Below are 72,089 nucleotides of genomic sequence, written 5' to 3'. Positions count from 1 at the left end.
TATCTATCTTGGCAGACCATAAGTTTGGTTCAAGAACTGCCACGTCATACATATATGACACCTCCCTCTTTTGAGAAAAGGGTGAACGATGGTGGTACATTCTTACTATGGGGACACCTTGTAATTATGGTTAGATTGTATAATGCCTAATCATCATTTGGTTGCGGCCCAATCCGAGCGTGGGGGAGCATCAATTGAAGGTATGCGCTTGATTCGACTGATATGGGTGACTGTTTCGGATGAATTGGTTGTCTGCCGCAAATGATACGTCTATGTGCCAATGCGTGCCGTGGCTGTGTATGGCCCGAGCCAATGATGCATGAGGGATTTGCAGAGTCCGGGCTTGCGGATTGGATAATAAACTCTGACACTCTCTCCAATCTGTAGTTCCATCGGCGTATGAGATGCATCATAGTATTTCTTTTGTCTGTGTTGTGCCATACGTAAATTGTGTTGGAGAGCACGTCGAAGCGGTGGTTGATGGAGTTGGAGATGAAGACACCATTCAGTTGCGTCATTCTTTTGGGGTTGCACTTTGATGTTATGGAAATTTGGTGGGAGGCGCGGGTCGTAGCCGTACAAAGCTCGAAAAGGGCTGATCTTGGTGGATGTTTGGACCGAGGTGTTGTATGCGTGAACGGTGAAGGGCAAAACTTGATCCCATGACTGATGCAACGGATCCACATATGCTGAAATAACCTGTTTAATTGTCTTATTCATGCGTTCCGTCAAACCATTTGTTTGTGGATGATAGGGTGATGTAAACACTTGCTTAATTCCCAAACTATGGCTGAGCACTTGAAGAACCCCGCTGCGAAATTGTGATCCCTGATCGGATAAAAGTTGTTGAGGGCATCCATGAGGGAAGATTATGAAAGAGTTTCACTCCGATTCGAAATCAGAAATTGAACTTAGACGCAAACAGGAAATAAGAAAGAACACACAATTTACGTGGAAAACCCTGATTTAGGGAAAAACCACGGAACAGAGCTTTCACTATGAGAAATGACAGAATACAATCATAGAACAATGAAACCTGATTTGGTATGAGCATGTACTGAAACCACGATTTCAGTCAAGCTCTTCAAACTCTAGCACGCAGGTGACTATTCCTTCCGAAGCTTCCGAAGCTTCTCTATCTTTTTCTCTTTTGCTTCACACTTCTTTTCTTCTTACTTTGCTTCTGAGTACGTATACTCTTACACAACCACTACTGTGCAGAAAAAACCAGTCGTTCTCAGATTTTCAACACACACACTACTCGTTTTTCTCTCATATATCTATATCTCACACCCTCACATACGCTATGTAGGTTTTCCCCTTTTCTCACTATTTCACTCTTAGTGAGTTATCCCACATACAGGCGCACTACCAGGCCTGTCAGCATATATATACTAAGTCATTTTCTTCTTTGAATGTAGAAGACATATGTATATGTATATGTGTGTCTATTCGACTGAGTACGAATTTGACTCTCTCACCGAATTCGATTAGCTAACCCCCGATTCGGTTCTTTGCAACTGACTATTCTTTTACTTTCCGAATTTCGACCAAATTCGGTAATTCGGTTTTTCGGCCGATTTCAGTGATTCGACTCTAATCGGCTTTTAGACCGATTTCGACCAGTCGACACTCAAGTCGACTTTTCGGCCGACTCCCCCGCAAGGAGGGACGCCTTTACACAACAAACTCCCCCTTCACTCCTGTAGGGGGAGAACCAACCAAGCCAATCTTATTCCAGCATGCAACAAGTTTTTCCATAGGCAAAATTTTTGTGAGCATGTCTGAGCCATTTTCTTCAGTGGGGATCTTAGATAGAACAAACTCATTTTCTTCCACTCTTTCTCTTAACCAATGGTACCTTCTTTGAATGTGCTTTGTACGAGAGTGGTAGGTAGCATTTTTAGCCAGATGGATAGCACTTTGATTGTCACAATGAAGTAAGTACTTGTCTTGCTTCAATCCTAGTTCATTCAAGAACTCTCTCATCCAAATCAGTTCTTTTCCGGCTTCCACTGCAGCCATATACTCAGCTTCGGTGGTAGACAAAGCCACAACCTTTTGCAATCTTGATTGCCATGACACAGTTCCCCCTGAATACGTCATCACATACCCTGATGTGGATCGGCTAGAATCTACATCACCCGACATGTCAGAATCTGTAAAACCTTCTAGCACAGGTTTCCCGGAGCCATATCTAAGACATACATTCGAAGTTCCTTTGAGGTATCTAAGAATCCATTTCACAGCTTCCCAATGCTCCCTTCCAGGATTTCCCATGTATCGACTAACTGTCCCGACAGCAAATGCAATGTCCGGCCTTGTGCAAACCATAGCATACATAAGGCTACCAACCGCAGAGGCATACGACACTCTTCTCATCTCTGCCTTATCTTTCTCAGATTTCGGACATTGTCCTGAATTTAACTTACAGTCCATTGGCAATGGAGATCCGACTGATTTTGCATCGCACATATTAAACCTTTGCAAAACTTTTGTCACATATTTCTCTTGTGACAGCCATAGCAAGTTTTCAGTCCTGTCCCGGACTATATGCATTCCCAAAATCTGTTTTGCCGGTCCTAAGTCTTTCATGGCAAATGATTTGCTCAATGATTTCTTCAAGCTTGCAATCTTTTTGACATCCTGTCCAACAACCAACATATCATCCACATACAACAACAGAATAAGAAAGTCACCCTCATTATACCTTTTCACAAATACACAATGATCAGCTTGTGTTTTGTGGAATCCATGTTCCAACATGAAGGACTCAAATTTCTTATACCATTGTCGTGGAGCTTGCTTTAAACCATACAAGATTTTCTTCAACCTACACACGAGATTTTCTTTTCCTTTTACCTCAAAGCCCTCCGGTTGTTGCATATAGATTTCCTCTTCTAGCTCACCATGCAAGAAGGCTGTTTTAACATCTAGTTGTTCAATTTCAAGATTCATACTAGCGGCCATACTCAAGACAATCCGAATAGAGGTCATTTTTACAACTGGGGCAAAAATCTCATCAAAGTCAACACCCTTTTTCTGTTGGAAACCCTTTACGACGATACGGGCCTTATACCTGGGTGTACTACCATCTTCACCAGTCTTTAATTTGTAGACCCATTTGTTTCTAAGTGCCTTCTTACCATCAGGCAACTCCATCAGCTCATAAGTTAGGTTCTCATGCAAGGAATCCATTTCTTCTTGCATGGCATTATACCATTTCTCCTTGTGTACATCAGTCATGGCCTCTTCATAGCATTCTGGTTCCCCTTCATCAGTCAAGAGAACATATTGACTTGCTGGATATCTAGAAGAGACCTTCCTTTGTCTTCGTGGATATCTTCTCCCTTCAATAATTGGCTGATGGCCGTTTTCTTCCAGCAACTCATCTTCCGACTCCAATTCGTGTGTATCAGTCAGATGTTGGGTGTCGACTGACTCAGATTGTTGTTGGGTGTCGACCGACTCAAATTCAATTTCATTAGCCGATTGTTGTGTGGGAGTCGGATCGACTAGTATTGACTCCATAGCAGTGATCGATTTGGGAGACGACTCTGGTCTTTGTTGCTCCCAGTCCTCGATTGTCTTGTCTTCCATGAATATGACATCTCGACTTCTTATCAATTTCTTGTCAAGGAGATCCCACATTCTGTACCCGAACTCGTCTTCCGAGTACCCCAAGAATATACAGGGTTTGGACTTGTTGTCCAGTTTTGACCTCTGATCTTTAGCAACATGTACATAGGCCAAACATCCAAACACCTTTAAGTGCTGATAAGACACATTTCTTCTTGTTCACACTCTTTGTGGTACATCCCCCTTCAAAGGCACTGATGGAGACCTGTTTATGAGATAAACAACCGTCAACATTGCTTCAGCCCAATATGATTTTGGCAATTTTGCATGTGCCAACATGCTTCTTACCCTTTCCATTATGGTTCGATTCATTCTTTCTGCTAGACCATTTAGCTCAGGTGTCTTCGGCACCGTATACTCAAGTTTGATGCCTTGAGTCTTGCAATACATCTCAAATTGGCCTCTATATTCGCCACCGTTATCTGTCCGGACAGCCTTCAGCTTCTGTCCGGATTCTCTTTCTGCCCTGGCATGAAACTCTTTAAAGACCGACAACACTTGATCTTTAGACACCAGCACATAAGCCCACACTTTCCTACTGAAGTCATCAATAAATGTGACAAAGTATTGTCCTCCACGATGAGATGGGGCATCAACATAACATACATCGGTGTGAACCAACTCTAAGGCATGCTCTCTCCTCATTGGAGGCCTAGAGTGAAACGCTATTCTATTTTGTTTTCCAGCCAGGCAATCCACACACTTTTCCAAATGTACTCCTTTCACCTCTGGTAGGAAATCCTTTTCCGCAAGGATATGCATTCCCCTTTCACTCATATGTCCGAGCCTTTTATGCCACAACTCACCATCTGAGCCAGCCACTACATTTGCTTCCTCTCGACACAACTTCCCATGCATTACATATAGTGTGTTCTGTTTTTGGGCTCGAGCCACGATCAGGCTCCCTTTACAGAACTTCCATGAACCATTTTGGAAGCCACCGTTGTACCCTTCATCGTCTAGCCGTCCAGCCGATATCAAGTTCAACCTGACATCCGGAACATGACGTACATCCTTCAACATTAACCTGCAGCCTGTAGATGTTAGCAAGCACACAGTTCCTATGCCCACAATCTTGCATTCCCCGTCATTTCCCATCTTTACATGACCATAGTCACCCGTTGTGTAGGATGAGAAACATTCTCTTTTGGGAGTTAGGTGAAATGATGCACCGGAATCCACTACCCATGAGCTCTCAGCACTTGCAAGATTCACACTAGCTTGTTCACATATGAACAACATCTCTTCCTCACTAGTTGCGATGGCTGAGGTATTTTTATCATCGGAGATTTTTCTAGGTTCGATCTCATCAGCCATGCCTTTGTCCTTCCTAAGGTGTCGACAATTCTTTTGGAAGTGGCCAGGCTTCCCACAATAAAAACATGTAGGTCTTCCTCTAGATTTCGACCTAAACCTATCCCCATTTTCTAGACTTCTATGTTCTCTTCTACCTCAACTAAATTCTTGGGTCACATTAGCCTCCGATTGAGATAAAGCACTTTTATCCTTTCTTCTTGTCTCTTCATTTAGAATAGTCGTTTTTACTACTTGTAAGGATAAGTTGTCTTCTTTACATGAAGTGTTGAGTGTTACTATTAGGTTTTCCCAACTATCGGGTAGAGTACATAATAATAGTGTGGCCTGCATACAATCATCTAATGGGAACTTTGATGATGCTAACTGATTCACTAGTCCCATAAACGCACTAATGTGCTCTACTATACTCTCTCCGTCTACATACTTCAGTCTCACTATCTTCCTCATCAAGAAGGTCTTATTTAAGGCATTTTTCCTTTCATAGAGAGCGGAAAGCTTATGCCATAGCTCGAAGGCATTTGTGTCACTCGCTACATGTTGTAGGACACTAATGTCTACACATTGTCTTATGGTCGCCACTGCCTTCCTATTTAGGATTCTCCACTCCGAATCTATTACCCCCTTTGGTATATCCTTGTTTTCTATAGGCTCATACAAGTCTTTTACTATTAGGAGATCTTCCATTTTGATCTTCCAATCTGAATAGTTTTGTGAGTTCAAGACAATCATCCCAGGAAAGCCACTCACGCTCCCTTCCATCTAGAACCTATGCTCTGATACCAGTTTGAAAGAGTTTCACTCCGATTCGAAATCAGAAATTGAACTTAGACGCAAACAGGAAATAAGAAAGAACACACAATTTACGTGGAAAACCCTGATTTAGGGAAAAACCACGGAACAGAGCTTTCACTATGAGAAATGACAGAATACAATCATAGAACAATGAAACCTGATTTGGTATGAGCATGTACTGAAACCACGATTTCAGTCAAGCTCTTCAAACTCTAGCACGCAGGTGACTATTCCTTCCGAAGCTTCCGAAGCTTCTCTATCTTTTTCTCTTTTGCTTCACACTTCTTTTCTTCTTACTTTGCTTCTGAGTACGTATACTCTTACACAACCACTACTGTGCAGAAAAAACCAGTCGTTCTCAGATTTTCAACACACACACTACTCGTTTTTCTCTCATATATCTATATCTCACACCCTCACATACGCTATGTAGGTTTTCCCCTTTTCTCACTATTTCACTCTTAGTGAGTTATCCCACATACAGGCGCACTACCAGGCCTGTCAGCATATATATACTAAGTCATTTTCTTCTTTGAATGTAGAAGACATATGTATATGTATATGTGTGTCTATTCGACTGAGTACGAATTTGACTCTCTCACCGAATTCGATTAGCTAACCCCCGATTCGGTTCTTCGCAACTAACTATTCTTTTACTTTCCGAATTTCGACCAAATTCGGTAATTCGGTTTTTCGGCCGATTTCAGTGATTCGACTCTAATCGGCTTTTAGACCGATTTCGACCAGTCGACACTCAAGTCGACTTTTCGGCCGACTCCCCCGCAAGGAGGGACGCCTTTACACAACAGATTACTTTGTGAAGCAATGCTTGAGCCATCGATTTGGCTGTGGCATCTGGTAATGCGGTTGCTTCACACCAATGTGTGAGATATTTTGTCATGACCAAAATATACTTATTACCATTTATTGAAGTTAGAAAGGAACCCATTAGATCCCAACCTAGTAATTCAAAGGGTTCCTTGACTATGATAGGTTGTAGAATGCCGGATGCTTGTTGTGGCACTTTCATCGATTGGCATGTCGGGCATGCTTGTAGAAATCGAGAGATTGAATGGCGAAGTTTGGGCCAATAGAATATAGATCTTATAAGGTGTAATAATTTATGAAAACCGAAGTGTCTGGCTAGTTGGTTGTTGTGATAGAACTCCAAATATGTTGAACGTAGCGCTTCTGGGACATAAAGTCGTGGGGGTTGTCCTTGATTGACGAAGTGTAATATGTTATTGATGATGATGAAGTTGCGATTGACATGTTGATCTCGTCCACACTAAAGACACAAGATAATGTCTCTAATCATCGGGTCTTTCTGCTGAAGCTCGGCTACTTGGTGTGGATAAATTGGCGGCTCGGTCTGCACATCGATCTGGGATGCCTGATGCTCTATGCGAGATAGTGAATCAACTACTATATTAGTGATGCCACGTCTGTAGGTCATGGTGAATCTGTATTCCTGTAATGCTAATGCCCAACACAATAAACGACCCGGTGGATGGCTCTTGAGTATCAATGATACTAAGGGTTGGTGGTCTGTTTCAACCTGAATTGTGGTCCCATGCAAATATGGGTGAAACTTTTGGAAGGCCCAAACCACTGCCAGGAATTCCTTTTCTGTAGTTGAGTAGTTCAGTTCGGCCTTTGTGAGAGCTCGGCTAATGTAGGTGATAGGTCGCCAATTATCAGAGTGATCGTGCTATAGTAAAACAACACCAATTCCTGTATTTCGTTTATAGGCAAAATGTCTTGCTGAAATCCGGGAATGCTAATTGGGTGGCTTCTTGAATGATTCTTTTGATTTGTCGAAAACTCTCTATGCAAGCCTTGGACCAAGAGAATGGTGTGTCCTTCAATAAGAGGCGTAATGGTTGTTTGATGGTTGCGAGTTGTGGGACAAACCGGAGAGAGAAGTTGACAAGACCTAAGAAGCTTTGGAGTGACTTGACATTTGCCGGCTGTGGATAATCAGTGATTGCCTTGATCTTGGTAGGGTCCATGCTGATTCCTGTGGTAGATATGATGAAACCCAAGAATATTAATGTAGTAGCGCCCCATTGGCATATCTACTATTGGAGTTGTAGGTTGTATTTATGTATCCTATGTAGAACCTCCTTCAGAATGTGGACGTGTTGTTCCCATTCTGGTGTATGAATCAAAATATCGTCTAGGTATACTAGTACCACTCCTTCTTGGATCAAGTCGTTGAATTCGCCATCCTTTGAAAAGTGCTACTAGCATCAGATAGGCCAAAAGGCATTCTTTTAAATTGAAATAAACCATGTTGCGTCCTAAAAGCAGTTTTGTGTTTGTCAGTAGGGCTTAATGGAATCTGCTAATAGCCTGATGTGAGGTCTAATGATGTGAAGTATTTGAACCTCCCGGCTTGATCCAATAAATCATCTATGCGCGGAAGCGGGTATAGGTCGTGCTTGGTAACCTTATTCAAAGGACGGAAATCAATGCAAAAACAAAAGGTGCCATCGTCCTTGTGCACCAAATGCGGTTCTGAGACCCAATCACTATTTGATGGCTCTATAATGTCCTTGTCTAGCATGTCTTTTACTGCTTGATTGATCCTTTGATTATCCAAGGGAGATCGTTGTCTGGCAGCCATCCGAATTGGTTGCCCTACGACTGTCGGGATTGTATGTTGAACAGGCAAATTGATTTGTGTTGTGGTCGTTGTCTTGCGGAATAACGTCAGGAATTCCCGCAAGAGTCGGCGGATGTCGGCAGTCAGTACTATGGTTGATTCTATATGAGCTTGTGTATGCATTATGTGGTTGTTAAGTTGTGGTGAGCTAAGCAAGGGAATCGTGGTGAACGGCTTAAGGGATGGCAAAACTAGCGATTGAGTATAAAAATGTAGTTGTGCTCTAGTTTTGATAAACCAATCACATCCTAATGTCATGGGAAATAATTGGCGTGGTAATGCATAAAATGAATGTAGGAACTTATGTTGTGCTAAAAAGAAGGTGCAATGTGCTTGTGTGGACGATTGGTAGACTCATTGTTTATCACCAAAGACTACGTGTATTTTTGTTGTTGGGGACGTGGGTAAGTTTAATGAATTGACTAAATCTATGCTAATAGAAGAGATCGTGCTTCCTAAATCTAAGAAGGCCTCTTGTGATGTGTTATCTATTCGTGCTAACGTGGAACATACCAGTCATTTGGAAGAGTTTGCGGCTTGAATGTGCGGTAGCTACTCCTCCATCAGTTTCCCGCTTGGTGGTTTCCCTGTACCTCGACAAGTGATGTTGAATCAGCCAATTGGACTTGAGCATTCTGATGATGTTTAGATGCCGCCAATTTCCTGCAATGTTTTTTAACATGGTCATACCCATTACAGTAAAAACAACGCGGCTTGCCGTGAGAATCACGATCAGGTAAGGTATTTTTCTTGGTGAATTGTACATTTTGTACATCGATGTCCATTGGTGAAACCGAGGAATCATTTGGTTGTTTGTGATGATTGTTGCTCATGGGTTGTGTGGATGGCAGCAACTCTATGTAATCAGGTGGCTCAATCCGTTGAGCGATTTGGATTGCCATATGTAATGATGTCGGTCCTTGATCCCGAACTCGCCGGTATAGATCATGTCGTAACCGTGGTAGTAGGAAGTACAACTTCACGGTTTCCTTCATGTTGGAGTCGACTCAAAGCAGTAGTTGTTTTAGCTTTACAGTGAATTGTGCCACCGGCTCGTTGGGTTGCTGACGGAGACTATTCATTTGTTGTAGTGCGGATTGCGTCACGTCGTTGTTAGCGAAATGTTGTATGAGTTGCTCCCGCAAATAGTGCCAATCGTTCTTGATCTCCTCCGGTTGTTGTATGAACCACGTGGCGGCGACATGCTCTAATATTGTTCGCAGCTCCAATGCCTTTCTTTCATCATTCCAATCGTGATAACCTGCGACGAGGTCAAAATGATCTAGCCAAGCTAGTACATCCTTTGTGGGGAGGCCAGAGAATGATCTTGGACATATTCAGGAATCTTTCTTTTTATCACTTATTGTTCCTGTGGATTGAGATTGAGAGGTGAGCCATGTCATGAGTGCTTGGTTTGTGTGATTTACCTGAATCATCATCGTAGACATTGCTTGGAACATTTGCTCCATGGCTGTATGCATTGATGTATGTTCTCCGAATTTGGGTTGCATACTTATTGTGTTGTCGCCTTCTTGTTGTTGCATTTTGATTGCTTTGTGTGGTGAAGACAGGCTGATCTACTGAACGTGAGGGTGATTATTGTTGGGGCCTGTCCACTCAAGTGGAGCCCACAATGTTAAGTCGGCTAAACGCCGAATACAACTTAAAACTAATTAGTTACATTTAAATATATATATATATATATGTATGTATGTATGTATGTTTCCTCTCTTTCTTTTTTGTATGTTTTTGAGCATGTGTCTTTTTTGTTTTGTTTTGTTCAGGTGTGAAAACAGATTCGAAAAAGGACATTGCCCTACAAGGCTGAGGGAAGAGGGGCAGACGTAAAAACTGTGACAACGAAAGAGAGTGCAGAAAAAAACAGAGAATATACAAGTGATACAATCTGATTTTGTGAGTGAAAAAAAAAAACAGAGAGTAAAAACAGAAAACTGAGAGGGAAGTCTTCGAGAAAGACAGAGAAAGATAGAGAAAAACGAAGTGCATAAGAAAACATATCTAAGAGGCTGAAAACAGAGATTTGACAAAAAGAGGTGTGTAAGAAGACACAAGAAATCAAAAGTGAACAAGTGAACAAGTGTGAGAGCTCGAGAACAAGGTGATCGAGAATGAGAACTCGTTGCAAGTGTAAAGACGGAGATCTAGTGAGGTGTTGTTTGGACCATAGCAACTCTTCCGTTTACTCGTAACAAGTTTACTTGTTTGTGTTTCTTTTGGGTTTTTCTTTTGGTTGTTTATCTTATTTGGTAGGGTGAACATTGTATCCAAGGCGGTAGCCTTGAAATATAAGTGCATATCTCTAGAGTAAACTCTTGAGGCTATATACGCCTTGTACACTCAGAAATTAGTGAATTTGTTTTGGAACCTAAGGTTCCCGTGGCTTTTCCCAATTTTTGGGTTTTCCACGTTAAAATTTGGTGTACTCTCTTTTTGTGTTGTGGTGTTGTTTATTTTGATTCTTGAGTTGGTATTACGAATCATCCCAATTCCGCTCCATATCCCCATCAATTATGGGTCGACTCTTCTATTTGCATCTTGGCGGCAGGTCTTCTATTTGTGGATTGATGGCTATTGCTTAGCGGTTGTTGTGTCATGTAGAGTGGCAGGTGGTTGATTGCCTGTCGTCTCCACCAAGGTAAAATACTCAGAGTGATTCACCCAAAATAACCAGTGCCTCAGCCTCTGGTTTGCATCTCTATTTATAGTATCTTATTACATCACTTGCATTCTTGGTTCCAACTTAAACTAACCGTTTATCTATCTTGGCAAACCATAAGTTTGGTTCAAGAACTGCCACGTCATACATATATGACAATATAATATGTAATCTTCGGTATTAATATGTATGTGTATGTGTACATATATAATATGTAATTTAATTTTTTGTGTTTTGTATGTATATGTGCATTTTTTTTATTTTATTTTAAAGATATCCTGTCATTAGTATAAACAATTTACAAGATTTTAAACCTCTATGTGATTGGCGGGGGAAACAACCATTTCGATGGCTGAAAATGCCAATAAGGAGTGCCGTAATTAGATGTCAAGAATGGAGTAGTTGTCCAGATAATAAGAAACTCACTCCGTTCAACAATTTTAGCCTCAGAATCTCCAACTATACCATCCCATTGACCCTTCAAAGTATGAACTATGTGTAACCAAATGTTCAAAACCATTTCAACTGGTGGTGTTTTAAGTTGATGGAAAACGAGAGAACACCTAGCCTTCCAAATGTGATATACAATGGTACTACTCAATATCTCCCATACTGGCTGGACTTCCTTCCTTACTCCTGAAAATTGTAATGACAAGATTGGTAATGTATGAACACTTCCATATTTAGTGTAAAATGCATGGTCCAAAGATTCATTGTCATAATGGAACACATCACAGACAAGTGATGTCCAAACCACCATGCCCCAAGTGAAAACCAATGGGGGAAAATAATTAGCAAAAATTCTAAGGAGTCGTTGCCATATCTGTTGAGACTCAATGCATTCCCATAAACAATGTATGTATATATGTAATATGTAATTTTATTGCATGTATTATGTATATATGTATGTCAATACATAAATATATACATAATACATATATATGTTTTTATTTTCGATGAATGGGTAAATACCCCATTTTTGTTGTAAACCAATTGTCTCATTGGCCAATTTTGGTCTTAAAAAACGTTAATATTTCTTTCTTTCTGTCAATATATATGGCTAATTCTAAAATGTATGCAGTATGTAATGCATGTATGTATGTGTATGTACATATTTACATATGGTAATATATATTTGTACATATATTTATGTTTAGTCAATATGCATGTATAAATGGGTGTAATGTATGTATATACATATTCATGGATGTAATGTTTGAATGTAGGTATATATGTATGTGTGATGTGTTGTGATATATGAATGTAGGTATATATGCATGTATGTGGTATGCATATGTGATGTGTGTTATGTTTGTGTGTGTATGTATGTACATATTGTATTGTATTGTATGTATGGAATGTGTGTATATGTGTATATATATAATATGTAATTTATTTTTTTCTGTTTGGTTTGTATATTTGCATTTGTATATAATTGTGTGTATAATAATATATGTGCGTAATATGTAATATATAAAATATGTTTGTAAATTGTAAGAATGTGTATACATATATTTATATAATATGTAATTTTATGTACGTATTATGTATATATGTATGTCAATATATATGGCCGATTCTAATATGTATGTAGTATGTAATGCATGTATGTACATATTTACATATGGTCATATATATTTGTACATATATTTATGTTTAGTCAGTATGCATGTATAAATGGGTGTAATGTATGTATATACATATTCATGGATGTAATGTTTGAATGTAGGTATATATGGATGCATGCATGTGTATGTATGTATATATGCTACTCCAAATTTGAGTTACATTGTTTGCATAATACATTCTTTACTATCTCATTGAAATATCTAATATTTCACGGGCTTATGTAAATTTGTTTTCCAACATAATTGATAATACCCTTATGTAAATATATTTTCAAATCCTTATTAATACCCTTATATATATATATATATATATATATATTCTTTATCTCACTAATTAATTTAAACCCCTTTTGATGAACTCACGTGCTATCATACAAGTTTTCATAGTGAAGCCCCCGGGGTTGGCATAAAAGGCCGACTCCTTCCAAGTTGTATCCGTCCGAGTGTGAACTCGTTAATAAGTTAGGGCTTAGTATATAAGCAAATACCTAACATTGTAATGAGCGATGAGTGGATGATGAGAAGAGTATTGTATCTCTAAAAGAGAACGAAGTAATGAGAAGCTTTCCATTAAAGCTCGATCTACTGTCTAAGTCTTGATTCACTGTATTTTCTGTGTATGTTGTTTTCTATGCATAAGCGTACAGGTCTGCAAACGTTTTCCGCATACATATACATATATATATATATACATATACATCGACATCTAGTATCAGAGCAACCTTGTTGCACGACGGCAACAGACAACAGAAGAAGCTAAGAGGAAAAGGCCAGGTTAGAAATCTTACTTTCATAAAGGCATATGGCTTCAACAATCGGAACAGGAGTTGAAATCAAAAAGTTCAACGGCAAATTTTTTGCCCTATGGAAGGAGATGACGCAGGATGTGCTAATCATTCGAAGACAGGTTGAAGCCATTCGGCACAACGAAAAGCCTGCTTCGATGACAACAGAAGAGTGGAGATGAGTGGACGAAATAGCACGATCCACCATCCGAATGCACCTAGCCGAAAACATCTACTTCAGCATGGTGAAAGAGACGACAACGTTCTCATTGTGGGAGAAACTACAGGCCGTTTATGAGAAGACGTCCTCATCTTCGAAATTAATTTTGATCAAACAACTGTTCAATATGAAGATGAAAGAGACTGATCCGGCAACCTCCCATATCAACACCTTCAGCCGAGTGTTGTCTGAGCTCTCGTCACAAGGGATCAACTTCGAAGAAGAAGTGAAAGCCCTCGCCCTCCTATTGAGCTTGCATGCGAGTTGGGAGGTATTCTGCACGACATACGCCAATAGCCGAACGATCCTAAACTTGGACGAAACAATCGGCCAAGTCCTCACAGAGGACATCAGGCGAAAATTGATGGGACTAACCATCGATGAGTCGGCATAAGCCCATCACTCGACCAAGTCGTTCGACCGACAGAGTCGAACGAAAGAACAAGCTGACAGAACCGGTCGACGCTACAGTCGATCGAAAACAAGGGGTGACCGACAGCGGTCGAAGTAAAAAACGGGCCAATCAAGCGAGTACTGCACACACTGCAGGAAAGTTGGCCACAATGTTTCCGACTACTGGTCATTAAAAAGAAAAGAGGGTGGTTGACGATCCGAGCGGAATCGGGGATGTTCCGACTTAGACCACTCTCTAGTCGGCAACCAGATCAACGTTGCCGACACCCGATCTAGAGAAATCCTCTCCTTAGAGGGCTCAATAATCGAAGAAGTCCTCTATAATGCACAAGTTGCACACACGTGGCTACTAGACTCTAGCATCACATTTCACGTGACCCCCAACATTGAATGGTTCTCGAACTATTCAGCCGACGCCAACGACACAGTCTGATTGGGAAATGGGCAAGAGTGCAAGATAGCCGGAACCGGGGAGGTTCCCATTAGATTCCCAAATGGCAACACAATAACCCTGCACCGAGTTCGGCACGTACCCGATCTAAAGAGGAGTCTAGTCTCCATCGGCATGTTAGCCGAAGACGGGTATCGAACGACTCTACATGAGTCGACATGGGTGATCAGCCGAGGAAACCTCAAAATCGATAGTGGGCACAAGAATAATAATCTATACCCATTGATGGCGATCAACCCTAAAGGGGCCGTGAACGTAACCGAGAAAACTTACCCGAACTTATGGCATGGCCGACTTGGCCACATGTCTCAAGCCGGACTTGATCGGTTGATGTTGGTCAGCTACATTCCGAAACTCCAGGCAAAAATGGACTTTTTCGAGCATTGTCGATATGGGAAACAGTCCCGAAGTCCGCACTCTCTCCACTACGAGATGGTACAAAAACCCCTAGAGCTCGTGCACACAGACATATGTGGGCCCATCCAAATCGATCACTAGGAGGCTCCCGGTACTTCATCACATTCGTAGATGATTGTACACAAAAAGTTTGGGCTTACTCCATCAAGTCCAAAGATGAAGCACTCGAGGTCTACACTCGATGGATATCTGAAGTGGAGAACCGATTGGGATACAAAGTGAAGACACTCTAATCCAACAACGGAGATGAGTACACCTCCGGAGCCTTCAAACAGTACCTGTCCGGAAAAGGGATCCGACACCAAAAGACCGCTCCCTACACACCCATGCAAAATGGAGTGGCAGAATGGAACAACAGGACGATCCAGGAGAGGGTGACGACAATGCTCCAGCAAGCCGGACTAAAGCTGGAATTCTGGGCCGAGGCATTGCAGACGGCAGTGTACCTGATAAATCGGGCGCCGTCAAGAGCAATCAGGCTCGAAGTGCCACAGGCACTATGGTCACGCAAACAACTGACCTACGATAGGCTTCGTATATTCGGATGCGAAGCCTACGCATTCATCCCTAGGGACAAAAGGAAGAAGTTGGCACCCCATGCAACAAAGTGCATATTTCTCGGTTATGGAACCGATGGGGACTTCCGCTACCGGCTATGTCTATAGTCATTATCATTGTTATGATCCCAAGCTAACAACTTAGCTTCTTCATGTGTAAGGCCAACATACACTTTACATTCTGCATACTTGAAGAATGGGGTAAGAGGATACTCCTTCACAAGTTGATGTCGAGCTTTAGTAGAGTGGGATCCTCCAATCACGTAGTATGTGTAATCGTCAGCCGAACTGTGCTTAAAATCAGCAACAGTTGGGCAATGATTAGGGTCAACCATTACTAAGATTGGCACTACAGTCGCATGTGGATTTATCTTCATTTTGCTTTTTAAGTTGTGCACATGCACTGAATGTGGCTCTCTTATTTCTAGATCCCGACATGCACTGAATGTGGCTCTCTTATTTCTAGAGCCCGTCTTCCTGTTTCAAGATCAATGGGTGGCCTCTGAATAAAGGAGATCGGCAAGTGAAATAATTATTCTTTACGGACAAGCTTCATCTTTACAATGTTTTCTCTGATCTGATTCTACTTTGAGGTGAGTATTCCTGATGCAATGTGGTCCCTTGGAGGAATAACTTTGAGCTCGGTATCTTCCTCCTCATCTTCCACGAACTGAAGTACCTCGGGCTCATCGTCCTCAAGTTGCTGCCTTTTCTTGTACTTCTTATGTTCCTGTTTTGATTTATTGGTAGACTTTGGTGGTGTGGTAGCTTGCGAGACCATCAGTTGTCCCTTAATATAAGGGCACAAAGCAACAATCAAATTATTTTTAGTTTGAACATTTGTTTTCAAAGCTTTCGGGTGGCACGAGTCAGTTATGAAATTTTGTTCATCTATCCTAACTTTGCGCGTCCCCACCGAGCTATCAACATCGAACAAGAGGTTCGATGAGTCGTTATTGTTAAGTAATTAGGTAATTAACTAGGGTTAATTAGAGACTAATTATATGGTTACGTTAAGCAGCGGAAGATTAGTATGATATGCGCGTGAGAGTGTGTGAGAGGAAGAGAGAGAGAGAGAGGAAGTTACACTTGAACACCAAGATAAATGGGGGATGATTGACTATATTGAAAAGTGTCATCAACATACAAAAATACCCACAATGAGGTATATATACAACCCATGTGCAAAGGTGCACATGTGTGGGTAGAACATAGGTACTTATGTGTAAGTCCTACATTAAATGTACTAAGGAGTGGAGGATCTAGAATATCCTACTTAAGTACAAGGTCCTATTTAAAGGGTTAAGGTCAACACATTAACTAGATTCGATCTAGGTAACTACTAAGTTACATGTGTTGACTAACTAGATTAAACTAGTTGAGCTTGATATCTCAACACGCCCCCTCAAGCTCAAGTGTGAGGCATCCAACGTCCGGTTTAGCTTCCTTCGGCTTCGTCGGCAACGGTGCAGCTTGCGGCTTTCTTCACGTCTTCACGGCTTCGTTGTGTGGCTCTCCGTGGCTTTGTTGTGCGGTGTTGCGCGGCTTTCTTCGCGGCGTTGCACGGTTTTCTTCGTGGCTTCGTTGCGCGGTTCTCCGCGGCTTTGTTCTCCCCCTCAAGCCTGTGGTGAAGGCTTGGATCCTTGGGCTCTTGTTCGGCCACTACCTTCATCGCGAGGGCATAGTGATGGGCCATATACTCGTTGTAGGCGTAACGAGTGACTTGGGTTTTCGCTCGTGATGAGTGGCGGAGTTTCTCGTTTGTCGATGTGAGCGCCTTCTTTACTCTGGGTGTCCACATGATGGGTACACCGAACTCACTGTCTAATGAGAGAGCCAAATCATCCGAATCACGGTCGTCGAGGTGGACCTCGACTTCGTATTCGGGCATCTTACCTTTGCCTTTGTCCGATGTCGGGCTTGGCCGCGACATGTTTTCATCGCATGGAGGCTCTTGTGGGCCAATTAGCTCGGTAGAGCTTGGATTGTCCTTCGATGGAGGACTTGGCCGAGTTTCGTCATCCGAATTGGCATTCAACTCTTCCTCGATCGGGTCGGATGGAGTCGCATCGGGCTTATACCAAGATGCCGATTCGTCAAAGACGACGTCGTGACTTATCCGCACCGCTCGGGTCGAAGGGTTGAAGCACTTGTACGCCTTTTTCGCGGACAAGTATCCCATGAGGATACATTCTTCCGACTTCGCGTCGGGCTTCTCTCGACTTTCGTTCAGGATGCGTACATTCGCAATGCTTCCGAACACCTTGAGGTGCGAGAGGATGGGCTTTCTTCCAACGAAGATCTTGTATGGAGTAAGCTCGTGCACGCTATTTGTGGTGCATCGATTCATGAGATAGACAGCCGTGGATGCTGCTTCCACCCAATAGAAGTTCGGCATGTGCTTCTCACGCATCATGGCGCGTGCTACCTCGAGTATTTGCCGATTCTTTCTCTCGGCTACTCCATTTTGTTGGGGAGAGTATTGGCATGAGAATTCTCTACGAATGCCTTCACCTTGGAGGTAAGAGGTGAACTCGTCGGAGAAGTACTCCTTTCCTCCGTCTGATTGTAGGCATCGAATGTACCGACCGGTTTCTTTCTCTAGTTGGCTTTTCAGCCTTTGAAAGTGGGAGAGCACTTTGCTCTTCTTCTTCATCGGGTATATCCACGCGTAGCGCGAGTGGTCGTCGATGAAGGTGACGTAGTAGCGGCATCCGCCGAGCGTCGGTGTTTGAGTCAGTCCCCATATATCCGAGTGGATTATGTCAAGGAGGCCTTTGCTTGCGGAGCTCTCCTTCGGGAATGGGAGTCAATGTTGTTTGCCGAGTTGGCATGCTTCACACACTCGGTCGACTCGTTTCGATTCGAAGGCCGGAAGTCTGATTATGACTCCCTTTGATTGCATTCTGCGAAGCCGTTGGAGGTTTACGTGGCCGATTCGCTTGTGCCACAACTCGATGTTTGTCTCGGTCTTGAGACCTTTGGCGTACATGGCCAATTTTACCTCAATTGAGTCAAGGATGAACAAGCGATCGTCTCTCCGTCCCTTGGCTATGAGTCGGCCGTCTTTCTCGATGAAGCAACCTTCATTGTTGAAGCGGACTTGCATGCCTTGCTCCACGATTTGGCCGACCGAGACCAAATATCTGAACAGTTATCTTCGTATTCGATGTTCTTTACAGGGCCGTAGGTGAAAGTCTTCACCGCCTGCAACTTGTCCTCACCTTCAGATTTCACAAAAACAAGGAGCAAATCTCCTTCGTCTTGGTTATAGATTAATGTCCAGTTGACATCAGGGTAGCTCTTCAGGCGAGGCTCCCCACTACTCTTTTCGCCTAAAGTGTGCAAAGTCCCATCCCCTCCCGACTCAACAGATGTTTTCCATGAGTCAAGCTTGGGCATGGTGTCGGAAGTTTTCTTTGTTGAGGAGGGAATCTTCAATTTCAAGGATGGGACCTTCTGTCGTGATTCACTAAAAACAGGCAATAACACAATGATATATCGATAATCTTAAAAATCCACAACGTAAACCAGAAAACTAAGGTAAAGTTCTGCAAAAGTTGGCGAATATCACCCGTTTAGGAGTGTAATGTTACATAAAAAACATTGAGAAAAATGCCAAAAAATAGCAAGAAAGTGACCAATTCTAGTATATTGATCATGAAAGTCCCACCTTTCAACGAGAACTCGATGCAGTGCATTGAGTTCTTCCCCATTTCAACAAGAACTCGATGCAGTGCATCGAGTTCCCGTTGAAATTATGAGAACTCGATTGAAAGCTTTGAATTCTAGACACAAAAATTAACAAACAAGAAAGGAATCTTTTAGGAATTTTGGAAGAATCTAAAAATATAGTTCGGAAAACATACCTGGCAATCTTCTTTCCCTTGTTCATGTTGTTGACGTTGATGTCGACTTGTCTGGGGAAGCGAAAACTGGAAGTCTTGGTTGCTCTGTGCTCCTGTGCTCTTCTGTTGCTTGAACGTGATAATGACAATGAGAAGATTACTTTCCCTTATATTTTTGTTTTTTTTTTATTTTAAAATTTGTTATTTTAAATAAATGCTTTTGGACATGGTGCTTATTATAGAACTAAACTTGAGCCTATTTTGGACTCCCGTGATCTTAGCCCCCCTTACTCAAAATGTCCTCAAACTTGAGTAAAAATTCTCTGTTTTTTCTATTGAGTCTTTTAAATTATCTGATAACTCGTTATTCTCAATTGAGGAATATAACCATGTTAATAATAAACAATGCCATATAGAGTCACTTTTTTCGATAGAGCCTTTTAACTTAGGTAAAATAAGTAATATTAAAGCAGATAAAAATCATGACGAGTCCAGTTTTTCGAATGTTGACGACGACTGTGTCAACAAGCCTCTAAATTTTCAAAAAGTTCCTCGACAAGTGAGCGTTAAGCGATATCATTTTCTGTGTTTGGATCGCCAAATTGCAATTGATATATGCAAGGTATGTTGTGGAAAAGCAAACTTGCGGGGGTTGCGACAAAAGTATTTGTCTATCAATGGCGATGAACAAGATACATTCTGGATTGCCAATATGCAACTTGTTACGAACCATCTAGCATTGCCATGTTCTTAGCAGGTGGAATATTACCTTTCACTTACTATGAAGAATTGTCGGGTTGCTTTTAAAATTGCCTATCGCATCGGGAACATGAGGCTACAAAGAATTCAACATCAATTCCTTAAGGGGTGGTGGGTACCTTTCAACAATATAGAATCTACATGTAAGGGTCTAATTGGGTGGCATGCTGTTAGATGGATGGAGATATATTTCTCGAAGCAATGTGATGTTATGCCCACCACTGGAAGGTTCCATTTGTCAGATAACTTCACTCGTCGTGAGGTATACCAAGCGTATAAGGATGACATGTTATTAGAAAGTGTACCTTACATACAATATCGACATTTTAATCGTTTATGGAGATCGAAGTTTAACAATGTGGTCATACCCCACAAGGTCCGGATGGCCAATGTTTGTTCTATATGTGCGAGTTTAAAAAGCATGGCCAAGAGTGGGACAACAGATGAAGAAATAACAAAATATAAGAATTCATTGAGAGAACATCGGGAAAGCCAAGCGTTGGAAAGATCTAAAGCTATGCACCATCGTCAAAAAGTGCTTCATCGCCAAAAAGATATATGTGTTGGATTATAGATGGGATGGATCAGAAGAAAACTTGCTTGCCCCATTTTCGAAGGTTGGCCAAAGATGTTGGAGATGAATGCCTAGTGCAAATGCACTTAGTAGGATGTCTTCTATATTGCCAGACAATAAGGCCTCAAATGTTCGTAACTTATCCAAATATCCACAACAACGCTAATCTTACAGTGATAGTCATGCAAATAGTTTTGCAGAGTTGGCAAGGTTTACTCCCACCAGTAATATACGTGCAAGAGACAACACGACGAGAGCAACTTCTCAATAGTGATCTCAACTTGTATGGGGGATGCGGATTGGAGTTGAGAGGACTCTATCGGAGATATCGCTCCAACAATGATTAAAACTTGTTCCATGATGCAAGTTGTGTGTGTTGAGTGGCAAGCTCAACTGGAGCCAGATCGGCTGGATAAGCCTGTCGGTGAGCGAGATGAATCGGTAAGCCGGTGAGCAACCGAGCCGGCAAGCAACAGAGCCGGTGAGCTGGGGAGACGGTTAGCCGGATCCAATCGGTAACCGGAAGCCTAGTATTAGTTTAGACTACTAGGCAGTTATAGTCTCGTAGTAAGTGTCAGATGCTCGTGTGAGCATTGAAGTACGCGGTACTATTGTTAGTCCCACGAGGACTTATATAAATAGTGCTACTGAGCACAGTTGTAAGAGAGATACAGAGAGTGTGTTTTATATTGTTTTTTGAATATAGCTTTTACGTTCTGCTCTCTCTCTGTCTCTCCTGTGTACTTTGTGTATTCTCTGCTTTCTCTATTTTCTAACGCTTCCGCAAGTAATCATTTACATGGTATCAGAGCGCGAGGGTTGAGAACCTCTGCAGTCGACAAACACTTGAAAGCAAGCCCTAACAGCTCGTAAGAACAACAGACAAAGAAGTGATGGATAGAGGAATGGCTAGCTCGCTCCCTGTGGAGAAACTCGACAAATCCGACAAGATGCACCAGTATCTGCTTGGGCATGGCTATTGGAGTTTCGTCGAAGGAGCCAACGAAACAGCACCTGATGCGACACATAAGGATTTCCCAGTGTGGGAACAATCGGCAAGGAGAGTGATGTACTGCTTCGCGTCCATTGTCGGAGACCAGCTGTTGAGCCACATCTGAGACGCCAAGACGCCGAAGGAGGCTTGGGGAAACCTGAAGAAGGTTTTCGCCGCGAGCACTACAGCCCGGAAGCTACAACTCCGACAAGAGTTGAGCAATGTTCGACAGAAGGACATGTCGGTGGCGGATTACACGGCCCGGATCAAAGAGATCTATCACTCGCTTGCCTCTATCAACGTTACCGTAGAGGAAGACGAGATGGTACAGGTCTGTCTTGGGGGCCTGGCGTCTAAGTTTAGAGCATTCCGAACGGCGGTATGTACAAGGGAGAATACGCCGTCATTTTTCAACTTACAGTCGATGCTCCTTGTAGAGGAGAACCACGCTGGTGCGTCAACTAGCGCACCCATTGACAGCCGAATGCTGTACACGGAAGCGGATCGGTCCCGTGGGCGTGGTGGACGAGGCGGGTTGGCACGCAATGGAGGCGGCCGGCAAGACCAGGAACAAAGGCACAGAGAATGTGCCGACAGCAATTCTGGACCCTCCGGGAGCAGGGGGAGTCATGGCGGCACTGGAAGACGGCAAGAGAAGACTGCAATGGAATGCTGGTATTGTGGCAAAAAGGGCCATAGAGAAAGCGAGTGTTGGAGAAACGCGCCGATTCGAACAAATTCGGATCCGACAAGGCCGGCAAGGATGGTCGGCAAAGCTCGCACTACACGAAGGGATCGGGAGGATCCAAGAACGGTAACGGGCCAGCCTTGGTGATGAAGCACGAGGCGAACTCGATGAAGAAGACCACTTCCAAATCAGAGGAAGTGTGGTATGTTGATTCTGGTGCATCGAACCACATGACGAGCCACAAAGAGTGGTTCTCCTTTTTGGAGAAACCGGATCAACCAGGAGTAGTTGAAACCGGAGACGACACTCCTCACCCAATCGTGCACGTCGGAGAAGTCCCTTTGAGCCACGTCGGATAGAAGGGGAAGTTGATGAATGTATTACACGTTCCGACAATCACGAAGAACCTGGTGTCGATCGGACAGATCGTCGACCAGGGGATGCAGGTGCGGTTTACGCACCTTGGGTGCTTCATCGGGGAAGAGGGCCAGATTAATGCGCAAGGGCGCAAAGACGGGAGGATGTTTATCCTCGACACCAATGACGTCGGCACCGCTCTGTTTGCAAAAGGACAGAAGGTCGAATCGGACATCGACCTGTGGCACAAGCAGATAGGCCATGTCAATTACGGAGGCTTCAAGACCTGCAAACGAAACAAGTTGTTTTCGGTTTGCCGAAGTTCAGCGGCCGGAAGGCCCAAGTATGTGAAGCCTACCAACTCGGGAAGCAATATCGGCTTCCATTCCCTATTGAACGTAACCAGAGCCGTAACAAGATCGAACTTATCCATTCGGATGTGTGGGGACCGGCACAGAATGTTAGTCTTGGCGGGAGTCGATATTTCGTCTCCTTCATCGACGACTATACGCGGCACACATGGATCTACCTCATTGAGCGGAAGAGTGAAGTCTTCGAGTGTTTCCGGAGTCTCCAAAGCATGGTGGAAGGGGAATCGAAGAGGAAGATCAAATGCCTGCGGTCGGATGGCAGGAAACAATATTTTTCCGAACAATTCAACAGTTATCTACAGCAAAAGGGAATTCGGAGAGAGTTCAGCTGCAGATACACACCGCAATAGAATGGTGTTGCCGAAAGGAAGAACCGGTCGCTTATTGATGCGGCAAGGGCAATGCTGGAGGAGAAGAGCATGCCCAAATTCTACTGGGCGGAGGCAGTCCGAACGGCTGTCTACATCCAGAACCGGATCAGTGACAGGTGTCAGCTCATGAGCTGTATTTCGGGCACAAGCCAAATTTGAGACACCTTAAGATCTTCGGTAGCATTGCATACGTGCATGTACAAGATGAGAAGCGGAGGAAGGTGGATGCAAAATCGGAAAAATGCATCCTAATCGGCTATGCTCAAGTGCAAAAGGGTTATAAATGTTATAACCCCCGGACAAAGCAGGTCCGAGTTAGTTGAGATGTCGAGTTCGATGAATCGGCATCGAGGTACTCCTTATTGGCTCCGACTTCCAAATCCGACCCGATGCCGAAGGATGAGGCTAGTGAGCCTGAATCGGCCCAAGTAGATGACGATGAAGCGTGGACTCAGGATGAGAGTCCGGAATCGTTTTGGTTGAGTGGGCCGAACGAGAGACTGAGTCAATCTTACTAGTCCGATGAGGAACCGGCGAGTACCGGAGACTCTGTCGTGCTCTCCCCGCACAAGGAACCGATGAGACGGTTCACGCGCAAAGAGAAAGGGAAGAAAAAGATGTCGGAATTTGAAATCGACAACGATGAGTCGGATCGGTGTGCATCCGACTCCGGCAAGGAGAAAGGCGGATCTTCAGCAACAAAGACCGAACCGGCCAAGAAGGGCCTCAAATCGGTTAACGGTGAGTTACGTCAGTCCACCCGCCAGAAGGATCCCGTCAAACGGTACGGGTACAATGAGTACATGGCGCATCACTATGCATACATGACTAAGGTGGCAAAAGTGCGTGAGCCGGAGAGCTACGCAGAAGCGGCAAAGGACGCCAATTGGCGTGCCGCTATGGAGGAAGAAATGCGGGCACTTGATGTCAACGAGACATGGGACCTAGTTGACCCTCCCCGTCACTATAAACCGATCGGATGCAAGTGGGTGTACAAGGTAAAGTACAACTCCGACGGTTCATTTAACCGGTACCAAGCTTGATTAGTGGCGAAGGGATACACACAGACCCACAGAATCAACTACGACGAGACCTTCGCTCCGGTAGCGAAGATGACGACGGTTCGTGTGGTGCTGGCGGTTGCTGCAGCAAGGGGGTGGCATCTTCACTAGATGGATGTGAAGAATGTGTTTCTTCAGGGTGATCTTGAAGAAGAAGTCTTTATGACTCATCCCCCCGGTTTTCAATCGGAGATGAACAAGTCGGCGGTATGCCGGCTGAAGAAGTCGTTGTACGGCCTGAAGCAAGCCCCTCGAGCTTGGAATGTGAAGATAACGCACCGGTTGCGTAAGATGGGGTTTGCGGCCTCCAAGTCCGACTCCTCGTTGTTCATCCGGAAAGGCTCAGCCGGTCCGATATGTATCCTGCTGTATGTTGATGATTTAGTCATCACCGGACCGGGTCTTCCAGAAGTCAACCGCGTCAAGTCCTAGTTGTCGGACGCATTTGAGATGAAGGACCTAGGGGACCTTCATTATTTTCATGGGATCGAGGTGATCCGAACCCCCGACGGCATATTACTCTCACAACGACATTACGTCTTGAATATGTTGTACAAGTTCGGCATGACAGAATGCCGACCTGTCTCCACACCCTTGGACCAGAACCAGAAACTTTGTCCCAACTCCGGACCGGCCTGCAACGAGAAACGGTTCCGACAAATTGTCGGAAGCCTTATTTACTTGACTATCACGCGACCCGACATCAGTTATCCGGTCGGAATGATAAGTCAGTTCATTCAGAAGCCGACCGTGGAGCACCTTCAGTGCGCGCAGCGGATACTTCGATATGTAAGCGGCACGAAGGACCGAGGCCTGTTATACCGTCGCGGTATACCCGAAGAGCTGGTCGGTTACACAAATGCCGACTGGGCCGGCGATGCATCAGATCGCCGATCAACCTCCGGTTACATGTTTTCCCTAGGTAGCGCGGCTGTTGCGTGGAGTAGCAAAAAGCAACCAACAATTGCCTTGTCGAGCACTGAGGCTGAGTATCGAGGCGCTACCATTGCCACCTGTGAAGCCATTTGGTTTCGGCGACTACTGCGAGACTTGCGGATAGAGGTACCAACCCCGATCCCGATTTATTGTGATAACATCATCAACATGCAGCTCGCCAAGAACCCTATGTTCCATGCTCGCACGAAGCACATAGAAGTGCATTATCACTTTGTGCGTGAGCGGGTCCTGAGCGGTGAAGTTGAACTACGATATGTTCACATGAATCGACAAGTTGCCGATATCTCCACCAAGCCGCTCGGATCGGACAAGTTGCAGCACTTCACCGAAATGCTTGGTGTTTAGCATCTCGACGTGCCACACTTTAGGGGTAGAACGGGCAAAGACACCGGAATGGGCAAAGGCAAAGAGACTGCCGATTGCGCCGGTGAGGGAAGAACAAACGAAGGGAGAGTCAAGAAGAAGAAAGGAACCAAGTTAACAAGGGAAGTCGACACGTCCGAACAAGTCGGAACAAGCGGCAATGGCGGCAGAGTCAAGAAGGACAGAGCCAACCGAAGGAAGAAGGCCAAGACATAGACATGGTCCGATGTGGTGAAGGGCCTTAAACCGAAAGACGAGTCGGAGGATACCGACTCAGACAAGAGCTAGAACGAATTGGGGACAACCAATTCGAACCAACAGACGGATCCGGATGAACCAAATCAACTGGAGGCCAAGCAAACATGGATGCAGCGAAAGTCGATGCCATCGTGGAGGAACCGACGGATCGGCAAGCGCCGGAGTCATAGCAACGAAGGAGCTGAGAGGGGCCTATTGAGCAGACATGCCGACCGAGAAGGTCGAGGCGCACAGAACCAGAAGGGTCGTGGCAAACAGAACTGGACCGGACGAGGAGCGCGAGCAAGGCGGAGCGACGCCAGGAGAAGTCGGTTGGAAGAACTGACTACCATAGAGGCTGACACTAGGATCCAACCTCAAGTTTAGCTTGAGGGGGAGTGTTGAGCGGCAAGCTCAACTAGAGCCGGATCGGCTGGATAAGCCTGAGCTGGTGAGCGAGACGGATCGGTAAGCCGGTGAGCAATCGAGCCGGCAAGCAACAGAGCCGGTGAGCTGGGGAGCCGGTTAGCCGGATACAATCGGTAACCGGAAGCCTAGTATTAGTTTAGACTACTAGGCAGTTATAGTCTCGTAGTAAGTGTTAGATGCTCGTGTGAGCATTGAGTACACGGTACTTCTGTCAGTCCCACAAGGACTTGTATAAATAGTGCTACTGAGCACAATTGTAAGAGAGATACAGAGAGTGTGTTTTATATTGTTATTTGAATATAGCTTTTACGTTCGGCTCTCTCTCTGTCTCTCCCGTGTATTCTGTGTATTCTCTGCTTTCTCTGTTTTCTAACGCTTCCACAAGTAATCGTTTACAATGTGTATCCAATATAAATAAGGAGGTTCAAAAAATACACAAGCAAAATGAATGCTTGAAATTTTGATTAGAAGAACATTGTCCAAGAAAGCAGCTCACATCTTTACCCCTCCAAAGACATGAGATGTGATTTGAGATCCGATAACTATGGTAACACTATAGTGTTTTAAAAACCTTGGGGGAAAACATAACTAAGATGTCTTTCTCGGATCTCTATCTTGAATAATCATGGCGGCTCCCCGAGGCTCAACCATGGTTCTGCCATCAACGTAATTTCCTAGTTTGCCTTATATTAATTTGTCAATCCAACATGTATTGGCATGGTTGAGAAAGTGTATTACATGCAAAAACAAGCGAGCTCGCAAATAGTATTCTAGTATTGCGAGTAACAAGCAAATGTCCTGAAAAAGTAGATAAAAATAAGTCACTACCTATAAGAGTCAAGAAGTAATGAAAACAATGTTCAAAAAACCATGTGTTACCCACTAATTTAAATATGCCACAAATAAGTAGAGGGTGCGATGTATGCACATATCCGTCCAAATATTGTTTTAGTGATTTGCATAATTGTAGACATAAGCCACAAATTAAATACAAGTGGTGGTGATGGTGGTGTGCGCAAAGATGTAGTACTCAAATCTATGTGCAAAACGTCATAGGTAAACTCATGTTAATTGAGTTCTAAGACTCGATTACATGCCTAAAACCTAGATGACACTTTGGACAAAATGTTCAAAAAGCGGCATGATGACCACTCAATAGGAAAAAATAGTCTACACAAAATCATTACACCATAGGGAAACACACGTAAATAGTGTAGATGAACTTGAAAATTAAGGGTAACAAAGAGAGTTAATTGTGGGTGGGTAAATGACAATTATGAGAAAATCTTAAGAAAGTAGGAAAACAACTTGTGTAATTAGAAAATAATTAGTATAATAATCAAATAGGTGTATGAAACAATGAGCATGCCCTAAGGTAAGACGCCCTAGGGTAGTCGACATGCACCTCGTCAAGACCACAACACCCCATAGAATGGGCCAAAAGATGACTCAATAGAGGGGAGAGTGGTATACACAACATAATATGCAAAAGGGTCGTGGGGTGAGTGTGTGCGATTAGTGCAAACACGCTCAACCCGATGCACAATAATAATTATTAGCATAAGAGATGACTTAATAGAGGGGAACACGATATATACAATGCAATTTGCAAAAAAGCCATGAGTTGAGCGTGTGTGATTAGTGCAAACACAATCAACACGATGCACGATTAGAATTAAAATTGTATCATGGTAGCAAAGAAGAAACTTGAAAGAAAAGAAAACATAATACAATTTCCATGCGACCAAGAATAACACGTCATTGAAAAGAAGAGAGATCGAGAAAGAAGAATATTGGGTTTAGAATGTTGTTTTGATCCTAAGAAGAGCATGGCGAACCTTGTTAGATCCCCATTGCTGACATGGAAAAACATTGAAACAACAAAAAAGAAATTGTTAGTAAATGCTCTGATACCACTGTTAAGAGTTTATTGCTAATCAATAGACCAGAATAAAGTAAAAACAAGTTTAAATAGATTGGCTAGAAGAACCCATTCCACCCGAACACCCTTGAGCTATGGTCAAGACATAGCCAACCTACCATCGACGTCCATACCACTTGATATTAGGATGACTAATACCTTGGAAGAGATTAACATGATCATCACGATGAAAGCCTAGCCCGCACCATCAGTGTCTAAGATAGCAACCTTTCGACGTAATGTGTTTATGAGGGTAGCTAAGCCTCATATTTATACCCCTTCCTAGGCCCCGTGAATAGATGTGCCTTTCTAAAAGACATTGGACATTCATTAGTTGTCAAGATCATGATAGTGCATGCATCTATCATTCCTTCTATCCAATCACATTAGTCCCTTTCTAACATTAGTGAGCATACCCTTCACTTATGTAAATATTAGTGACCTACCCTCACCTACCTTATGTGTACATAACAACCAACATGACTCGTACCTTGGAGTGTTGCATTTCCAAAGCTCATTATCGAGTCTTGATGGATCACTTTCCTAGTGATGGGCTAATTGAGGGATTGGAGGACATCACTTCACAATAGGAAAGGGCATACACAACACATATAAAAAACATTTACCTCTCCACTCCACACAACAATGGAAGCTTTGAAGGCTTCTTAAGTTAATCTAACAACAACATAGATCCAATCACTACTACACTGATATAAGAAATATGATTGTCTTAATTAAATACATCATTACTGCATAAGAAACATACAAGGTTTCTCAATTAAATAAATACTTATCAAGTAAAAAACATTTATATCTTGATTAATTAATGGGGGAAAATTTACATAGAGAAAATGGCTCTTAGTGGATGCAAAAGTGGGAGAGAATGAGGATCAAAAGGTAGCCCAAAGGTTTGGACACCCATAGGCCCCTTTTACATGAGAGCTCTTGCCCTTTTCCTACATGTTGGAAACTCGAATGGGCCCTGTTCACATTAAAACCCATTCACCATTCATACGTGATAAAGGGCAATTCTCCACAATTTACAATATACCCATGTTTGGGAATACTAAGCCTTACAGGGTTTGTTGAAACTAGAGAACATGGCATTGTTTCACTTAACAAACAGGTGGGTTTTGTAAACACATTTTCACACACCACGGGATTTCACGACAACCAACCCCCCCACCCCCACCCCCTCCCCCTCCCCAGATTTTCTTTATTTCCATCAGGTGCCCCTACATTTTCCTATTTCCCGAAATACCCTTGGCTATTCTCAGAATATCACACACACACAGGCATACGAAGAAGAAGAAGAAGAAGAAGAAGAAGATCCTGGGTCATGGCGAGCTTCATCGAGCCTTCGTCCTTCGATCTCGTCGTTCTAGAAACAGGTCTCCCGCAGTGCATCGTATCTGCAGCATCTTCTTCCTCTGGACACTCTGTTCTTCACGTAGATCCTTGTGACTTCTATGGCTCTCACTGGACCTCTCTCCCTCTCTCAGACCTCAAGAGTTGGTCTGAATCAGAAGGCATTCTTCCTTTCTCCTCTTCTTCACTTTCGCAACCAATCTCTGCGGAAGAAAACGCCACTGGTATGGTCCTTGAATCGCCTCTTAGAATTCCACCTCCAAGTCATGAAATAGAACGCTGTTCATCTGTAGAAGAGGATCAAAATCACATCTTTGATGATAAGGCAATTGAAATTCATTCTATCGATGATAAAGTTAAACAGGATATAGATGCAGATATTTTTCCTACAAATAGGGAAAAAATCGGGGACATTGTAGATGTATCTTCATCGAATGAAGAAAAACTACATATTTCGCCATCAGATGGAGAAAATGCTGGGAAAATTACAGATGTTTTGCCTTCATATGGAGGAAAGCCGGAAAATCTTGAAGAAATTTCGCCACCAGAGGGGAAAAAGCTTGAAAATATTGCAGATAGTTTGCCTCGATATGGAGAAAAACTTGAAAATCTTGCAAATATTCTATGTTCAGATGAAGAAAGGCAAGAAGAAATTAGGAAACATGAGAAAATTGTGCAATCAGATGGAGAAGGATTTGAAATTCTTGAAAACATTGCAGATATTCTACCATCAGATGGAGGAAATCTCCCAAGTGTCGAACCAAATTCCCTTGTTATGCAAGAGAAGAACCTTGAAGCAATACCTTTACATTCTTTTTCAATGTATTCAAATTTTGAAGTTACACAGACCAGCTCAGAAGAAATTCTAGGGTCTCCTCGAGGCTATAATATTGACATAGCTGGCCCAAAGCTAGCATTTTGCAATGGACCTCTTGTAGATCTAGTGATAAGGTCAGGAGCTCACAATTATCTTCAATTCAGAGCCTTGGAAGCTAGTTTTATATGGACTTCTGAAGGTATATCACCTGTACCATCTTCTCGAGCTGATATATTCAAAGATCGTACTCTGAGCGCTGTAGAGAAACGTCATTTGATGAGGTTTTTCAAGATGGTTATTGATCACACATCCACATCTGATCTAGAAGCTTCGAAGCTTTGTGAAGAGGATCTTGATTCTCCATTTATCGAGTTTTTACAAGGACAAAAGCTTCCTTCCTCTGTTCAAGCGTACAATGCAGTACCTACTCTAGTCCTCATATATGTGTATATGTATATAGTAGGTGAAAAACACCAAAAAATATCCCTAACTTGCTGGATATCTATGAGAATATCACTAAGTTTTTAGAATTGACCAAAACTGTAAGTTTGCAAAACATGCCAGAATGCTGCTTTGCAGTACAAACGTTTTATTACTTTTGCAAACTTAGGTTTTTTTTAGTAAATATTCCAAAATCTAGGAGGATTTTGTTTTTTTGTCCTATATAGTATCTGTTTATTATAAATTTGGTTTGAAGTTAATTGTGTTTTTTGTTATCGACTTAACAAGATGCATGTATGAGCAATTAGCCTGATCTCTGTATCCTTTTCACAGAATTATCCTTTATGCCATAGCCTTGGCAGATGATAAACAAGATTTGAATAGGGAGGATTCTGGTTCTGTGGTTAGCACGAGGGAAGGCATGCAAAATCTGGCACTTTATCTTACATCAGTTGGGAGGTATGATGTGAGCTTTAAGTTAATATGTTGCTCTAGGCATCAAAATATATTTAAACTTGACAAAAACTTTTTTTTTTATGCTTCCATTATAGGTACGAAAATGCCCTTGGAGCATTTTTGTATCCTTTATATGGTCAAGGAGAATTACCTCAGGCTTTCAGTCGATGTGCAGCTGTTAAAGGGGCACTTTATGTAAGCACGTTAGATATGAACACCCTTTTATTAACTGGGAAAACTAATGTTGGATTCTCTCATGATTCAGGTCCTCAGGATGCCTGTTGATGCTTTGCTTAGAAACAAGGTTTTATAACTAAATGTGAATAAAGTCTTTTTATTGTTTTTTGGAAAGAATCAAAATACCCCCAAATTTCTGGACATTTACCAGAAAACCTGTGAGTTTTTGAAACTTACCAGAATACCCACATATATTACAAAAAGAGGATTCTGATAAGTTTTGAAAACTGCTCCAAGCAGAGGTATTTTGGTGTTTTCCCTGGTGCTCTTTTTTACATAATATGTAAGATATAGTTTCTGTCTTCCGTTTCTTGCACAGGAAACCCATGAATTTGAAGGGATACAAATGTCTACTGGACAGTTGATATTCTCTAAGAAACTTGTAACTGGACCATCTTTGTATTTAACACTTCGCAAGACATTTAATAATAATAGTAGTGATAGTGTTGATACATTTGGTGACAAAGAAAAAAACAATAAAATAGTCCGAAGCATTTGTATTACGGATAAGTCCTTACAACCGGGCATATCTACACTAATTGTAGTCTGCCCGCCTCAATGTAAGCAACATTATTTGGTACATTGCAATGATTCAAAACTTTAGCAATAATATCCCATGATTTTGCATTTGTAGCCATAACAAATAAAACCAATAGTGTGATTCGAGCTCTTCAACTGGGAGCTGATGCAAACGTATGTCCTGAAGGAAAGTAAGTAGTTCAAAGTCATTCAGCTATCATTACATTTACATTGACCAAATCATCAAGTGATTGTTATATTGACACCAGCCTAATTGTTTACTTAACATCCATGAAGGTTTATTGTACAGCTGTCTATGGCATGCTCAGACGCATTGATTGGTATAAAGGCAATGCAAGCAGCCATTAAGGTTCTCTTCCATTGTGCCGAGAGTAGTGGAAATATCTCAACAGATAACAAACCAACTTTGCTATGGGCTGTCAGCTTTGTTCAACATCAATCCTTTCCTGAAAGCTTTAAGGTTTTATATAGTACTATGTAGTTTTCGCATACATTGCCAATTGCCGACAAGTATCCTGAACTTGAGATTGTTAACACAGTGGATATCAGAAGGCCACATTGCAGTTTCTGGTTTACCAGATGAAACACTTGATTATCGGAGTGTAGTCAGTTCCGCGGAGAAGGTAAACTTTTCTATGGACAATATCCTTCTAAAATGGCCCAACATTAGAGGAGATTTTTGTTTTTCCCTCTCAAAGTATGGGGAGATGAAATTTGTTTGGGGGAAAAGCACCATAATTTCCCTTATGTATTGTATATTTCCCAGAATACCCCTCTTGGTTTTCTAAGCGTTACTGTTCAAGAGAGATGTCCTGGTAATTTCAGAAAGCTAAGGGCTATTTTGGTATAAATCCAAAAGTATATGGGTATTGAGGTGTTTTTTTTATCAAAATATGTGGTAGAATCAAAACCTGTTTAACTATTGTATGTGTTTTTTTTTTTCTGCTATCAGATCTTCCAAGGGCTGTATCCAACTGATGTGTTTTTTGCACCAACAGTCTCCATGACTGGTGATGAAGATCTTGACAATCAGTCAACCGATATAGGTGACATAGAAACACAGGTTGAAGATGGAGTAGAATGTAGGTCCGCCGATGTTGTGAATCATTCAATTGATTCAACAGTTTCGTCAGAATGCGATGTCAAAGGAATCAGATCAGAGCTTGTGTAAATACTTAAGACCGATATAATGGACACAAGATTAGCAAAAGATCCTTGACCAAGTTTCCATGATTTTGAAGCTCAAAAACATCTGTGATTTGAATGGGACATGATTGTTGAGAACTTTGATATCAGGGTTATGATTTATTTCTTGAATTTTTTATTCATCATGATGTTAGGGAGTGTATATAAGTTCAGGTGGGGGAGCATAATGAAAATATGTGAAGGTCATTTTGCTATAATTAATGCATTGAGTCGGGAGAATTATGCTTTCCATATTTAAACCATTGGTTTTACAGCACTTTTGCAATGACATTTTTAATTATGCCGTGTTAAGCCTAGAGGCTAGGATCACAAATCCTATTGTTTTTGTAATTCCTTTTTATGTTTTGCCCTATTCTTGATCGTGTAATATGCACATGTGTATATGATATATGTCTTAAGCTTCAAATCGCTAATCCTAATTTTAATGATGCCCTATTAAGCCTTAAGACCACTAATCCTATTATTTTTGTGATGCCCTTTTATGTTTCTCCTTGATCTTGGTCAATCTTCAATGAACCTTCATCATGTGATTATGTAATGTATGTGCACGTGTGTGTGGGTGAGAGAGAGAGAGAGAGAGAGATTCTATTATTGTGTTTGGAGGTCAAATATAATTTATGAGCCAAAAATATTACATTTCACATGTACATGTGAAAGCGAGTAACAACTCTCGATGTTCAAGAAATTTACCAATGAATGTTGCAATCGAGACTACACATTGTGGTTGTGAAAGAAATTCATGCAAGGGTTGGGCTTGGTCAAAGATGTGTGGAAAGCAAAGTTGAATATAATCAAAGGTAGAGCATTATATCAAAGTGTGATATTTTAGCTCTCAAACTTGTTTAAGGCAAAGTGTGGATAGTCAACCACTGTCATCACTTGTGCGCTAACATCTCGCCTCAGATCGCAATGCATGTGAGTTAAGTCGCATGGAAGCAATGGTTCAAATGACATGTAGTGAGATGGGCTCTAACATGTATCAATGTGTATAGTTTCCTTGTTTCGCAAAGAATATGGTTTTGTAGTTAGGTGCAACATGTGTAGTATAATGTGTGAAGCGTGAGCCTCTACATTTGTCTCATGTCATTATATAGTGGCGTTGCAAAAAGGCCTAATTTATGACGGAATCCACTGATGCATCATAAAGCAAGTGTGTTGTATCCCATTTACTAAACCATTTTTTTCATACCTTGCATCTAACTGAAACACAAGATTTTGCATTTATGCATCTTTTGGATCTTTTTGTTTGCTTCCCATGCAATTCTAGGAAGTCGATGTGAGGGACTTTTTTGAACCTTAAGCATGTTTTCAACAACCCTTTCCATGACCATGATCTCAATGGGAAGTGATCTCATCTCGAGGGTGTATGTGTTTGTTTCATAAGTTGTAGAGAGAGAGAGAGAGAGAGAGAGAGAGAGAGAGAGAGAGAGAGAGAGAGACGTAATGAAAGCCATTATTTACGAAAAGAGAGAGAGAGAGAGAGAGAGAGAGAGAAGTGGGCATGTCACATTCTAACTATGATAATGGAATAATAATGGATTTGATAGCCCCAATGGATCATTCTTATCATATATGAAATAGCCAGTGTGTGTGAGACAAAAGTGGGCATGTCACATTTTGATGATGATAGTGGAATAATGGATTTGGTAGCCACAATGGATCATTAATTTCTCATCATTTATGAATTAGTCAACTCTTAACCAAGCATAGTTAATATCCAATTGATAATATCTATTATCAAGTGAATGTTAATTAGCCAAGCATAAGTTATACTTGTTGGAGTTAATAGAAGGTTTGACTCAATTTCTCAAGAACTAAAAGATTATGTCCCATAAATACAAGAAACAAGGTTAATAAGGGCACGGTCATGATAGTGAACACCACTAAAAGGTACAACAAGATAGTAATAGATTCAATACTTATTGTTTGAGATGGTGGCTTCACTATTCATAACAGTAGATACAATATCATATGTATGTAAGAGTTCTCCATCTCTCTCACTCCACCAACTCTACTATTTAAAGAAGATCCACTCTTGTAAACCTTAAGACACTTATATTTATACTTAGCCTTGAAGGGTTCACACAAGGTCAACCCAATTTTCCATGTCCTATTTATATCACTATTCCTCCAAAGTTCAACACACAACTAAGAGTTTATAAAATATGTAGGCACTAGATCTATAAATTACATGTGTAGGCACTATCTATACCTACCTGATGTAAACATCTACATTTCAATGTTATAAGAATCCCACATCTCCATCTCCCATCTAATGAGCATATGTTGCAACCTCCAATATTTGAACCATTATTTGCACAAGTCGTCAACGCCCTAGTCCTGGGTTATCGCTATCGGCCAACTTTCAAGCTTTTCTTGATCCACATTAGCTCACAATAGTGTTTGAAACAAGTTGTCAAAAGAGCATTTGTTATTGCATTTGGAACATTATTTGATCATTGTATACATCTTTAACAATGTAGTCTAGCTTGGTGCAATCGCATATGAAATAATATCACACCTCAATGTTGTTCCCTTTGTGAGATTCCTTCTGATATTACTTTTGAGATTTGTTCACTTCACATATTCATTTCGTGTGTTCATTTTGTATGTTTCCTTTAAATGTTTGCTTGAGGAAGACTTTTGAGTATTTGCTTTAGGTAATGCTTGTCAGTTAAACCTTCAGGTATTCATTCACTTTTAAATGCTTGAGGAAGACTTTTGAGTATTTGCTTCAAGTAATGCTTGTCAGTTAAACCTTTCAATGATTGACGACAATTGACTTGCTCCTTGTGTTATTTACCAATGACAATGAATTCAAGGGAGAGGTCATGAAGTGAAGTCTCTAAGATACAAACACATTCCTTTGTCGAGGAATTCAATGATGTGGTGGGGATGAAAATGGTGAAGCAAGGATGACAACTGTAGTTTAGAAAGAAAGGAGTAACCCAAATTGAAGCATGGATATTGTTGTTGTATGCCAACTTGAACATTAGGAGAAAGTGTTGGGAAGCAGGTCCCTCCGGATGGGAAGAGAACGAATCGAATCGGATGGAGTCAATGAGTATTTTGGACGAGGCCAAAATCGAAAACCGAAACTGAAATCGGGAGACCATATATGTAAATATTCTAAATGTGCCCCTTGTGGGCTATGTATGTAAATAGCCAGAAAGTTGTATATGTATAAATACAACTAGGGCAAACTTTATGGTGGTCGAATGTTGTTGTATAGTTACACATAAGGTAGTTGCCTCTGTAATTGGGTAACTGTGAAGAGAGTGTGTGTGTGTGAATGTAACTCTGTAGCCGTCAGTTGACGAAGAAGTGTTCAAGGTCGTATGTCGTGGACGAGTTCACAAAAGCACCAAACATCTTAAGCATTCATCACGAAAAGTGGGAGAGAAATTGTGGCCCCCAATTGGAGGGGATATCTTCCAATAAGCTGTTAGTAAGATTATATTTTTTTAAAGTAGATCTCCCATCTCTGCTCTAGAAATTGTTTTTTAGCATGGGGCAAAGTGAGCCATCTTTGTAAACCGGTCAATGATTGTGAGAATCGAGTTGTACCTATCGACCGTGGGTAGGTCAATGAAAAAATCCATGGAGATGGATGCCCAAGGCCGGCTTGGGCTTGGGAGAAACCGGAACAACCCACATAATCGATGGTGAGTCAGCTAGCTTGGCATGAGCACAAACATCAGAATTAGAGAACTCTTTGATGAACTTCCAAGATTGCGTCTACCAATACCCTCAAGAGTTCAATTCCATGGTTTTCATGACTCCAAAATGGTTGGTGAGTGGGTTATTGTGAGATTCTTGCCATATTTGGCTTCGGTACGATCCTTCTAGGACATAGAAGTGATTATTCCTAAACACTAGTCCATCCCAAACTATGAATCAATTGAGTTTTAGCCTCTTGCCAACTCTAGATAGGTTGTTGAGATTCTTCTTGATCTCATTTACAAATGTATCAATAACGATCACCATGGGTATCATGTTGAGTAGAGAAACATCATGCAACATGCAAGTTACAATACTTGGAGTTGATCATATTTTAGGAGGCAATGTGATTGTTGTGTGTAAGTGTTGACTTATGGGTGCAGTTCAAAAGATAACTGTCTTGAAAGGGCATAATCCTTCCCATGTTGTGTCCAAGGTCTGAAATTTATCTAGACGTTATACTCACTAAGAAAGCTTGACCAATGGACCTTCCTTTGATTTAAAGTTCGAGTGGTGGCGAAGTAGATCAGGACTTGAACATGATGTTGTGCTCTAGTAAAGTAGGATGCCATTCATCAAAGGTAGAGTTGATAGTGGTGGCTCTTTGTCATAGATTGGGTGGTTGATTTTTGGGGCAGGGAATTTGCAAGAGTAGTATGCCACGTGATGCAATATTCCAATGCCATCTTGTTGGGGTAGGATTGATTCATTAATGAAATCAGAGGCATCAATTTCCACTTGGAGAAGCTTTGTTGAGTTGGGATGTAGCAACACTAGGCTGAGATTAATGCTTGTTTAAGTGCTTCTAAAGCAATTTAGGCGGTTGAAGTCTAGAGAAATGGAGCATTTTTCTAGGGTCACGAGTGTAACCAAGGGTTGTGCAAGAGTGGAAACGCCTTAATAAGTTGACAGTAGAAATTTGTGAAGCCTAGGAATGATTGCACATCATGGAGCCTTGTTGGGGCATGACACTCTTGGATTGTGGCTACCTTCCATGTATCCATCATGAGATAACATAGTTGGAGACCAAGGTATAGTCACATTCACATTTATCTCTCTTTGCATAAAGCCCATGATCAAGAAGTTTGGGTAGAACCAATTGGACCTATTGGATGTGCTCCTCCATGTTCAATAAGAAAATCAAAATTTCGTAAAGGTAGATAACAACAAATTGATCTAGATACTCCTGAAATATGAAGTTCTTCATGTGTTCAAAACTTGGTAGAGCTTTGGTGAGGCCAAATGGCATTACCTTGTATACGAAATGGTCGCATTGCGTTCTGAATGTGCTTTTCCATTCATCACTGGGTTTAATAAACACTGGATTATAAGCCCCTCGAAGGTTTATGTTGGTGAAGACATGCCTAGTTCAAAGATGGTTGAGGAGCTTAGGGATCGGGGGTAACAGATAACAATTATGCACCATGACTTTGTTAAAACAATGATAATCAATACATAAATGTAATGAGTCATCCTCCTTCTTGATGAACAAGATTGGGGCCCTAGGTAGTGTGGTGACTTGGAGGGTTGAAAAATTGAGTCTAACCCCGTAAAGACCAATCAACCCATGGTTGCTCGTTAAACCCTACATCAATGTTATGCTTGAACCTATAGTTGGGTGGGATGTTAGTAATTATTGCATTTCAACAATATTATCCGAAAATCTCTGAGATGGAGAATCAGATACATCTCCCACCTCTTTGGAACCCGCCAAACGCAAGAAGTGATTAAAGTTTGAACCAAGAGCACAATCTCTCCTCTCCATGCCCACACAAGAATCAAGAAGAGAGGAAGGAGTAACTCCTTCCGCAAAGAATTACAATGCTCTCTCGCGGAGTCTCTACTAGATGATGATGATGGTGGCCATATAACAATCAATCCAAGTGTTGAGCCCACGAGGAACCATGAATTTTAAGTGGAAATATTTTGGTACTCATTTACTTCCTATTCTGATTATGTATGTATGTATTGCCTTCGTAGGGGGGAGGGCGGGTCCTCACTCGGCCCAAATATGTATGCATGCGTGTTCACATTTGGGATTCGTCGTCGTCGTCGTCGTCGGAGGTGAATGAGAAGACCCCACTGCCCCACCGATTTCTGTGTTCTGTGTAAGAACTTTTCTTTCTTCTTGCTGCTTCCATGGCCTATTCTTGATTCTCTCGTATATACTCTCCCTCCCCCCCTCTCTCTCTCTCTCTTGAAATTGCGTCCTTCGTCCTTTGAAGTTGAGTCGCGAGCTATACGAAAGCAAAAAGCACTGCCTGGTAAGAAATCTTGTGACAATTTCGGCACCACCCAAAATTGTTTTTTTCAGAAATATGGTTGAATTGACATGTCAGGGACATAATTAATTCCGGCATTATTTTTCTCCTACATTCCTCACAATATTTGATATAAATTTTATACAATGTTTGGACAGTATGATTGAATAGTCTGTGCAATGTTCGACACATAACATGATTGACAAATTACTACAATATTCTGCTCTATATATATTGAAAAGTAACAAGTTTCCCCCGTTATTCAATAATGCACTTGGGCATCGTCATGGTTTAGTAAGTTCTGCAACATTCGATAATATGTATTTCTGCTAAATTTGAGTACCATGGTTGAATAATTTCTGCAATATTTGCTAATAGTTGAACTATTCAACTCTTTTTGAGTATTATAGCTCATTAGTTTCTACAATATTTTTGAGAATACTTCTCAGCAATATTTGTAACTGGACAATCATGTAAATGTTAAGTTATAGAATAGATTAATGTTTGATTGAGTTTTATCTTCTAAGCATGTATGTTCTGTAGAATCTTCAAACAAGCTCAACATGGAGGCTCATCTTCGATATCGACATGGTTTTGCGTTATGAGGTTCATCACTTCATATGATAAAGAGTTCCCTCAGCAATTTCTTCTTATTCAGGGGGTAAATGTCTTTTCCTTTGTTTTCGTTTCTATCGAAACAAACAAAATGAACAACTAATTGGTCTAAGGTGGCATGATTGTTTACTAAAACTTACAGAGGGAGGGATTTACATAATTTTGTTAAAGCTAATGGATGCTGTGAATGCAGGTCAAGCAAACATGGCTGCTTTTCCAATCATCATTGCAGTTTTGCTCTTTCCCTTCAGTCAAGGATTTTCTGGAGAAAGCACGTAATGCTTTATCTTGAATTCAGAGAAATGCTCACGTTTCTTATTTTTTGCTGTGATTGACCGCATTACAATATTATGTATTTCGCTAAGTTAACCAATCTTTTTTTTGGGTAATTTTAAAGAGAAATGAAATGCTATATTAATTTCTCAAAAGGCCAAAGTGATCTACCAGACCAAATGAGAGATTATTTTAAAATGCTGTTGCATCATGAGAATACCGAACAATCAAAATAAATATAACTAAACTAACAGAATTGCCTCAGAGAATCTCCTTAGCTAAGAACTCAATAATTTGAACTTGAGGGAGTGAAATTTCTGCCTTTAAAAGATCTCCAACATGGGCCTGATGCAAGATGAAGAGGTCTCCAAAGCGAGGGAAACACCTTTGGTGTCAAGTGATAATGGCCTTTATTTTCTAATGACAAGGATGATGAGGTTGTGGCCCACATGCACAATAAATTGCTATTCCCATCTATTGTACCCCTTTTTGCTATTACCAACTTGTATATCCCTTGATTGCCTTGCAGTATGAGAAGTGATGGAGCTAAAGAAAGCCGTGATGATTCTTGTTGACCAGTAGAGGTGTTGTTCTTCAACAACTTCTCTCTTTGTCTTTAAAGAGAGATAAATAGAGAAAGATATATTAATCTCTACTAGTCGCTGAAACTAGCTCACATGCACAATAAATTGCTACTCCCATCTATTGTACCCTCTATTCCCTACTTTTATATCCCTTGATTACCTCGCAGTGTGAGGGGTGATGGAGCTAAAGAAAGTTGTGATGATCCTTGTTGATGAGGTATTGTGATTGTATTGTTGTTCTTCAACAGTTTCTCTTTGTCCCTAGAGAGAGCTAAATAAAGAAATATATATTAACTTCTACTAGAGGCTGAAAGTAGCCTTTGAGAAAAGTTGATAGCCTCTTAATTTTTTATAGGTACCCCTTTGCCACTGTTGTATGTGGTATACTAAGATGGTGGATGGCTTTGATTGTCATTCAGTGAAGATGGTTGAAGAGAGTTTTTTGGTCCTGTATAGGAATGATTTTGTTACATAATATCCATGATTGGTTACAATCTACCCTTTCATAATTGAGCATAATGATTCAAACCTTCCCTTGATGGGTTCTACCATGCAATGTCAATCAGTTCCACACTTTAAACCTGAAAGAAAGCAAGGGCCGAGCCTGCGTAGATAAGAGTATGTTACCTGACTTTTTGAATCAAATTGAATGGAAAGGTGGTAAAGTGGCACAAATCGATTAATAGGGAAGCATAAACGCTTTAAGCAGCAACACAGAGGGGCAAAAATAATAATACATGATGAATAAGAGATGTTGAGGTTATTGCCAGAAACAATTCTATGGCTACTCTTTCAGATGCATGGCATAATTTCCTGTTAGGAAAACACTGTTTCTGTCCCTATCTTTATGACACTTCCATCATTTCAACATGACAAATTTTTTACCAGGATGAGATCGAGCCGATCCTTTATTTACCACATCACCACACCCCTCACTCTTGCCTAGCAAGACATTATCCCTAGTTTTGTTGATTCATGCCCTCCCATTCAGGTCATGACCACAATCTTCTTTCCTTGACAAAGCTGGTGTCTTGCAACAATTTTTTCAAGTTTAGGAAGAAAAACTATGAAAACCCTCTAGGAAATGATAAAGATTGTAGTTCTAGCATGAGTGCAACATATGGTGGTTCCTTTTCTTATAATTCCTAATAGTTTTTCGTGGTTCTTATACGTGTAACATATGGTTTCATCAGCGTAATTTTCATTTGAATTGCAGGACTTTATTGCCTATTAACCAAGAACAAGTTATTGGGAATATGGAAATAATGGTAATAAATCTTAAATCCTATAGAAATTTGTTGCTTTTCTGTTGTCTATACTCCTAAATATCTCTATTTCTTATAGCAACATTAATACTTGAATCAAATTAATTTTATTGTTTGGGGAATACGTTAACCACCAAGACCCTAGAATATTGATGGATTAAAATTTTTTAAGTACATCTTTATACAAGTTAATGAGAATCAAGACAAAGTTAACAACATTCTAAACTTGTGAATTGAGGGAATAAATCACACCAGACAAGTTCAAAAAAATGATAACATGGATTAAAATTTTTTAAGTACATCTTTATACAAGTTAATGAGAATCAAGACAAAGTTAACAACATTCTAAACTTGTGAATTGAGGGAATAAATCACACCAGACAAGTTCAAAAAAATGATAACATGGATTCTCGCTTGCGTAATTCACAAGTGAAATGACTCAATACATTTTAGAAGAGTGGTGGACTCCAACACAGTATTTGACGTTCTTTAGGACAGGTTCACAAGTGGTTGCTAAATTCATAGGTGGTTGGGGCTGGGAAGATGTTACTGATGGTTCTTTTCTGCATGAGTGGTTTGTTTCCTCTCATCTAATGGATGTATTTCATTATCTTTCGAGAGTTTCTCTTCATGGGTTCCAAGCTCTACTAAAATGAGTTTCTATCCATGGGGTTGAAGATCTAAGATTGAGAAAATTAAGCCAAGGAAAAATATAAAGATGTCAAGGTAGTCAAATTGCATATGCAAAAGCTCACTCTACTATATGAAGTGCACAATATGTGCTTTGCACTGTAGCTTATAATATCTCTTTCACTTTAATGGAGCACTTGTGTGATGTCTAAGCAACTGGCATTTTCCACTAGGCCCACTAATGAATCATATCTTCTTTTTATGAAATATGATGTCTTTTCCTTCATAACTTTCTATATGCATGGAAAATCACAAGTTGTTGTCAATGTTCATCATTTGTGTACATCATATTGTTTTTAATTTTAGAAGAGGCGCTTAATTTATTATTACTTCATTATTGCAGCACGTGGGAGGGAATTCAGTGCAAAATAACTCAGTTCTTAATATAAACTGTTTAACTATGTCATGTGTTTTTCAGAAGCAAAATCATGAGCAGATATGCAATAAAGATCTGATACCATTAACTTGCAATGGCTCTTCTTCTGCCTCTGGAGAAAGCATGAAGAGGAACTCCCTTCAATATGCTAGACATGAATTGCCTGATGAGGCATTCTTGGAGTTAAATCTAGATTCCAGTGACTGGTTGAATTGCATATCATACACTCAATCACCATTAGATGGTTATGAAATGCAGATTATAGAAGTAGACAGGAAGCTCATCGGTAATGGTGCTCACCGTCAACTACATAGCTCAATAAAAGTTAAATGGAAAGAAAGAAAAGGATGTGAAGTGGTGATGGTTGAAAAGCTTCCTAGAGGAATTTTCGCTGACATGTTTGAACTTGATGGTCACGTGGTGCGAGGAGGCAAGTCCATGTATTCTCTTGAACTTTATTGATGCCTATTACGTAAAGGACATTTTCATCTATCTGCTTTACAGCCAAGTGCAAATGAATGGTGTGAAACACTTCATCTCTTATGCATATACATGTTTTTGATAATATTGTGAAATGCACATAAGAGATCAAAACCAGCCTAGTTAGTTTCTTACTTCTTACTCAATTTATAGTTCATACAAAGGTACCCATTTGGGTTGGCTTAGCTTAGCTAAAAAGGGTGTGCTAAAAGGGCGGGTCAGCTTAGGTACGTGCATCCTAAAAAGGGTATGCTAAAAGGGTGGCACAAAGGAACACATGCACACCACATTTCCCCCTTGAGAGAAACAAGACACCACGGAGCAGGAACAGGAACAGGAACAGGAACAGCGACAGGAACAGGAACATAAGCAGTGGCTTGTCGAACGAGTGGGAGCATCTGTTGGAGATAGAGCTCCCAAGTGGCATTATCCATGTTGGCAGGTTTCGAATGGACGATTTTGGTGGGAGGCGAAAAGGGTTGATCCATGTCGACGCCTGTACGGATGTATTGTAGGCGTGGGTGACGAAAGGCAAGATTTGATCCCAGGTTTTGTGGCATGGATCGATGTTAGCGGCAATCTCCTTCTTGAGGGTCTTGTTAAGGCGTTCGGTGAGGCCATTTGTTAGAGGATGGTATGGGGACTTAAACATCTGCTGGACACCGAGTTGAGCTACAACGGCGTTGAGGACATCCCCGCGGAACTGTCGGCCCTGATAGTTGGACGGGGCTAGTGACGAAAAACGAGCTAGCAATCGGCGGATAAAGATCAATCGCTCCTGTGGACTGAGGGCCACCTGGACTTGGCTGAGGTGGGGACAGGAGAGCTATAGGCGGATAGAGATCAATCACTCCTGTGGACTGAGGGCCACTTGGACTTGGCTGAGGTGGGGGACAGGAGGGCTATCGTGTCGGAGGGGGATCGGGGAAAGATCAATTCCTCCTGTGGATTGAGGGCCACCTGGACTTGGCTGAGGTGGGGGATAGGAGGGCTATTGGCGGATAGAGATCAATCACTCCTGTGGACTGAGGGACACCTAGACTTGGCTGAGGTGGGGGACAGGAGGGCTATCGTGTAGGAGGGGGATCGGGGAAACTCGTGGGACAAGAAGTTAGTGGGCAACCTAAGGTGAGGGGGAAGAGGTGGATGCTTGGACGTGGGGGACTGGTACCCCGCATCTCCACCAATATGTGAAATGCACATAAGAGATCAAAACCAGCCTAGTTAGCTTCTTACTTCTTACTCAATTTATAGTTCATACAAAGGTACCCATTTGGGTTGGCTTAGCTAAAAAGGGTGTGCTAAAAGGGTGGGTCAGCTTAGGTACATGCATCCTAAAAAGGGTATGCTAAAAGGGTGGCACAAAGGAACACATGCACACCACAATATGTATTGCTTTTGGGTTCTAGGCCATATGAATTGACTATGCTTCAGAATATACCAGGGTAGCCTTAGGCACATTTTGGAAATCTCATAGGTTGATATCTAATATACATTGGTATCATAAGTGGGTTGTATGATGCACCGTGTCGTTATAATCCAAGAGCATTGTGGTGGGTTTAAAAAGGACTTATGATATGCATTTTGTAATCCCTGCCAAAAGCAAATATTTCCTGTCCTTGTTTAGTTGGTGAAGTGGTTATATTAGTGTAAAAAGTCTTTAAAATCAAAGCTAACTATTTTATTTGAACTAATGAAATAGTTCTGTTACTCTGTGACATAATTGTTAATTTTGCTTGTTGGAATAACTGGTTATTAGCAGTGATTATTATAGTTATTGGGTTGCTGTGAGACAATCAATTTAGCTAGCAGTTCGGATTTTTCCTATATGTTCTGTTGGCAAACTGATGGTCTGTATATATATGTTTCTTTGTTCTCTTTAATTTAGCTATAAGAACTAATCTCATGATCCTGATTTACAGCTTATGTCAGTGCTACAATATATGGAGATCACAACCTTGAATTGCCAGCTCTCCATTCTGGTGAATCAATTATAGTACTTCATAGCAATGTTGAGGCACAAGTGGAGAATCTTGTACAAGTGAATGTATCACTACCCCTGCATGCCCGATATCCAGTGAGTCATTTCTACCTTGGGTTACTTTCTTTATTTAAAACCTTATGAAGAATGTTGAGATGAATTTTGCATTTATGGTTTCACATTGTTTAGTGCTAAATTTTTGCATTTTCAATTATGATACAGCTGTTTGCTTTGTGTTTTGGATGAAGGTGTTTAGAGTTTCAACACCAATAGCATACACGGTTGGCCACATCAGAATATTCTGTAATCATGATAGTTTTTCTTAGGAAAGACTCTGAAATACCTAAGTTTTTCTTTATTTCCCCAATATGCCCCTTGGTCAAGACTCAATTCCCACAATTATATGGTCAATTAATCCCTTTTTTTTTCAAGAACGATACTGCATTAGTATTAAGAAACGCCCTAAGGCTGTACATAAAGTATGTACATATAGGTAATGACCCCTGTGCTAAGTTCTAACTGGCAGTTTAAATAATACTTCAGTAGAGTAGAAGCACTCCACCTTGTCAGAAATCCGCCTATAAAACATTCCTTTGTACCATATGGCATGAAATTTCCGATCGTTGTAACTCTGGCCGTTGCATATTATCTTTTCTCAATTAGATCAGCAATTTGAGCAATTATATGGTCAACTCATTCCCCAAATCTCTCGTTTAGGGGTTGAGCAGGGGCATTTGCAGAGAAGTTGAAGATATGGAACCTTGAAATCCAGTGTTATTTGGAGGCTAGTCAATTTCAATAAAGCACACTAGAAAAGCCTCTTTATCGACCTCATTGTTCAATAAAATCAACGAGTCTTCGTTAATGTGTCAGTAAGGGCTTAGAGCATTTAAACCTCAGGCACTATGTCCTTACAGCCTATAGGACATATCAATTTGATCATACCCTGAACAGTACATGTTCCATTTGTGATAGTACATATACTAGCCCACGGTTCTTCAAATCGTGTGCTCCAGTGAATGGTTTAAAGTGCAATGCAATTCCATTGATAACCTTTTATCCCTCTCCATTTGAATGCCTCAACACTTCTTTCCAGCTGATTATTAAGCGTGTACTGAAAGGCATTGTGGAATAATACCCTGACAATCTCCACATATTGTCTCAGGTAATGAGTTCACCTAATTTCCAAAGCTCTCTCATTTCAGTGAGGCACATAAAGAGAGATTGATCATTGCCACCTTCCGCTGATTGGTGAGCATCAAAGTGACTCTAATAAGGATTGTGCACATGGTTACTACTGGAGCATTGGTTTTGCTTATTCATGATTATTGTCTCACGATGACACCTACCTAAAACTAGACCAATCACTGTCCCCGAAGTAAATAGTGGAAAGGTGTGATTAGAGAGCATCGAAGTGACTCTAATGAGGTTCCTAACAAATAATGAGGTTTGCTAATACTTGATTGTATGTATTGAAGTGTAACCCACCGAAAACTAGTTCAAATTTGGGATTCCCCCTTGATGTTAGAGTGTGTAACTTTGAGAGAGCAAGAGAGGAAGTCTTTGAGCTGGAAATGGCACTTTTTTTGTATATTCATCATCTTTAGTAGTAATGTTTTTTCATCAAAAACATGAAAACAGTAAACAGAATTTCCATTTTTATGTACTAATGCTGTGGCGTTTTATTTTTTTTCGCAGCCACTCAGCTTGGACAGTCATGTTGTGGTCTCGCTCAATATCCCTTACATTTTGTTTCATTGTGTTGGTGATGTGAAGATAATACCAAATACTCTGTGGTCAATACTCACTTGGAATGGAAGTACCAAACCAAGTAGGCTTCAGTGGGCTGTCCCATCAGGAAATCCTTCACATTCACGAGTAGTAGCAATTGTTACTGTTTGCACTGCATTATCTGGAGTAGTCATCATCTTTGTTGTTTCCATGAAATCTTTTAAGATAGCTGGTAAAAAGGGATCTCACAAGGAAATGCCTTCAAGTCTATAAAGAATGGAAGTAAACCATTAATGTTTAAACCTCGTGGACAACACAAGTAGATAAATAAAGAAGTCAATAAGAAAGAAAGTCAATCCAATGAATACCCGATTGAAAATTAGAGGCTCCATCCACAGTTCAGTCATTTGACTCCTACCTGTCCTCTGTTATTGCAAATTGACAATTGTGTCCTGAAAAGGAGTTGGTAATTGTCCATCAATTGTAGTGGAGTTTTCAACGTAGAGGAGAACAATAAAAAATGTATCTTAAATGCGCTGAACATTGCAAGTATTGTTTCCTGTGGACGAAAGTTCCATACTTATATTTTAGATGCTCAACTGTGATCATTGTTTTTCCTTCTTGAGCATAGCATATTGAGAATTAGTAAAAAGAATGGTGGTACATGCCTAAGATTTCCGGGGAAGGTACTTGTGAAGACAATGGGTGTTCAAGGTGCTCATATTTTCTTAGAAGATTCTACGTATCTACTTTAATAATGCTCGAGTAACAGGTACTTGAGTTCACTTGCATTATAACAAGGAGTTCAAATGTGCATTATTGTCATTGTATTACCAAGGTTGCCAATCTCTTTCTCATGTGCCTTCCATATTATGCTAATGGTCACTAAACAATGGCTGCAATGCATGTTGAACTTGACATAACTGTGTCAAACAATTTCCCTTTGTCAGGAGGCATATGATTGTTGATCACAATACATGTTGAACTCGTACACAATCACTTCAAGCATTTTCCTTTATCAAGAGGGATATAAGTTTAGGTTGCATATGGATCGTTGATAATGTAATGTTGGTACGCTTTCATGCTCATAATGACGATGATGCATTGCCATAGTTTGCTCCAAACTGTTTACATTATTGGAGACATTTCGGTATGAACAAAATTGCAAGTCATATTGATTTTATTTCACTAGAGGAATGTGAGAGTTATGACCCGAAATCAACAATATACCAATATGCAATAGCTATACGTAAGTTGAGGCCCATCGATTGGGTTGGTATGTGGACACATGTGGCATCTAAGGCACTTGTTGTACCTTGATCGGAGATTGCGTACATGAAGGAAGATTGAGAAACCACAACGACATAGGTAGGGGGAACACGTGGTACAAAACCATCCCATGTACAACCATCCTTTCTCTCATTCAACCTATCACCTCTCTATTGAGAAGCCTCCTTTCCGACCAATCAAAAAGTGAATGCATCGATGCTAATCTACCAAAGGCAATTTGCTTCGGAGAGAGAGAGAGGAGAGAGAGAGAGAGAGAGAGAGGTTAGTGAAGAAAATAATTTGTGATGATGTATATGGATGGACCTTATCTCTCTTCCAAAGTGACACGTGTCATGATTTTGGGGGGAGAGGAGGGAAGGATGAGGAGAGAGAGAGTAAATGTGTGTTGTGTGTGTGTATGTGTGTGTGGCTCTTAAGAAAGGTAATGAGATAAAACACATTCTCTCAAAACACCACCATCTCTCATCTTCTTCATCCTCCTCCTTGTTCAATCATAATCCCCATCATGGCTCTGGCAACTCTCTCTTCCTCCACCATTGCTCAGGTATCTCTCTCCCACACACACATCCATACATTACATGCATCCATCCATGAATATGTTATTACTGCCTTGCTTAAGACTCATCAATCTTTTCTTTCTTCCTCCTCCTCTTCTTCTTCTTCCTTAATGAATTAAAATTTGAATGAAATTTGCATTAACACAAATTTGGGCTTAACCATTTCTGCTTCAGGCTCCCAACAGCACTACTGGTGTAGCTGCCATTGCTGATTTCTCTGGGCTCAGGATCAACTCCTCCAACAGCCTGATCCCTCTCTCAAAGAAGAATGAAGACTTCCTTCTCAGAGTTTCAGCTCAGACTTCAGCTGTGAGTCTGATTATGACATGAATACCGTATACTACTAGCTGTCTATATCAATTCAAACACACACACACACACACACACACACACACACACACACACACACACACACACACACACACACACACACATACATACATACATACATACATACATACATACATATGTACAACCAACGCATGGTTTGAAATTAAGAAGAACATTTGTTGCTTTGTTTTGCCTAGGCTTCCTCCTCTGGAGCTGGGAAGAGGGCGGTTACCGAAGCCAAGATCAAGGTAGCCATCAATGGCTTTGGACGGATCGGTCGCAACTTCATCCGGTGCTGGCACGGGCGCAAAGATTCCCCATTGGACGTCATCGCCATCAATGACACCGGGGGTGTGAAACAAGCCTCTCACCTCCTCAAGTACGATTCGATGCTCGGGACGTTCGATGCTGAGGTCCGGGCTGTGGGGGACAATGCCATCTCTGTGGATGGCAAGATCATCAAGGTCGTCTCCGACAGGAACCCACTCAACCTTCCATGGGGGTATCTTCTTCCTTCATTCACCCTTTTAAGTTCTTGTCCCTTCTAGGTTAGGTCTTTAGGGTTAAATATGTAGTGGTAGCTAGGGCAGTGTGATCCCTATAATAGTCATGAAAAAAGGTTGCAATTGTATGGGGGGTGGCTATTGCAGAGAGCTTGGGATCGATCTGGTGATCGAGGGAACTGGCGTGTTCGTGGACGCCGAGGGAGCGGGTAAGCATCTGACCGCGGGAGCGAAGAAAGTTTTGATCACGGCACCCGGGAAGGGAGCAATCCCAACATATGTGGTAGGAGTGAATGAGGAGAAATACAGCCCTGATGAGCCCATCATAAGCAATGCATCCTGCACAACCAACTGCTTGGCACCATTTGTCAAGGTCTTGGACGAGAAATTTGGTAAATGTCTCCAACACATATAACATAGAATAGAGATGATGAGTTTTGTATGCATGCCCCTATATGTTTGTTTATTTGGTTGGTTGGTTGTATGCATGTTTGATATGCATTATAAGTGTGTGGTAAACATACGTATGACACACACGAATAACATTGACATCGTGCATCATTGATGCATCCATTCAATTGTTCAAGGATGAATGAAGGTGATGTTCCTCATGGTACAAATTTGTTGGTCTTTTTGTCGATAGGCATTATCAAGGGAACCATGACCACCACTCACTCATACACTGGTGACCAACGTCTGCTTGATGCTTCCCATCGCGATCTTAGGAGGGCCAGGGCTGCGGCGTTGAACATTGTGCCAACATCCACTGGGGCTGCAAAGGCCGTTGCGTTAGTACTTCCGAATCTCAAGGGGAAATTAAATGGGATAGCACTCCGAGTTCCAACCCCCAATGTGTCAGTTGTGGATCTAGTTGTTCAAGTCGAGAAGAAAACGTTCGCGGAGGAGGTGAATGCGGCATTCCGGGAGGCAGCTGACAAGGACCTTAAGGGCATTCTTGCAGTTTGTGATGAGCCTTTGGTCTCCGTTGATTTCCGTTGCTCCGATGTATCGTCCACCATCGACTCTTCTCTCACCATGGTGATGGGAGATGACATGGTCAAGGTTGTGGCCTGGTATGATAATGAATGGGGCTACTCACAACGTGTGGTCGACCTCGCCGACATTGTTGCGAAAAAATGGTAGTGAAATGTGTATGTGTGTGTGTGTGCACCTATCCCCCATGGTAGTCACATATATTTATATAGATATATGTTTGATGCCATGTAGGTAGCTCTCACCCTCTCCCTCCTTGTATTCAAATTTTCGGAAGCTCCGCATTGTTCAATTTTTCTTTCTCCCCAACTAAGTTTGATATGAAGTTTGTAACATTTCCTATGTAGAGTCATGTTTAACCTCTTTTTATTTCAAAAAGATAAGAAATTGTGGAATAAAATGCAAATGAAATAAAAAATATTGTGATGACGACTTAGTAAGCTAGCAAATTTACCAACAAATGTGTTGGTAAATACCAACATCTTAGTGATTAAAAATGTTAAGATTCTTAAAGCTTATCAATATACTCAGTCAATGTGTATGATGATGATGTATATTATTGTGCTTATGAGGCTACTTACATGATAAGCAAAATAGTATGAGAATCTCTTCTTTGTGATGGTGATGCATATTATTGTGCTTATGGGGCTACTTACAAAAGATTTCTCATTTAGTAGCATCACATATGGAAAAGGACAAACTTAGTTGCTTCAAATAGTACTTTATCCATCAAACTTATAGCTAAGAACCTTATATTCTATCAAACTCCACTATTGGAGAGAGATGATGATGATACTTAACTATACTGATGGAGGATATAGACACAATCCATTGGGGCCAAAAAAGAGTGATATGAGAGAGTCTCCTTTAGTGGTATCAAGGTTGTTTGTATCCACACAATGCTGATGTATTTTCTTCAAGTTAATGTTATGTTGAAGTATAGATTAGATATATGGGCATAAGGGCTAGGGGTTGGTGTGTCTAATTGGGAGAAATTGTGTGATGTTGATAACAAAATGTTTTGAGATGACAATGAGTGCATTATATCGAAGTGTTATAAGCTCCTCATATTCGGTGTCCTCATCTTAGGTTTACAAAAGCATATAAAATGTCATGGGTTATACACTAACACATGATAAGCATAATAGCATATATCATGTAAGTATCTCACATTCACAACATTAAGTTATTATAGCACATTGTGTGATAGTTATATATGATCAACAAGTAGCACCAACCACAAACATTGCATCTATTTCTATCTCTTTCTATTGATCATTGACAAGTAATAGAGTCTTCCTCATCATTTTTCTATTCTTTCCTCTTCTTTCTTCACTTTTTCCCATTTTGTTTCATTATTTACCTTTTGGGCCTCTACTATCCTCTTCATCTCTAGGCATCCCTTTTGTCTCTAGGGTTCAGACCTAGAGATGAAGAGTCCTTGGTCTGAAGGACCTTCCAACAAAGTAATGTTTGAATGATGTATGGACAAAATATGGTTCCCACTTCAGGATTTTCTCCTACCTTTTGGACAATCATCGCCCTAAGTATCCTACACGTACTCTAAGTATTTAAAAAAAACGTTAGATACTTGTAGAATACTTAGCGTCCATATTCCATGTGTATTCTATTCTAAGTATGTTGTGATAAAAGTCCCACTCCACCAAAAATTGTATTCTTAGTGCGAACACACTTAGGGTTCAGTTAACGTAAGTATAAAAGTGTAACTGAACCTTGTAACAAGGTGTACAACGGGTAATGTGATATTGTCTCTTGAGCAAAACTGTTTTTGTGTAACTGTCGTCTTCTTGTTCTACTCTTTGTATATTCTGTCTGATTGAACAATGGACCAAATCTTCTAATGTTTTTCCTTTGTTGTTTGCCTAGTCCATATAGAAGATCCTAGTTGCTACTCTACAACTAGCCGGCCAAGAATTTTTAAGCGTCATCAATTAACATCAACTAGTATCAGAGCTTGCAGGATTCGACAACAAAAACCAATACGAGGAGAAGAGAAATTGTTCGAAGGAAAGGATCATGCCAAGATCTCACGTCCAAAAGAATGATGGCATCGACATTTAACATTAGCGTTGAGATCCGAAATTTTGACAGTAAAAACTTTGCCATGTGGAAGGAGATGATGCAAGATGTACTAATCATTTTGCATCAAGTTGAAGCAATACGACACAAGTTACAACAACAAACCAACTTCAATGACGACAGAAGAATGGTGCTCGTTAGACAAAATCGCTCGATCGACCACACAGATGCATTTGGCTGAAAACGTCTACTTCAACATGACAAAAGAGTAGTTGGCACATGCCCTATGGGAGAAACTCCAAGCCGTGTATGAGAAGAAATTGTCCTCATCAAAGCTCATATTGATCTGGCAATTGTTCAATATGAAGATGAAGGAATCAAAGCCGGAAACCTCCCATATTAACACCTTTAGTCGGGTGTTAGCTAAACTCTCCTCTCAAGGGCTGAACTTCAAAGAAGAGATCAAAACCCTCGTGCTTCTCTCGAGCCTGCCAACGGGTTGGGAAGTATTCTGCACCACGTTCACAAATAGTTCCCACAAAGTTGACATTGGATGAAGCTATCAGAATGATATTGTCGGAAGATATCCGACGAAGATCAATGGGAGTCACCATTAATGACAATGTAGAAGCCCATTTTTGGCAGAAATGACTTAGAGAACAGGCGGAAGCCAGAGCCGCCCAAGGAGGGGGAGTGACAGACAATGGTCAAAGTTGCGCACTAGAAAGCCATACGCTTTCTGCACACATTGCAGAAAAGTTGGCCACAACATTGTTGACTATTGGTCAGTCAAAAAGGGAAATGAGCACAAATTCGATCAAGATGCAGGCTCTTCTGAATTGAATCGCCCCCGTTCTGCAACCAAATTAATGTTGCGGAATCCTAATAAGGAAAAATCCTCTCATTCGAAGGCTCTTCAATCGGAGAGATCTTGTATAGTGCACAAGATGCACAAACGTGGCTACTCGATTCATGAGCCACAAATGGTTTTTAGACTATTCGGCCGAAGCTGACGTCTCAGTCTGACTCGGCAAGGGGTAGGAGGGCTGAATCGCCGGAATCGGTGACATCCCAATTTGGCTGCCTAATGGCAATATCATCACCCTACACCGTGTCCAACACGTACTTGATTTGAAAAGGAGTCTAGTCTCCATCGGCATGTTAGCCGAAGACGAGTATAGGACGACACTAAGTGAGTCGTCATGGCAGATCAGTAAAGGAAATATCAGAATTGACCATGGTGGTAACTACAATAATTTGTACCTGCTTATAGTGACTAGTCCCGAGGGATCACTCAATGTCACCAAAATGCCGACAACTACGTTGTGGCATGACTGACTTGGGCATAAAAGGTTGTCGACAATGTTGGCATAAAAGGTTGACTCCTTCTATATTGTAACCTTAAGTGTGAACACGTTTTCGAGTGAGGCCTTGAGTATATAAGCCCAACCCTAACATTGTATAGTGAGTCTTATATATATATATAGAGAGAGATTTACGGGCAAAGAGTGTCATGATATGGCAAGACTCAAACTCATGACCTTATGTTATATGGGTCGAGCTCTTGTCCATTACACTATCTATTGTAAGACATAGGATATTATTTTCATTTAAGTTTTTCTATAGAAAATTAATGTATATTCCAGATTTCTCTAGAATATTCTAGAAGCTTCAGGACTACTCCTGAGAACACTATAAAAGGAGGCATAAGGCATTATTTCGAACCAATTTGGTTCAACGTCAGTCTTAAGCCTCATAGTTATTTTGTATTTACTCTTCACATAATATATCATATGTTATCATCATGCTCTCTCTCTCTCTCTCTCTCTCTCTCCTTTTCTCTCTTCCTCTCTCGTGAGTCTTACGCAGTCAGTCCTCTTAGTACTAATAATACTTCCCTTCTCTAGTATTGATTCTCTCTTCGTTTTAGTACTATTCCTAACAATTTGAACCAATTTTTTCCCTTTGGCCTTCTTTTCAGTTTCCCTCATCCTCTTACCCCTTTTTCCAATAATATGGGTACTGTTAGCGCCCAAGAATATCAATCCGTTTTTTCTAAACTTCAGTGTCTAAAAGAAAAATTCGTTGCATTGGAACAAGAAAACCAACGATTGTTAGGGGATCTTCAACAAATCGCTTTAGAAAAACAACAAATGCAGCAACAACATGGGGAGTTAGCGTTATGTGTGTAGCAACTCGAAGCAACCATCGTAATGTTACAACAACAGGGATCAAGTTCCCAAGGACTTCATAAAGAGCCCAAGATTGAACTTCCTATGAAATTCAATGGAACACGATCACAATTCAGAGGATTCATTAATCAGGTACGTTTAGTCATTCAGATGCATCCTTCCCGATACCCCACTGATGCATCCCGAGCAGGCTTAATAGGCATGTTGATCAGTGGCTCAACCTTGGCATGGTTCGCTCCGCTTTTAGAAAAACAATCTCCCTTGCTTAATAACTTTGTAGACTTTATTAGCGACTTTAAGGCCTGCTTTGGAGATACAGACAGCATCAGGACGACAATCAACAAGATCCAACGATTGCGTCAAGCAGATCATCCAACCTCTGCCTACGCGGCAGATTTCTGTCTACTCGCCTCAAATATCCCCTGGGATGATCAAGAATTAATGGACCAGTTTCACTACTGCTTGTGAAACGACGTCAAAGATTTACTTTTAATCTTCCCCGAAGAACCAAAATCTCTCACAGAGGCAATCGGTCGAGCGGTTTGATGCGACAACCGCCTTTTTGAATGACGTTCGGAACGACAATTACAAATACCACAGATTAGGCCAGAGCCCACTACGCCTCAGTCGCAACTAAACCGTTTGCACGAGATGTATCTCAGGCAAATACTCGGACACCGATGGACATTGACACCAGCGTCGACTTGGCCCGTTATCGGAAGAAGAAAAGCAACAACGGCATGCAAATCGATTATGTCTTTATTGCGGTGGACCAGGGCATATCACAATCAACTGTCCCCATAGGCTAAGAAGACAGGTAAATCAAATCGTAGCCTGTACTAAACCCGAGTCAATTCCCTTAGAAGTGTCTGATAGTATTAATAGTGCTCTGATCGCCCAAGTATCTCAAGCAAATTTGAAATCCTTAGTCAATTAGAGGAAGAGTTAAATGACTAAGTCCAGCCAAAATAGGAGCCGTTTGGTTGGACAACCCTAGATCTGTGCAACCCATTAGTGGTTCCATTCCCTCTAAGCAAGTTAGCAATGTGTTCTTACCCCAAGTTATGGTTAGTACTAAAAGCACCCCTCCAGTACACGTCTTAGCACTTTTAGACTCCGGAGCCAATTCCTGTTTCATGGATCAGAATTTTGCCCAAGCTTCTCAGATATCCTTAAGAAAACTTCCTTGCCCCACATATGTAGTAGTCATTGATGGTCGTCCCATTGCTTCTGGGAATATCGTAGAAGAGTCAGAACCCATTCAAGTTGTCCTAGATAGCTTTGTGTGTGTGATATCATTTAATATAATTAGTAGTCCAGAGCATCCCATTGTCTTGGGCTTACCTTGGTTTGAATTACATAATCCAGACATAGATTGGAGAACAAGAGAATTCTGATATCGACAACCCCGAGAATCTACTCATCGAGATTTGACCATTTCGCTTCATGAATTACGCGAAGAAGGACGCAAAGAGTCAATGTTTCTATTTGCAATATCTGTACATCCTTCTAGCACTATTAAGAAGGAATCCTTAGTTCAACTTCCCTCGAAATATCATCCTTATGTCGATGTATTTGACAAGGTAAAAGCCTGTACTCTTCCTCATCATCGTCCCTATGATTGTCCGATCGATTTACAACTAGGAAAAGAGCCACCGTGGGGATCGATTTACAACTTGTCACCAATCGAGTTGGAAGTCCTTCGAGCCTACATAGAGGAGAATTTGGCAAGCAGGTTTATTCGTCATTCGAAATATCTGGCCGGTGCACCCATTTTCTTTGTCAAGAAGAAGGATGGATCCCTTCGTCTCGTCGTTGCTTACCGTAGCTTGAATAAGGTCACCATCAGGAATATGTATGCACTTCCCCTTATATCAAGTCTTTTAGAACGTGTAAATGGTGCCATGTTTTTTACAAAAATCGATTTATGAGGAGCATATAACCTCATGCGGATCCGACTGGGAGGCGAATGGAAGACCGCTTTTCACACCCGATATGGGCACTTTGAGTATACCGTTATGCCATTCGGTCTAACCAATGCACCCATTGTCTTCTAGCACATGGCAAATGATATATTCAGAGACCTCTTGGATATTCGTTTGATCATCTATTTGGCTTATCTATTGATTTATTAGAAGACCTAGGAAGAGCATGATTCTCATGTACTTATTGTACTAAAACGACTCCGAGAGCATGGTCTTTATGCCAAACTAGAAAAATGTAGCTTTGACTGCAAACAAGTGGAATTTCTAGGCTACGTCATCTCCTCAAAAGGCATCTCCATGGATCCAACTAAAGTCAAAACTGTGTTAGAGTGGCAACCTCCATGTTCGTTACGAGATGTGCAATGTTTCCTAGGCTTCACTAACTTCTACCACAAGTTTATACAAGATTACTCGAAGATTATTTTGCCTCTCACACAACTTACCAAGAAGGGACAATCATTTCTTTGGTCCAATGAAATGGACATGGCTTTTATGCATATTAAGAAAGCCTTTACATCAGGTCCTATTCTAGCTCATGTGGATACAGATACAAACAAACCATTCATCATGGAGGCTGACGCATCGGGTTTCGCCCTCGGTAGCATCCTTTCACAACAAGGAGATAAAGAAGAGTTACATCCAGTGGCTTTCCACTCGCGCAAATATGATGCCGTGGAAATAAACTATGAGATACATGACAAGGAGTTATTACCTATCGTGGATTCGTTTGTGCAATGGAAACACTTCTTACAGGGTTCTCCTCATCAGGTCACCGTCTTCCGTGATCACAAAAATCTTGCTTATTTCCAGAACGCTCGCGTACTAAATCGATGGCATGCTCGGTTGGCCCAATTCCTCCCGCGTTTTGACTTCCAAATCACATATCGGCCAGGGAAGCAACAAGGAAAAGCAGATGCACTATCGCGACGCTCATATCTTGCACCTTGTCCTGGTGATCCAACATTTGATAATCAAAAGTAGGTAATATTGGAACCAACACATTTGCACACAACGTGGATTTTTCACACTCTACTGGATTCCCGGATTATCGATGCCATACGTGCCAATTTGAAGACGGACAGTTTTGCTCAAGCCATTCTAGTGCAAATTGATGCCTCTTGGGCATCCTGTTCCCAGTCTCAACAACTAGGTATGGACTACCGAAAATTCGAATATCATGATAGTTTATTATTCTTTAAAAATCTCGTGTATGTTCTAGATTGCTCCTGTCGCCTTCAAATCATCCAAAATTGTCACGACACCCATACAACTGGACATTTCGGTAGTACTAAGACAATGGATCTAGTCCGATGATCTTTTTAGTGACCCCATATGCGACGTTTTGTCGATGACTATGTTCGGACTTGTGATGCTTGTTGCCGAGCAAAGATGCCATGACACCATCCATATGGCTTGTTGGAATCCTATGGTTATAGACCTTGCGGTCGGAAGAAGGAATGCGAAATGGGGGGTCATCAGCAAGTAGAGGTTGGAGAAGATGTCGGAGAGGAGGAACACCAAGTCGATTGGAGCGCACCTGAATCGTGAAAGTGCTTGGTGTAGAGGAGGAAGGTGGGAGTGGGGATAGGAGATTAAATTTAGGATTAAAAAAAAAAAACGAGATGAAAGAACATAATTAAAAAAACGGGATTAAAGAACATAATTAAAAAACTGAGAGGGGAAAGGATTAACATGCTAAGGCTAAACATAAACAGTAATGAAAACGATTAACACATAAAACTAACCCTAACAAAAAAACTAAAAAAGGAATCATAAAACTAGAAACATAAACCTAAATTCATGGTTATAGACCTTGTGGTCGAAACAAGGAGTGCAAAATGGGGGGTCATCGACGAGTAGAGGTTAGAGAAGATGTCAGAGAGGAGGAACACCAAGGTCGATTGGAGCGCACCCAAATCGTGAAAGTGCTTGGTATAGAGGAGGAAGGCGGGAGTGGGGATAGGAGATTAAGTTTAGGATTTTAAAAAAAACGAGATTAAAGAACATAATTAAAAAACAGGATTAAAGAACATAATTAAAAAACCGAGAGGGGAGAGGATTAACATGCTAAGGCTAAACATAAACACTAATGAAAATGATTAACACATAAAACTAACCCTAAGAAAAACTAAAAACGTAATCATAAAACTAGAAACATAAACCTAAAACAAGGTAAAGGGAGGGTAGTGGGTGAGAGAGGGGGACAGAGAGAGAGATTAAAACATTAAAACATAATTAAGTCCAAGATTAAGAATAAAAAACGAGTTTAAAAACATAGTTAAACATTAAAAAGAGGAGTAAGTGGAGTAAGGGGAGACAATGAGATTAACATACTAATTAACAACAAAATTAAAAACTAATTAAAAGAGAGAGAGAGAGAGAGAGAGAGAGAGAAACATAACTAAAACATGTAATTATTATTGGAAAAAAATTAAATGGGGTTTGAGGGGGGAAGGGTGTGTTAGGGTATGGTCTTATGGCAAACTAGTTTCGCCCATGAAGGGCTCATCAGTGCCAACATAAGACCATGAGGGTGAGGGATGGGGTTTATATAGGACTTTAGGAGAGGGGTAGAGTGAGGGTATGGGATCAAAATTGGGAGTGGGGGGTAGCTATGTACATATGTGCACATCAAGGAAGGAAAGGTAGTGGGATGTAAAGTTAAGGTTTCTTAAAGATAGGGAAAAGGGAATGGTAAGAGGGAAGGAGTGAGAGGGTATGGGAAAGAGTGTAGGGAGAAAGTACGAGAGAGGGGAAAGGGATGTGTACACGTCAATGTTTAAGGAAGGAGAGGTAAAATTGTTAAAAGATAAGGAAAAGGGAGTGGTGATGTGGGCACACGTGTGAGGTTAAAAAGTAAGAGAGAGGTAGATATTTAAGAGAGATGAGGGGTAGGGATAAATTATGGGTTTAGATGAGGGGAGGGCTAGATATAAAAATATGAAAAGTAGGGGGGGGTTAGGAGGGTATTATCAAAGGTGAGGGTAGGGGTGGTTAATTATGAAAAAGTGAGGGCAAGCGTAGGGTGGTAATTTTGAAAAGTAGAGGGAGGGCTAGAGCTAAAATTATGAAAAATGTAGGGGTGAGAGGGTAATATGGAAAAAATGAAGATAGGGGTAGTGTGGGAATATAAAAAGTAAAGGGAGGGTATGGATGGAAATTTGGAAGGGGTAAGTTGGGAAAAGTGAGGAGAGGGTAGGATGGAAATAAAATAAAAATAAAAAAGAGGGATGGAAACATTACAATGCCGGTGACCGAAGGTGTAGTCCTGAGCATGATCCTAAATGTGAAAAGGGAGATAAAAATAAAATGAAAACACGGCTCCATAATGTAGTCCCGTGTGTTACAATGAGAGGTGTGTGAGGGGGATGTCGGGGAGTGTGAGATGTAGAAACCGATGACGCCATTTGCAATGCCACGTAACGTTTTGCGGGGGCACTTGACACGACCGAGGGCTCGGTGGTCGACGATGCTTAACTCAATGTGGGTGCCTATCCTCGATACATGGGCCTCCATAGAAGAAACAAAGTTATGGTTATAGACCTTGCGGTCGGAACAAGGACTGCGAAATGGGGGGTCATCGGTAGGTAGAGGTTGGAGAAGATGTCTTCTTCATCGAGTTCGATTTGTGTCTTGTCACAAAGGCTGCCCCCTTTCCGACTTTTTCGGATCCTTCGGCGTAGTGTGTCCGCTGCCGATTTCCTTGTTCGGTTTGTTCGGATCGGGATCCGGTTTTCTCCGAATCGGCATGCTTCTTCCAGCACTCGCTCTCCTTGTGGCCTTTCTTGGCACAATACCAACATTCCGCGGCGTGTTTCCCTTGCCAGTTCTCGTCGCCTCCTCGACTCCCCCTGCTTCCGGAGGGTTCGGAATTGCTGTTGGCATCACCACGATGCCTTCTTCCTTGCTCCCGTCGGCCACCTCCATTGTGTGCCGACTCGCCTCGTCCACCACGACCACGGGGCCTATTTCCCTCCGTGTACAAAATCTTGCTATTGGCGTGCATACTCGTCGACACACCCGCGTGATTCTCCTCTACAAGGAGCATCGACTACAAGTCGAAAAATGATGGCGTATTCTCTCTTGTACAAATAGCAGTTCGGAATGCTCCGAACTTTGACACCAATCCTCCAAGGCAGATCTGCACCATTTCACCCTCGTCAACGTTCACATTGATGGAGGCGAGGGTGTCGCAGATATCCTTTATCTTGGAGGTGTAGTCAGCCACCTTCATGTCGCGTTGACGCACATTGCTCAACTCTTGTCAGAGTTGGGGCTTCTTGGCTGTGGTGCTTGTGGCGAAAATCTTTTTCAGATTTCCCCAAGCATCCTTCAGCGTTCTTGCATCCCGAATGTAGCTCAAGAGTTTTTCACTCACACAAGACGCGAAGCAGTAGAGAACTCTATTCGTCGACTGTTCCCGGGCCGGCAAGTCTCTGTGTGTCGATTCGGGTGCTGCATCATTCGCTCCATCGACATAGCTCCAGTATCCATGTCCGAGCAGGTACTGGTGCATCTCGTACGACCAAGATGCGTAGTTACTTATGTCGAGCTTCTCAGTTGGAAGCGAACTAGCCATACCTCTATCCATTTTTTCCTTTGTGTTCTTCACCGAGATTAGTTTTTTTGTGTGTGTTTCGAGCTGAAGTCGGTTGCAGAGGTTCTCAACCCTCGCGCTCTGATACCGTGTGAAATGTTACGCGCAGAAGCTATACGAAACACATAATACCGACAGAGAAGAAACAGGTTTAATGGAGAGCATAAGACACAATGTACGTGGGACAGACAGAGAGGGAAATATACATAGAAAAACTAAATTCAAATAATGTGTAAACTCTGTACATAGGATGTGCTCAGAGAGCACTTTTATACAAGTCCATACGAACTAATAGAAGTACTGACACGTACTTCAATGCTCATAACTGAACTCCTACACTAACTCCCAAATATATTCCCTCACGGAATATCTATTCAACGGCCTCCCGGTTTCCGCACCGATCCAGCCTCTTGTTGCGCACCAGTTTACGCACCGGTCTGACCTAACCGATCGGTCCAAACCGATCCGGTTCTCCACTTGCACAACCGATCTGACCAATGTTGAGCTTGTATCTCAATAGAGGTTAAAGAGCTTCGAGAAGCTCATGATTCGTGGGTAGCTTTCAAGCATGCTCTATTGGAGGCATATGGCTACGAGAGACTGAAGGGAAGAGGTTGGCGTGAGTTCGACTAGTAGGTGGCATCGGTGAAGACCCACCAAGGTGCGAGACAAGCATTCCTAGACTTTGAGCGTTGTTTTTCTCAACTCTCGGAGTAGGAACAAAGATTGGTGGGGGTGGATAAGGTCTTGTTGTTCGTGAAGTTGATCGATCGAAGGGAAAAGATGGCCATTGGGCTCAAACTCGAAGAAGATTACGGTGCAAATGGCCTCACCAAGGATTGAACCAAAGTAGAAAGAGTATGACGACTACACGATAAGAGGAAGACGAGATTCTCATCGGCAACAACACAACCCATGAGGGATGGTGAAAGGAGGACGGGATGTGACTACACATTACCACCTAAAGAAGCTTGAAGAGCGAGAGATGTGAGACCCAAGAGATGGATGGTGGCGAAGAGGAAGAGAAGGACCAAGACAACACAGACAATGGCATCAACCTGAAGATGGCAAGAGCGAGCAATGACCATGGAGGATTCCTCCACACTTGTTCTAGAGACTTCGGCAGTTGCGTCTTAAAGCCAATGTGAGACCGAAGAGACGGAAGGGGGCTGCGAGGAAGCGAAGGATGAATATGGTGTGTACGACGAAGAGACCAAACGAAGCACGATGACAGAAGGTGATGGCCAAGTGAGCCGGGTGGATTTGAAGGGTGTTCTCCAGGAGGTAACCATGACATCTAATGTGGAGGAGGACACTAGCGTGGAGATCGGAGTAGTGGCAAACTATATCGTCAGAGTTTACCACAATGAATGGTAGAAAGAGAGGCATGCAATATGGTCACTTAGAGAACTCTAGGTGAGCATGCACTTGAAGGGACTACAACGGGTAGTTAGCGTCAGCATTCGGACAAAGGTCTTGTGAAGGCAATTGCAGAACGAGAAAGAATGAAGGATCGAAGTCTCTTGACCAATGAGATGAACGGATGAAGATGGCAAATACACAAATTGTGAAAGGTTATGCTCGGGAGGGGGAAAGGGGGTCATGACAACCAGTCATGGCATTGCAAAGTGCAAGCGTAGGATATGGTGGATCGGATGGCGACTAACAATCGGCAACGGCTCAGTTGAACCGAACCAAATCGCGAAACTGCGGCTTAACGGCTAAACAGCTTAATGGTTTCAACGGTTGGGTTCAGTTTTGGTTCGGTTTTAACAGCCAGAAACCGTGGTTTAAACGGTTTAATGGTTTTTTATTTTTATGTTTTTAAAAAAAATTTATAAAAATTGTTTTTAAGCAATCTTTTCATTTTTAGACCTTATTCTCACTTTTTAGGAACATCTTAAAACTTTTACATACTGAAATATTAGAAAATTTTAAAAAATTAAAATTTTTGACCTATGTTGAAAACCAAAACCGAACCACGAAACCACGGTTTTTACGATTTGATAATTTAACCGTTTGAAAATTGTTTAACGGTTCGGTTTTTACGGTTTGATGATTTAACGGTTTGAAAATTGTTTAACAGTTTCATGGTTCGGTTCGGTTCAAGTTTCAAAAAAATTTAATGGTTCGGTTTGGTCCCTCTCGAACCGAACCGAACCGTTGCTGATTGTTAATGGCGACCATGGTTCGGCTGGAAGGAATGGACAAGCTCAAAATGGAGGGGCAAGGAAGGAGCAAATCAAAGGTTGACAAACTTTGACCCCACCACATCACTCTTTTACTTCTTGGCACATGCCGGAGGATGTGCGGTTTGGTGGGGGTGGATGTCGTGCGTACCCATTGAGTGAAAAACTATGGTTCCACACACACTTGCAAATATGAAAACAAATAAATAAGCTTAAGGCTAAGTGCATATAGAGAGGGGCAAGCAAGATTTGAACCTTGCACCTCCAAGAGGAGAGGCAATTGACTAACCACTAAGGCTACTACTAAGTGCTTTAGACTTTGTATATTTTCTTGTCATATTTAGTATTTCATAGGAAACAAATGTATAAAACCGTGTGCACAAAACCGTGGAGTGTTGGGAAGTTGTCCGAGTGTGGATTCCCTTGGGGCGCGCGTTGTTACGGCGACTGGGTTTTTCTCCTTTGTGTGTTCACTATGTACTCATAGCTCGAACCAGGTGTGCCAAATTGTGTTACCCGTTCCTGGATAAACACTTTTCCGGTCGCTACTTTTCGAGTCACCAAATCGAGATGATTGTTCGTGACTATTGTTCATCATCAGTTTGTCTCTCCGAATGTGGCTTCAAGCTCAACAAGGAAGGCAGGAACGTTGTCTAAGAGTGGGGATGAGGTCTTGATCAATGCGGCCAACCATGCTTGTACCAGCCCAGAGAGAAGGGTGCCAATGAGGCCGACCTGAGAGAAATCGCTAGCATAACGTTGGGGTTGTAAGCAGGATGATAAGAGGAATTTGATTGATGACGCCGCGTAGATGCACCCTCGAGCCATTGAATTGGTTAGGTAGGCTGACACTAGGTTCGAGGACATATGAATGGGAAGAGGAAGGGGTTGGGCTAGGTGCTGACGGAGGGTGACTTGATGGGTGGGGGGGGTTGTTCGATGTGCCATTTTGAAGCTCTCGTAATGATTGACGAAGGATTTCATTTTCTAATTGAAGTTGTTCCAAGACTGCCATTACTTGGTTTAAGTTGTTGATTGAGTCAGACATGGTAACAAGAAGAGGAAGGTGAACAAACTGTCACGGATGAGTAGATGAGACTAAATACTGAGAGAGAGAGAGAGAGAGAGAGAGAGAGAGAGAAAATAGACAAGATGGCAAGAACTGAATTACGCTTCCGTAACTAGTGTTGTTCACCTTGATTGTAATCAACGTGCACCCGAGTATTTATACAAGAATGTGGAGATATGCATGTAAGCTAGGAAACATCTAGAGAGTGCATGAAAAGATGCATTCTCTATAAGTTTCTTGAAAGTTCTAGTGATTAACCTACAATGTAATGAGTTGAATCTTATACAATACAATAATGCATTGTGTTAGGGAACGAGTCCCTCCAAATGGGAAGAGAAGAGCCGAGTTGATGAGAAACTCGGCCTCGGCCGAAACCGAAACCGTATAGACAGCCAACTCGAAAGACTATACTTGTAAATAGTCTAAATATGCCCTTATGGGCTACACTTGTAAATAACCCAAAAGGTGTACTTAGTATAAACGGCTCATATAAGCTAGGAATGCTAGCCGGTGAGGTGCTGGACAAGTGGGTAAATGGGTTCCGACTTAAACCATATTATGGACCCATGACACAGAACCTGTTTCATCAACCGAAGAACAATGTGGAAATAGGCAGCGGCAAGAAGTTGGCCGGCAACCATGAAGAAAAACAGACAAGGGAGTCGGGGTTACCGGAACTAGAAAAAGAAAAGGCAACTAGAAGAACAACAACAATTAATATTAGTGACGAAGAGCAATGTCCGAAACAGACTCTGAATGCAGCCGAAACCGGAGGAAGCCAGCCAAATGTAACTCAAGTGGAGCAGCCGAACCCGCAAGAGCCAGTGCAAGCCGGACGTTAGGAGCAGGAGGAGCCCAAAACAGATGACCTGGAGACGGAAGCCTGGAAGGGATTGGAGCCGGACAGGAAGAGCAGGCCGAAGAGCAATAGCAACAACAACACCAACCACCACAACAAATGGAGCAACTACCCGAAGAACCTCTAGAACCCTTGGACCAAAGCATTTTGGACATTTTGATGGCCAATTGAAAAGGGCTAAGCATGGGTTCGATGTACAATGTACCGTCCCACGGGCGTGCCATGTGTTGACCGGCAAGACCAAAGGGCCAGTTAGAGACCAAAATGTGAAAGGGTATTCAATTAAGGATAGGGAGTTGTTATTAATAAATATTATGTTATTTTGAGAAGATAAATATTATGTTATTTTGAGAAGCGGGCGGAAGAACCAGAATCGGTATGCCGATTCGGATTTGGACCGGATCGTTGCCGGTTGCCGGTTGGCACCGGTTTGTAACTCAGCCGAAGACCTATAAAAGGACCCGACAAGAATGTAATCAGGGATGGGTAATTAATAGAAGCGTTATTGTTTTAAGTATTGTTTAGTGTCTATTTGGTTACCATCCTATGCTTAATATCATTAATCTTACTTGTGTGTTACGATCCGTTCCGAATCGAACTCAACTTCCCCTAGATAGGTTTCACACTAGCTCATGGACATTCCAGGCTAGTTTTGTAAATAGTAGACAGGGTACTTGCGCTAGCTTAGTTGGTATATAAACCAACTCATTGTAACTTAGTCACTGTTGGATGTATTTCGTTTTGTTAATATCATATACACTTTTGTCTATCTCTCTCTCTCTCTCTCTCTCTCTCTGTGCTGTTACACACACACACACATACGTTCACCTTCCGCTGCATTGCAAACACTCTTGCCTTCCCATTTTTTCATATGGTATCAGAGCGTGTGGTTGCCTGATCAAGCATTTTCGACTGTGTTGTGCTGCATGTCGACAATCAACAGAACCGGCCCATCAACAGAGAAGAAATCACCATGAATACTCAAATGGGAAGCACTCTTCCTACCAAGAAGCTCGACAGAACGAGCTTTGCATCTTGGGCATACAAGAGGCATCAATATCTTGTCGGACAAGGCTACTGGAGCTACATTGAAGGAGCTCACGAATCACACCCCAACCCAACACACGTCGACTATCCCGCTTGAGAGCAGGCCGCAAGCCGTGTGTTGTATTGCCTTGCATCATGTGTTCATGATCAGATGCTTTGCTACATTCGAGAGGCAAAAACGCTTAAGTAGGCGTGGGAAAATCTCAAAAAGATTTTCGCAGCCAACACGGCCGCGCGCAAGCTCCAACTTCGTTAGGAGTTGAATAGCATCCAACATAGGGACATGACAATCTCAAGTTATACCTTGAAGATCTAGGAGCTATGTGACACCCTCGGATTGATCAACATCATCATTGATGATGAAGAATTGGTGTAGATATGCCTCAAAGGCTTAGCACTGCGTTTCAGCGCGATTAGATTGGCTATTCTTGCAAGGGAGAACCCTCCCTCCTTCGACCTTCAATCGATATTGCTGGTCGAAGAGAATCACGTCTGGCAGAGGAGCAACACACCAGATGGTCATTTTCTCTACTCCTAGTCGGAGGATAGAAGGAATTTCGGCCAAGGTCACAGAGGTCGCTTCGGACAAGGTCGTAATGATCGGCATAATCAAGAGCGTAACTCTCACCAATGGCAAACGGATAGAAATGGTCCCAGAGAGTTCGGCGGAAGGGGGAGGAGTCATAACGTTAGACCGAGCAATCACCGAAACCCAGTCGAGTGCGGATATTGCTGAAAACCCGGCCACTACGAAGAGGAGTGCCAGAAGAAACGTGAGGCAAGTTGCCAACTGACAAATTACGCCACGAACTCCGACTATGGCGACCGTGGTGGAATGCTCATAATGAAGCATGAAGCGCACTCGATGTCTGCATTTGCGACAACTAGCGCCTCCACTCCAAATAGTGTATGGTTTGTCGATTCGGGAGCTTCCAATCACATGACTTCCCATGAAGATTGGTTTTAGGAATTACGGAAGCCCGAACATCCCAGATATGTAGAAACAGGCGATGATACGACTCATCAAATAGAGCATATCGAGAATGTCCCATTCGGAAACAATGGCGAACGTACTGCATGTTCCCACCATCACAAAAAATTTGGTCTCGGTCGGCCAGATTGTAGAACAAGGAATGTAGGTACGCTTCAACAACGATGGGTGTTTCATTGAAAAAGACGATCAAATCGTAGCTCACGGCAGACGAGAAGGCCGTATGTTCATCCTCGAGTCGAGCGAAGTAAAGTCGGCTATGTACGCAAAGGGCCAGAAAGTCAAAACCGACTTAAAATTGTGGCACAAGAGAATTGGCCACATCAATCTCCAAAAGCTTCAGAACATGAAGACAAAAGGAGTCATAATCTGACCCCCGAACTTTATGGCAAAGGAGATCACGGGCATGTGCGAAGCATGCCAATTCGGAAAGCAACGCCATCATCCACTCCCAAAAGAGCGGAATGTAAGCAACGAGATCTTGGATGTCATACATTCCGATGTGTGGGGACCAGCCCAAACAACTACTTTTGGCAGATAGCGTTACTATGTCACGTTCATCGATGACTTCTCCAAAAATACTTGGATTTATCCGATGAAGCAAAAGAGTGAAGTGTTCGGCCACTTCCAGAAGCTCAAAGCCGAAGTGGAAAAAGCCACGGGCTGGCATGTACGCTGCTGCCTTCGATCAGATGGAGGCATAGAATATTTTTCGAATGTGTTGTCGGCGTATCTCCGCAAGGAAGGAATTTGATGAGAGTTCTCGTGTCGACATACACCTTAGCAAAATGGCGTAGCTTAGTGTAAAAACCGCCACATAGTAGAAGTTGCACGAACCATGATGAATAAGAAGAACCTACCGAAATCGTACTAGGCAGAAGCGGTGAACACGGCCGTATACCTCATGAATAGGTACACAACCTTAGGAGTACACGACATAACTCCTCATGAGAAGTTCTTTGGAAAGAAGCCGGACTTATCGCATGTCCGCATTTTCGGCTCTATCGCCTACGTACATATTCTCAACGATATGCGACAAAAGCTCGATCCGAAGTTGGAGAAGTGTATCCTCATAGGATAGTCACTGGAACAGAAGGGGTACAAGTGCTACAACCCATCTAACCGAAAAGTTCGCATCAGTCCAGACATAGTCTTCGACGAGTCCGCATCCTGGTACGCACTAGAGAATACTTTGACTCCGCTCAATGTGGATGACATCGAAATAAGAATAGAAGCCGAAGATCATCTCACACATATGCACGAAGAAAGTCCAATTTCGACATGGCTAAGCGAACCACAAGAGCTCCCAAGTGGTCAAAGCACATCTCGGCCAAGTCCACTGCTAGACAAAGGCAAGGCGAAAATGCACGAGTATGAAGATCATCTCGATCTCGACAGTGAGTTCGAAGGCCTTGACATCCACACGGATGGTGTGAAGAAACCCCTAGAATCCGCAAATGACAAGCCATGCTGATCCACGCATGAGAAGAACCCCATAAACCGCTATGGCTACGACGCGTACATGGCGTATCATTACGCATTCATGATGAAGGTAGCGTCAGTACGAGAACCAGAAACGCTTTCCGAAGCCACAAAGGATCCGTGATGGGTCAACGCGATGAATGAGGAGATGGAGGCGTTATGCAAAAACGAGACATGGGATCTCGTTCCTCACCCCTCAAACAAGAAACCAATTGGTTGAAGGTGGATTTACAAGGTGAAGCACAATGCCGATGGTTCCGTAAATCGCTTCAAAGCATGGCTTATTGCAAAAGGCTACGCACAAACACACGACGTAGATTACGAAGAAACCTTTGCCCCAGTGGCAAAGATGACGACAATATGGACCGTAATCGCGCTAGGAGCAGCAAAAGGGTGGCACCTCCATCAGATGGACGTGAAAAACGCTTTCCTCCAAGGAGAGCTTGAAGAAGAGGTGTATATGACACAACCACCCAGATTTGAATCTCGTAATCATTCACACGCCGTATGCCGACTCAAGAAGCCACTCTACGGCCTCAAACAAGCAACACATACTTGGCACTCGAAGATCACGCAGTAGCTTCACCAAGTCGGATTTCGGATGTAAAAATCTGATACATCTTTGTACATCTGAAATGAGTCGAATAGACCGATAGTCATCATTCTATACGTGGATGACTTGGTTATCGGAGGAAAGGATCTCGCCGAGATTAACAAAGTTAAATCACTTCTTTCCGGCAGATTTGTTGACCGGCAAGGTCAACCGGATCCGGATCGACTGAAGAAGCCTGAGCTGGATCGGCATCCGGAAGGATGAGCTAGATCGGTTAGACGGTGAGCAAGTGAGCCGTTGAGCTGGGGAGCCGGTTAGCCGGATCAAGTAGTAACCGGAAGCCAAGTAGCAGCTAGATTAGTAGGTAGTTAAGGTCTTGTAGTTAGTGTCAGATGCTCGTGTGAGCATTGAAATACAACGTACTTCTGTCAGTCCGTATGGACTTGTACAAAAGTGTTCACTGAACACATACGATGTACAGAGTATTACAGAGTTTTAGAGTTATTTTGAATAGAATCTTATGTTCTGCTCTTTCTCTCTCTCTCTTTGTCTCTCCCGCGTACTGTGTATATTCAAGCTCTCCATTAAACCTGCGTTTTTGTGTTTTTGGTTTTCTATTGCTTCCGCACAATATTCTTTCACATGGTATCAGAGCACGAGGGTTGAGAACCTCTGCAGCCAACATGAACATCTGAAGACAAACCCTAAGAACAGAAAGAGAAGTAATGGACAGCGGAATGGCTAGCTCGCTCCCGACGGAGAAGCTCGACAGAAACAACTACGCATCTTGGTCTTACAAGATGCACCAGTACCTAGTCGGGCACGGCTACTGGAGCTATGTTGACGGAGCAAATGACAAAGCACCTGAATCGACACACAGAGATTTCCCGGTGTGGGAATAGTCAGCGAGCAGAGTACTGTACTGCTTCGCGTCTTCCTTGGGCGATTAACTCCTAAGCTACATTCGGGATGCAAAGACGCCGAAAGATGCTTGGGTAAATCTGAAGAAGATTTTCTCCGCAAGCACTACAGCCAGGAAGCTTCAACTCCGATAGGAGCTGACCAACCTACGACAACCCGACTTGTCGGTGGCAGACTACACCTCCAAAATCAAGGACATTTGCGACTCTCTGGCCTCCATCGATGTGAATATCGAAGAGGCTAATATGGTGGAAATCTGTCTCAGAGGTTTGGCGTCAAAGTTCGGAGCATTCCGAACTGTTGTGTGTACAAGGGAGAATACATCGTCCTTTTTCGACTTACAATCGAGGCTCCTTGTAGAGGAGAACCATACCGGTGCGTCAAAAAGTGCACCCACTGACAGTCGGATGCTATACACGGAGGCGGATCAGCCCCGTGGGCGTGGTGGATGAGGCGGGTCGGCTCGCAATGGTAGCGGCTGGCAAGAGCAGGACCGAAGGCACAGAGAACGTGTCGACAGTAGTTCCGGACCCTCCACAAGCAAGGGGAGTCAAGGCGGCACTGGAGGCCGGCAAGCAAAGACCGACACAAAATGCTGGCACTATGGTAAAAAGGGCCACAGAGAAAGCGAGTGCTAGAAGGAGCGCACTGATTCGGATAGATCCGGATCCGGCAAGGCTGGTAGAGAGAACCGGCAATACTGGCACTAAGCAGAAGGATCGGGAGGATCCAAAACCGGGAAAGCCGATAAAGGGCCAAGCTAGCCTAGGTGATGAAACACGAGGCTAACTCGATGAAGAAGACCACTTCCAAATTGGAGGAAGTGTGGTACGTTGATTCTGGTGCGTCGAATCACATGAAGAGCCACGAAGAGTGGTTCTCTTTCTTGGAGAAACCGGAATAACCAGGAGTTGTCGAAACCAAATACGACACTCCACACCCAATCGTGCATGTC

At 42.1% G+C, this 72,089-nt stretch overlaps 3 protein-coding genes and 1 pseudogene across 4 annotated transcripts; 3 read left to right on the top strand and 1 right to left on the bottom strand.

Moving 5' to 3' along the window:
• Positions 1-8,979: 8,979 nt before the first annotated feature.
• On the bottom strand, positions 8,980-9,876 carry LOC147853935 (uncharacterized; annotated as a pseudogene).
• Positions 9,877-29,783: 19,907 nt separating this feature from the next.
• On the top strand, positions 29,784-33,671 carry REP (Rab escort protein). Of its 2 annotated transcripts, XM_087332305.1 has the most exons (11): positions 29,784-30,087; positions 30,241-31,090; positions 31,455-31,580; positions 31,673-31,772; positions 31,843-31,881; positions 32,134-32,374; positions 32,449-32,524; positions 32,631-32,814; positions 32,894-32,977; positions 33,307-33,364; positions 33,479-33,671. In XM_087332305.1, the coding sequence occupies exons 1-11, from the start codon at positions 29,835-29,837 to the stop codon at positions 33,523-33,525; spliced, it is 2,058 nt and encodes a 685-aa protein (XP_087188431.1). In that variant the 5' UTR covers positions 29,784-29,834; the 3' UTR covers positions 33,526-33,671. The 2 variants fall into 2 exon arrangements, with proteins under 2 accessions (XP_087188431.1, XP_087188429.1); XM_087332303.1 differs by having other exon boundaries at positions 33,307-33,671.
• A 5,700-nt stretch (positions 33,672-39,371) lies between these two features.
• On the top strand, positions 39,372-48,161 carry LOC147853933 (phosphatidylinositol-glycan biosynthesis class X-like protein). The gene is made up of 7 exons (XM_087332445.1): positions 39,372-39,544; positions 40,085-40,202; positions 40,350-40,431; positions 42,230-42,281; positions 43,387-43,774; positions 45,747-45,901; positions 47,504-48,161. The coding sequence occupies exons 3-7, from the start codon at positions 40,361-40,363 to the stop codon at positions 47,807-47,809; spliced, it is 972 nt and encodes a 323-aa protein (XP_087188571.1). The 5' UTR covers positions 39,372-39,544; positions 40,085-40,202; positions 40,350-40,360; the 3' UTR covers positions 47,810-48,161.
• Positions 48,162-49,221: 1,060 nt separating this feature from the next.
• Positions 49,222-51,638, top strand: LOC147853932 (glyceraldehyde-3-phosphate dehydrogenase A, chloroplastic-like). Its single transcript, XM_087332444.1, has 5 exons — positions 49,222-49,370; positions 49,558-49,692; positions 49,911-50,215; positions 50,364-50,608; positions 50,860-51,638. The coding sequence occupies exons 1-5, from the start codon at positions 49,332-49,334 to the stop codon at positions 51,357-51,359; spliced, it is 1,224 nt and encodes a 407-aa protein (XP_087188570.1). The 5' UTR covers positions 49,222-49,331; the 3' UTR covers positions 51,360-51,638.
• Positions 51,639-72,089: the final 20,451 nt, after the last annotated feature.

This window comes from Azolla caroliniana, unplaced genomic scaffold, assembly GCF_043228905.1.
Source record: "Azolla caroliniana isolate FFs.n. ecotype wild unplaced genomic scaffold, voAzoCaro1.0.p SCAF_16, whole genome shotgun sequence".
In the NCBI taxonomy this organism is placed as follows: Eukaryota; Viridiplantae; Streptophyta; class Polypodiopsida; order Salviniales; family Salviniaceae; genus Azolla; species Azolla caroliniana.
Note: the sequence above shows the minus strand (reverse complement) of the source record. Positions and strands in the feature narration are given on the sequence as shown.

Coding starts and splice junctions, on each gene's coding strand:
- LOC147853932 (XM_087332444.1), top strand. CDS start 49,332: ATGGCTCTGGCAACTCTCTCTTCCTCCACCATTGCTCAG. Junction 49,693..49,910: donor TTTCAGCTCAGACTTCAGCT/GTGAGTCTGATT, acceptor TGTTTTGCCTAG/GCTTCCTCCTCTGGAGCTGG. Junction 50,609..50,859: donor GGTCTTGGACGAGAAATTTG/GTAAATGTCTCC, acceptor TTTTGTCGATAG/GCATTATCAAGGGAACCATG.
- LOC147853933 (XM_087332445.1), top strand. CDS start 40,361: ATGGCTGCTTTTCCAATCATCATTGCAGTTTTGCTCTTTCCCTTCAGT. Junction 43,775..45,746: donor TGGTCACGTGGTGCGAGGAG/GCAAGTCCATGT, acceptor CCTGATTTACAG/CTTATGTCAGTGCTACAATA. Junction 45,902..47,503: donor CCCTGCATGCCCGATATCCA/GTGAGTCATTTC, acceptor TTTTTTTCGCAG/CCACTCAGCTTGGACAGTCA.
- REP (XM_087332303.1), top strand. CDS start 29,835: ATGGCGAGCTTCATCGAGCCTTCGTCCTTCGATCTCGTCGTTCTAGAA. Junction 30,088..30,240: donor TGCGGAAGAAAACGCCACTG/GTATGGTCCTTG, acceptor ATATAGATGCAG/ATATTTTTCCTACAAATAGG. Junction 32,815..32,893: donor CCTTTCCTGAAAGCTTTAAG/GTTTTATATAGT, acceptor TTGTTAACACAG/TGGATATCAGAAGGCCACAT.